General features: G+C 35.0%; 2 protein-coding genes and 2 pseudogenes across 2 annotated transcripts; all 4 read right to left on the bottom strand.

The window, feature by feature from the left end:
* Nucleotides 1-15,444: 15,444 nt before the first annotated feature.
* On the bottom strand, nucleotides 15,445-16,508 carry LOC125814897 (transcription factor bHLH95-like; annotated as a pseudogene).
* Nucleotides 16,509-20,352: 3,844 nt separating this feature from the next.
* Nucleotides 20,353-25,744, bottom strand: LOC125814908 (uncharacterized; annotated as a pseudogene).
* A 9,108-nt stretch (nucleotides 25,745-34,852) lies between these two features.
* On the bottom strand, nucleotides 34,853-51,666 carry LOC125814907 (kinesin-like protein KIN-12C). Its single transcript, XM_049494356.1, has 31 exons — nucleotides 51,208-51,666; nucleotides 50,895-51,050; nucleotides 50,677-50,760; nucleotides 50,467-50,586; nucleotides 50,264-50,377; nucleotides 50,086-50,178; nucleotides 49,713-49,873; nucleotides 49,564-49,638; nucleotides 45,915-46,002; nucleotides 45,765-45,823; nucleotides 45,626-45,689; nucleotides 45,408-45,473; nucleotides 45,140-45,307; nucleotides 44,957-45,061; nucleotides 44,605-44,840; nucleotides 44,453-44,522; nucleotides 44,196-44,254; nucleotides 42,061-42,127; nucleotides 40,015-41,958; nucleotides 38,587-39,816; nucleotides 38,395-38,502; nucleotides 37,991-38,148; nucleotides 37,821-37,893; nucleotides 37,652-37,726; nucleotides 36,971-37,201; nucleotides 36,022-36,120; nucleotides 35,862-35,936; nucleotides 35,733-35,791; nucleotides 35,336-35,447; nucleotides 35,011-35,240; nucleotides 34,853-34,865 (listed from the first exon to the last, which is right to left on the bottom strand). Exons 1-31 carry the CDS (start codon nucleotides 51,664-51,666, stop codon nucleotides 34,853-34,855), a joined length of 6,651 nt encoding a protein of 2,216 aa, XP_049350313.1.
* Nucleotides 51,667-59,965: 8,299 nt separating this feature from the next.
* Nucleotides 59,966-62,275, bottom strand: LOC125814906 (uncharacterized). Its single transcript, XM_049494355.1, has 4 exons — nucleotides 62,046-62,275; nucleotides 61,855-61,918; nucleotides 61,612-61,756; nucleotides 59,966-60,000 (listed from the first exon to the last, which is right to left on the bottom strand). The coding sequence occupies exons 1-4, from the start codon at nucleotides 62,273-62,275 to the stop codon at nucleotides 59,966-59,968; spliced, it is 474 nt and encodes a 157-aa protein (XP_049350312.1).
* Nucleotides 62,276-72,089: the final 9,814 nt, after the last annotated feature.

The raw sequence follows: 72,089 nt of genomic DNA, 5'->3' as shown, positions 1-72,089 counted from the left end.
ATCTAACTCATTCTCCGCCGAGCCATCCTCCCCATCAACACTGGCATCATCATCATCAATGGGTTCTTAGAAAGCCGGGCCCATCCGACACATGTACATTGCGCTATCCGTCAAGGGGTAACGCTCTGCTAGTGTCGCTATTTCATCCTCAGTCACTGGACGACCACCTATCTGCGGTTGTAACTCAGCCATTCCAAACATGCGACCCATCCAACTATCATCACGAGCTTGCCTATCAACAACAGTCAATACGGGCTCGTGGGATGGATTGTTCGCTTTAGTGCTTGTGACATCCACAAAGTGGCACACTAGATGAGGGGCACAGGGGGGGGACACATCATGCACCTCTTTCTCAATTAGTAACGCCTGTAGGTACCTAGTAATGTTGCTCCCATAACAGAAACACCATCTCTTATGGGTCCTAAACTTAAGGATGTTTTGTTTTAAAATAGCCCCAACATTCACCAGTAGCCCCTTCATCAGACAATAGACTAACACAACTCTCTCCCTAGGAACATCAGTCGTATGCTTGCACGGTAGTAAGGTGCACTTAATTTTTAACCAACTACGAGCATTCAAATTCAAGTGGCCATAATGGAGAGTCAAATGTCGACCAGTGTCTCACACTCTATCCCATCGCGCAATAAAATTCACCCCACACAAAGTATGCCTAATATTACGATAAGGGGGTCGTTCAATCATAGCCAGAAACTCAGAATTGTCACAATTTGGTGTACCCAAAAATTCATTCAATGCTTCTACAGTGAATCTCATCCGACTATCCCTAATCAGCCCTTGGTTCAACTCAACACGATGGGTATTCCAGTTCGCATAAAATTCATGCACTAAGCTTAAATTGCACTCACCTTGGTTCACGAAGACATATTGGAGACCCAAAGCATAGACTTGTGCATGAATGTGTGGAAATTCTTGTCGCAATCTCCCATCGTCTACATACTCATCACCTAGGTACTTGGATTCTTATTGACATTCGTATCAATCCTATCCGTAGTGCATTAAAGCTTGCTTGCCAAATTTTTGAGGCGGCAAATTGGTTGTTTCCCGTTTAGAACTTTCGACTGTTGCTCATTTTTTACTCCTCTTAGTACCCGAACCACTAGAAATTTCTTACCCTTAGGAGCCATCTTTACACCCAACAATGGAAGAAACTAAGAAAAGAAGAAGAAAAATTTAGGGAAAAAGGAGGGGGGTCGGGTAGGTAGTGGGATGGGTGGGTTTTGAAAATTTAATGGATTTTTGTAGGTGTTAGTGGGTGAAAGTTGAGGAAAAGGTAAGGGAAGAAGGTTTTGGTAAGGATTAATTGAGGAATTTGGGGTTTTCGGGAAGAATGCGGATGAAGAAGAAGACAGAATTGGAATTTGGAGAGAATTTAGAGAGAGGGACGGTTAGAGAGAGAGAGAGAATGGGTTTAGAAAAGTGGGATGTATGTGGGTAGGTGAAAATATTAAAGGTTGGAATTTAAGTGGGTCCCACAATTTCCCAAAAATTTCAGTTTTTTTTTGCTTGGCGCGATAAGGGGGCGGCGTGCTGCCAGTGCGCCAGAAACCCTCCAGTCAACTCTACCCTGGCGTGACGCACTGATAAAGTGCCATAAACTTTGGCACGACGCGCACATATGGCGCATGTCATCGGCAAATTTTTTGAGGCTTGGCGCAAGGATGGCGCGTAGCACTGCCAGTGCACCAAAAATGAGCCTCAGTACTTAGCCTCTGGCGCGGCGCGCCCAAATAACGCCCAAACTCATATTTTCAACATATTTATTCTATTTTCGGGTGGTTTCTCCTCCTATGACCTGCACATCAACCAAACAATGTGACATAATAATAGTGGGTTGCCTCCCACCAGCGCCTTAAGGTTGGTCGTGGCACGACTCATCTTTTTGTATTTTTGTTTATAACTTCTAAAGTCCTATCCAAATAACAAACTAAAAAATTAAAAATTAAAACTCTACACCTAGGAATTTGAAACTAAGCTAAAATTTCAAAATTAAGCCAAACTACTACCTATTACATATTATCCACGGGTTGCTTCCTATGTAGCGCTTGATTTAACGTCAGGGCACGACTCAGCTTGGACCATTGATCATTTACCTCAAGAGCCTCCAGATCACGATCCGAATCTACACCAAAGTAGTGTTTCACCCTTTTCCCATTTACCAAGAATGTAGGTCCAGTCTCACCTTTAAGTTCAACAACTCTATGTTGTGTCATTCTTACCACTTCGAAAGGACCACTCCATTTACACTGTAGTTTTCCAGTGAATAACCTTAATCTAAAATTAAGAGTAGTACCTTTTCTCCTGGAGTGAAAGTACGAGTAACTATGTGCTTGTCATGCCACCTTTTCATCTTTTCTTTGTAAAGCTTGGCATTCTCATATGCGTGGAGCCTAAACTCCTCAAGTTCGTACAATTGATTCACTCTCTTTCTACTAGCTAGCTCGGGGTTCAAATTCAACCTCTTAATCGTCCAATAAGCTTGGTGTTCCAATTCCTCCGAAAGATGACATGCTTTACCAAATACTATGTGATAGGGAGAAGTTCCTATGGGTGTCTTATAAGCAGTCATATACGCCCACAATGCATCATATAACTTCTCAGCCCAATCCTTCCTCTGCGCATTCACCATTTTCTGCAAAATTTGCTTCACCTCTCTATTCAAAACTTCCACTTGGCCACTCGTTTGAGGATGGTAAGTTGTAGCAACCTTACGCCGAATACCATATTTAGCAAGAAGATTTTTAACTGGATGGTTAATGAAATGCTTACCTCCATAACTTATGATTGCCGAGTGACAAAGCGAGTGAAGATGTGCCTCTTGATAAACTTAATCACTACCCTTGCATCATTCGAAGGAAGAGCAACAGTCTTAACCCATTTACTCACATAATCCACAGCCACAAGAATATATTGGTTTCCACTAGATGGCGGGAAGGGACCCATGAAGTCAATATCCCACACATCAAAAATTTCCATCTCCAAAAATGTTACTTAGCGGAATATCATGTCTTTTTGAAAAAGTACCCAACCTTTGACATTTATAGCAACCCTTCACTAAGCAATAGAGTCTCTAAATAACGAGGGCCAAAAGAAACCAGATTGTAGTACCTTGTGCGCCGTGCGCTCTCCTCCATGGTGTCCTCCATATGGGCTAGCATGACAACTTTCAAGAACTTTTCGAACCTCAGACTCTGGAATGCATCTTCTCACCACCCAATCCACACCTTGGTTGAACAAGAACGGTTCATCCCAGATATAGAACTTTGCATCATGATTGAGCTTTTTCTTTTGTTGAGTGGTTGCACCCGGGGGGTAATCTCCACTAACAATTAGATTCACAATGTCCGCATACTAAGACACTTGAGAGATATCTAGTGCCATCAACTATTCATCCAAAAACTCTTCCTGGATTTGTTCACCTTCATTCACATAGGAAAAATCTACAAACCTAGACAATTGATCAGTAATTTGATTTTCAGTACCTTTCTTATCCTTAATCTCAAGGTCAAATTCTTGGAGAAGCAATATCCACCGAATCAGCCTTGGTGTAGCATCCTTCTTGTTGAATAGGTACCTAATAGCTGCATGGTCAGTAAAAACAATCACTTTAGTACCTACCAAATACGATCTGAACTTGTCGAAGGCGAACACTAGAGCTAGCATCTCCTTCTTAGTCACCGTGTAATTAGTTTATGCAGAATCCAGGGTCTTGCTTGCATAATAGATCGAGTGAAACACTTTATTTTTTCTTTGTCCCAACACTGCACCACTGTTACGTCGCTTGCATCACACATGAGTTCAAATGGTACTTCCCAATTCAGAGCAATCAAGATAGGAGTCTCAATTAAGTTCCTCTTCAACATCTCAAAAGCTTTCAAGCATATCTCATCAAAATTAAATTTCACCTCCTTCTCTAAAAGACTGCACATAGGTCTTGCAATCTTGGAGAAATCTTTGATGAATCTCCGGTAAAAACCTGCATGACCAAGGAAACTTCGCACCCCTTTTACAGATATGGGAGGGGGCATTTTTTCAATAAATTCTACCTTGTCTTTATCAACCTCTAAACCCGACTTAGACACCTTGTGTCCCAACACTATCCCCTCTCTAACCAAAAAATGACACTTTTCCCAGTTTAGCGCTAAGTTAGTGTCCTCACACCTAGCAAGTACCTTATCAATATTCCAGAGACATACCTCAAAAGACTTCCCGAAGACGGAGAAATCATCCATGAACACCTCTACAAAGTCTTCTACCATATCATGAAAAATGGCCATCATACACCTTTGAAAAGTCGTCGGTGCATTTCGAAGTCCGAATGTCATGCGTTTGAAAACATATGTACCATAAGGACAAGTGAATGATCCTCGGGTGCAATCAAGATCTGGTTGTAACCTGAATACCCATCTATGAAACAATAGTACTCCTGCCCTACTAGTCGGTCAAGCATCTGATCAATGAAGGGAACATGGTAGTAATCTTTCCGGGTGGCATCATTTAGTTTCCGGTAATCCATACAAATTCTCCATCCAGTCACTGCTCTAGTAGGAATCAACTCATTCTTTTCGTTCCTTACCACTGTCATACCTCCCTTATTGGGAACACATTGCACCGGACCTACCCACTTACTATCAGAGATCGGGTACACAATTCCAGCATCTAGCCACTTTATTACTTCCTTTCTCACCACTTTTTTCATCAAAGGATTTAGCCGACATTGATGTTGTGAACTTGGTTTGTGATCATCTTCCATTAGATTCTTTGCATACATAACGCCAGACTAATCCCATGAATATCATCCACTTGCCATCCAATCGCCTTTTTCGTCCTCTTTAAGATCCTCAATGCCGCCTCAACCTGTATTTCAGACAAATCTGCAGAAAGTATAACAAACAAAGTTTTGTTAGTACCCAAATACGCATACCTTAGGTGAGCATACATCATTTTCAGTTTCAACTTGGGAGCTTTTTCGATTGAGGGTTTGAGTGGAGGCCCTTACTTACGATCTAATGGCTCCACTCTATACCTGTGAGTCTCCACAAGTTCCAGATTCAAGCATGTCTCTATCTCTTGGGACTCAGTATCTCCATCCACCTCATGGCCCACTAACACTCTTTCTAAGGGATCTTCGGGCACAACTAACTGCGATTCTACTATGTGATCTACCACCGTGATAGCAGACAACTCTTCATAGATATAAGGCAATTTTAAAGCGCGGTAAATATCAAATACCTCAACCTTATCATGTGCCCTCATAGTTAATTGCCCAGTTGCTACATCAATCAATGCCCTACCTGTGGCCAAGAACGGATGTCCCAAAATGAATGGAACTTCAGAATAGGGTTCAAAATCTAAGACCTCAAAATCCACCAAAAAAATTAAGGAACCTACTTGAACTAACGCATCTTCCACCACCCCCTCTGGCCTAGCAATGGATCTATCCGCGAGTTGGAGAATGACAGTGGTTCTTTTTGGACTACCCAACCCAAGCTTTTGATACAATGATAAGGGCATCAGATTTATACTTGCCCACAAATCACACAACCCCCGAGCATGAACACTTTGCCCAATTGTAATATGCACAGTAAAACTACCCGGATCTTTTAACTTTTTGGGCAGTCTATTTTTGATTCTGGAGCTGCACTCCTTAGTAAGTGCCACAGTTTCATATTTCGTGAGCCTCCTCTTGTTAGCCACTATCTCCATCACGTATTTAGCATACTTCGGGATACCCTACAAAATGTCAACCAAAGGTAGATTAATGTGAACCTGTTTAAGGAGAGAGAGAAACTTACATAAGCATTCATCCTCATTCTGCTTTCTAAACCTTTGTGGAAATGGAGGGGGTAGTTTCTTTTGAGGAACGGGTGTCTCAACATTGGAGCTCTTTACTACCTCTTCCGCTTTCTTTTCTTTAGTACCTGCCTCAGTATCTCTCTATTTTGGAGCTAGTTCCTCTAGTTGTAACCCACTCTTAGTACTCACCACGTTTAGTTGTTTGGGGTTAGGTTCAGTATCACCGGGCAGCCCACCTTGGGGACGCAGGTTCAGAGAATTAGCTACTGCGCAACTTGTTTCTCTAAACTCATTTGGGACATTTTGGATGTTTTTGATGTTGTTCTCATCCTGCTTATCTATCCTAGCATTTATTTCTGTACCTAGTTCAGTCATGAGCTTTTGGAGTAGCTCCTCATTAGTCATCCCTCGTTTTGGTGCATTAGGATTTATGCCTTGGTTAGGATTTTGGTATGGTTGCCTAGCCCCTTGAGAAGGGTATTGGTTATCCCATTGCGCCTGATTTTGATTTTGGTTCCCATCCCATGAGAAGTTAGGATGGTTCCTCCAACTAGAATTTTAGGTATTACCATAATTTTGCTGACCTGCACCTCTTTGCGCATTATCCATATAGTTTACGGAATCCAGTTTTGCCTCACATTGCTCGGTTTCATGAACTCCACTACTACATACCCTTGGATGCCTGTTGTACCATGTTAAACGATGCTTGGTTTAAGGACATCTATTTGAAATGCATGGCTATATTATGTTACATCGCATCTAGTTTGGCATTTATGGCGGTGGCTTGATCTACATCTAAGATTCCCGCGGCCCTTTGGGTTGTGGTTCTAGGCATTTCCCTCTCATACCCGGGGTTTCCTTCTGAGAGTCTATCGATTAGGTCGAACAACTCTTCACATGTTTTTGCTAGGGCTTATCCACCTGCTGCACTATTAAGAAGCACACGTGCATTATAATCTAAACCCTCAAAGAAAGTGTGAACAAGTACCTCATTAGTTTGCATGTGGTGCGGGCAGGCATTCAACATTTGTTTAAAATTAGCCCATGCTTGGTACATATTCTCCCTCGGGTTTTGCTTAAAGCTTAATATCTCACTTCTCAACCGTGCAGTTTTCCTGGATGGAAAGAATCGACTCAAGTAGTGATGGAGTTTGGTGGCTTAGAATCTAACCAACGCCTTGCGGATCCTAACAATGAGTATGGGAACAACGTCAGCCTCACATAGTCCGATTAGACTCCATTTGGGATGTATGTATCACTAATCTCTATAAAGTTCCTAAGGTGGATTTGGGGATCCTCGTGGGGGAGACTAGTGAATTGCCCACTAGCATGGAGGAGTTGTACTATGCCCTGTTTCTGTCACGACTCAAGAGAACCCCCTAGTCATAACACGGTGTACTTGACCTCGAAGGGGTCTAATACAAGCCTCTTAGCTTATTCATTACATAAACAAGAGAAATAGTGAGGAATTAAAACTTTTTATTCAAAACCATACTATTCAAAGTCATTCAATATTCATAGAAAATCTTTCAAAAGACACCGCGGAAGACTAAGTCTCACATGGCCATCTTAGACAAACTTTAACAATATAGGGTCACAACCCTTTTACAATCGAATCTTAATAATAGTCTCAAAATAAGAAAGAACTAGAAACAATAAAGTCCTTGTCCTCGACATATGAGGACATACCAAAAGAGGTCTTGAGAGAACTCTAATCCCAAGCTTCACTAGAGAATGCAATCACTTGCCGGAACCTACACTTGTAGTAAAAATAAGGAAATATGGGTTAGCACACAAAAATGTACTAAGTATGATGACCATGCAAAAACATGCTTTAAAAAGTGACATTTTGTTGAAAGCCATGCTTTTATGCCATTTTTGTAAAACTTCATGAACATTGATACAAGAGAGGCATAATATAAGTCACAACCAACATACAAAGTCACATAATTCACATTTGAGCAAAATCACATGTAACCCTTTACCTTCACCTCAGCCTCCACCTCAAGTAACCCTCAAGCTATACCTTGTGCAATGTATGGGTAGCGTCCCATACCACCACTCACACTAAGGCACCACCTTAAGGTCACCCAAAGTGAACTTACCATTCATCCTTTCCACTTTTACACAATAAAGCATTTAAGAGACATAAGCATTACATGAGTCACATCATCACATTAAGACCAACATCTAAGACAACCCTAAGTCATACTTGTGCAATGTGCAAGTAGCATCCCCATACTACTACTCACACTAAGTACTCTTTTGAAGTCACCGTAGACACGGCACATTCATATACAATAGACATGACAAGGAAGTAACTCATAATACAATCCAAGTATAGCATGGATCTTTACATTTAAGCATTTAAACCAATATTCTTCATTAGGTTCATTTAGGACACATTCATGTATTTAGAGGACTTTCATACAATAGTCATTAAGACTTAGAGATCTCATTATAGCCCTCTTGAAGCCTACTCGTGCCATGAATGGATATCATCCCATACTACTACCACACTTCATAGAACTCCTCAAGAAACTATAATGCACATCTCATATGATGGGAATAAACGTTTAACCGACATAGACCATGAGAGCTAGATCATGGAATCTGATGTACTATCCTATATCGTAAGGGTTGGTCTACTTGCCTAAGGTAAACTGGTTAATATTAGATCGGATGGAATCCTCTAGCTAATATCATATGTGGGCACATAGTTATGGGATAGGAAGATGTTCATTGGAACTCTAACCTAACATTGGGAGAGTTTCCATCTAACCATATCCACTCGGTGCTTAGCCTACATTCCCATGGATTATTTCATTCACATTATATTAGTGTATTGGGGAGGAAGGCCATATGACTATCGACCCCTGATACATCATTACCAAGGAAGAAATGCTATAAGACTATCGATCCATGGTATATTCAAGAATAGCTCTAGGGTCCATATGAAAGGAATGCTATAAGCCTATCGATTTATGGTCCCTCATTACATTCTTATACTCATGAAAGGAATGCCACTAGCCTATCGATTCTAGAGTCTTCATTACAATAGATCCTTTATGAAAAGAATGCATAAAGCCTATCAATTCATAGTCATCAAGTCAAGACACATTCATCACTCATATATGAAAGGAATGACATAGCCTATCGATTCATATTCATCAAGTCAAGACACATTCATTATATAAGAAAAGGATGCATAAGCCTACCAATTCTAGATTCAACATTCCCATTAAAGAAACTCTTCACATTCCATCATTTTTCATTCATGAGTGTCAAATTGAGAAAAAGCCTTTCAATACAAATACAAATACATTGAATACAAGATCATCATTCTATCATTGAATCACATATAAATCCTTTACATTATACAACATCATGATAATACTTCAATTCATCACACTATGCCTTCAAGGCCATGATCACAATGTGCATAGTAAGTAAACACCTCCACCTTTCAAGTGGATCAACAATTCAAGCACAATTCTACATTAACATGAAATTAGGTCAAACTTGCCCTTTCAAGGCTATGATCACAAATCCTCAATTCACCAACAATTCACCATAATTAGGCATAGATGATGATACAAGTCAACAATCTAAATCAATCTAGGCATAAATCCATCAACATTCATTCATAATCAACACACCCACTTCATAAGGCACAATTTGGAAATTGAAAGAAATCATGGGTTCATAGAGTAAAATCATCTTAAATCATCAATTAAACATCAATATAATCATAGTTTATCATTTGAAAACGTTTGATGCAAGAACCCATGAGATTGAGTAAAACCTAGGGTTTTTCATGAACTTGAAATCACTTTGAAACTTCTTTGAAATTGACTCTAGGGTGAAAGATAACCCTAGATGAAGGATAACCATACATTGCTATTGATTCCCCATGAAAATTGAAAAAGAAACACCTTGAAATCCGCAACCCTAGCTTGATCTTGACCTTGATCTCCAATGGAGTTTCTAGAGAGAACTTTTAGGAGGAAAAGGTTTGATTTGAAAGATGAGATCTAAATGAGTGTTTTAATGTTTTCATACTCTTAAAGTATGTTAATAAAACTAAAATAACAATCCATGCACTTAAAAAGACTTAGGGTGAATTTACCAATTCACCCCCACCAAGGCCGAACTAAAACCAGATTGCAGGTGCCAAACGACGGCTCCCCATCCACGGATCGTGGATGATTTGACGCCCCATACTGTCACCTTTTCGTTTGGTTCAGAGACATGGCTTTAGGGGCCATGACCCACAGAGGTCATCCACGGGGTATGGATGGACTTACGGGTCGTGGTCCTCTTCCGTGGTTCACCATATTTTGGGCAGCTTGGTGGTTTCAAGGGGTCTTGGGGGGTTAGACTTAGGTCCTCCTCAAGGACCCCTAGGGTGGTCCTTGGGGAGTTGTACCTTGACGTTTAACCCCTAAACACCTCAACCAGGCCTCGGGACAACATCAAAACACTTCAAAACTCAAGACAAACCCAAACGCACACACGTTAGGCTCTAGTTTCACTAGTTCATTTTTAGGGTCGTTACAGTTTTAGTTCAATCTACCCCCCGGTGGAGGTTTTATAATGCTAGACGCCACATTGGCCGTGAGTGGGACTGCCATATCACGAATGGGTCTTGTTGGTACAACTGGGGGTACCTCTTGTTTATTATAGTTCTCTTGGTTGTTCACGCTGTCTTGGTTATTCTCCTCATTGTCTCCACGAAGACCTGACCCCAATTCTTCTTGAAGCCCTCGATTCATTTCTCTGCGTTGGCGTAAGGCTTTTTCGGGTTCGATGTCTGGTTCGACAACTTCTCCTTTTCGAACCAGACTTGAGAGTTCACTGCTTGCAATAAACAAGATAAGATCAAGTAGTTAACACCTGAATATTCTAATTGTAGACTTAAGAGGATCAAATATAAATAAATTTCTAAGTCCCCGGCAGCGGCGCCAAAAACTTGTTGCTCCCCAATATACACGAAAGTGTACGTGGTCGCTCAAGTAATATAGATTCTTAAAGAAACGAGTTATCGTTCCCAAGGGACTTGTGATCAACTTATATTTGACACTTATCTCTACAAATAAAATAAAACTAAACAATTTCAGAAATTGTGATGATTGTTAACTACTACTAATTATGTAATAAATAAAAGTAACTAATTGTGAATGACTTTAAGATGATGTTTCAAGCAAGTAAAAGACAATTCCAGGGCTTCAGCATGTAATGAATCTCATGTATCATATTCTCGGCTTAGAACTAATTTTAGTTGTCAAGTTACTGGTTTACAGGGTTAATTGTATGAGTCGGGTATCAAACCTCTAGTCGCCTACTCCAGTTAGTAGTCTAACTACATCGTTGAGTGGGGATAAGCGTGCCTAACTGGCAAGAATTTATATTTCATTGTGTTTCGTAACCAAGCAAGTTGTTCGTCCGGGCGTCATTCCTAAACAGAAATCACCTCAATCAAATGGGTCAATCGAGCTCTCTATATTCTCTAGTCTATCTAACCCCTCCTCTCTCGATTTTAAGATTAGACAACATATTTATCTCATGGTGATCAAGCACGAAATACTAAAATAAGAATATAGAAGTAACTTATAATGACAACCAAGAATTAATTCAAAAAGCCTTAAATAATCAACAATCAATTCGTAGCTACAACCCCAGAACTAAGGCGTTTAGCCACTCATGCTATTAAAAAACCACAAAATACAATTCTTCATGTGATTTTCGGAAAATAGAAGAGTTAGAAGATCGAAACCTATTTCCAAATATGAAACTTGTTCTTGCACACCAAATAAAAAGTCGAACCCTAACAATGTAGCCTTAAAAGAGCCTATTTATAAGAGTTAGTAATAATAGAGTTGAATTCTACTTCAAATAGGAGTCCTATTTAAATCTAATTTCGCTCAAACGTCCATAAAGTTGTGGGGCATCGCGCCCAAATCGTGCCTGGCAGGCCGGTGCGCCAAAAACAAGCTGCAGTCAAAAGGCCCTAGCGCGTCGCGCCCTTGTTGTGCCAGTGGTGTTGAGGTGCCGTGCCACCCTTTTCTCCTGGCGTCACTTGTCGTCTTCAACTCATTTTCCTTCCTTGAATCAATCACTTCCCTTAGGAACCTGCAAAATCGCTAATCATGTATATTAGTATGCAATCATCGCAATCCTCAGCCAAAACATGTTAGTAATTAGATTAGTGAATGTCCTAAAACTTACGTTCAAGATGGATAATTCACAAGAGTTGGTCAAATAAATATGCCCAAGATGATACTTCAATGTATTTCCTTCTACGAAGTCTTCAATATTCCTTGTCAAGTAAACACAATTAGCTGAAAATATGTGTTATTGTATGGACCTCTACAAATTTCATAAAAAGTAATCACGCATATAATTCAAAAAAATTCTTGAAATAATAAAAACTGGAAAAGTATGAGTTAAAAAAAGACAAAAAATTTGAAATAACAAACATAATTAGGCTCTATAATTGTAATTCGATAACTACACTCCATAACTATAGCTCTGTTTGCTATGAATTTTGCTTGCAAATATACAAATAGGTAAGTATATAATTCTGTATTTTATAAATTTGAATTTTTCAGAACTCTGTTTGTATATTTCTCTTGCCAATATACAAATTAAACAGGGTAATTTATTATTATTTTTTCATAAATCATATACAAATAGCTAGGGTAAGCACGTACAAAATTCTGGATTTATACAATCACGAACCAAATTATACAAATTCTAGATTTATACAAATCAGAAAAATTATACAAATTCTAGATTTATACTATGTGTTATTATATGGAATTCAACAAATTTCATAAAAAGTAATCACAGATATAATTAAAAAAGAAAACTTGAAATAATAAAATTGGAAAAGTATGAGTTAAAAAAAGAAAAGAAAAATCAGAAATAGCAAACATAATAAGGTTCTATAACTGTAGTTTCGGTAACTGCACTCAATAGCTATAGTTCTGTTTGCTATGAATTTCTCTTGCAAATATGATAAGTATATAAAATTCTGTATTTATATGTTTAGAAATTTTTCAGAACTCCATTTGTATATTTCGCTTGTCAATATACAAATTAAACTTTTATTATGATTTTTTCATAAATCGTATACAAATAGCTAGGGTAAAACACATAAAAAATTCTTGATTTATACAATCAGAAACTAAATTATACAAATTTCGAATTTATACAAATCAGAAAAATTATACAAATTTTAGATTTATACAAATCAGATGAATTATACAAATTTTAGATGTATACAAATCAGATGAGTTATACAAATCATGTTAATAACAAAAATTAGAGAAACTATAGCCGCAAATTACAATTTTCTTAAATTGTAGCTATAGTACATAATATAGGCTAAATGTTTACTATTTTAGGTAATTTTCACTAAAATATAAGAATTCTAATTCTTAGGCAATGTGTGAAAACTTGGGAAGAATGTAAAAGAAAGAAAATGTTAATTTTAAATTTTTTCAATGTCTTTCCTCCCTTGACCACTTAGTAAAAGGGGAAAAAGAAAGAATATAAACCCAAGTTTTGTTATGAAAAAAAAAAGAAATATGAAAATGAAAGAATATAAATACAAGTTAAATTAACCAGTTGTCACCATCAATCACATTGACTAAATAATTATATTTATCCTTTTAGTAAATATTATGTAGTTTTTTTTAAATCTAAATATGCATTTTAAAAGAATATTACCATAAAATCAATGTATTTTAATATTTAAAAATAAGATTTTAAAAATATGGTCATTGCTTATAATTAAATGACTTTCACAATTTTATCGACACCGACAGGAGTGGATTGCCATGCACTTAGGTAGAGACAATTAGGAAATAATTTATTTTTCATTTATAAGAATTTATTTTCATAAATAAAATATTTTAAAATAAAATATAAAAAGATTAAAACATATTTTCATTCATACAAAACTTACATAAATATTTTTCAGAACAAAGATCTTTACTATGTATAAATATCATTGGAAGAAGATTAAATGGATCAAATTTCATAGTTTTCATACCTCCTATACAATCTGAAATGAAAATTGAAAGTAAATAAGATGACCTTTATATATGATGACAAATATTCATTCGTTATGAGATGAATTTTAAAAGTAACTATGATGACTTTTGTGATAATAGTCGTCCTCTATTGATGAACGTTAAAAGTAAATATGTTGGTTGTTATCACAACATACATCCATCCTCTATCGGATGAACATTAAAAGTACATATGATTGTCTATACATACGATAATTGATGTTCATCCTCCATTGAATGAACTGCAAAAGTAAGTATAATGACAATTACGACAACAGACGTTCATCATCTAGACGACTTTAAAAGTAAATATATAGCCTTTACAATGACAGACATGCATCCTCTATCGGATGAACTTTAAAAGTAAATATGATGGTCTTTACATATGGTGATAAACGTTCATCTACCACTGAATGAATTGCGAAAATAAAGATAACGACCTTTACGAAGACAAGACGTTCATCCTCCACTGGATGAACTGTCAAAATAAATATAAAGATCTTTAAGACGACATACGTCTATTTTCTATTATATAAAATTTAAAAGTAAATATAATTGCCTTTACAACGAACGACCCACATCCTCTAGCATAATTTATTTTTTTTCATAGTGACATACTTCAATTAAAGACCAATCGAGTCAAACGAGAATTCCTCTTTACATAAAAAAATTTAAATAACTTTCTTAAAGTGGTACCTTCGTGTTTTAATATGAAAAGAGACAGACATAACTTCTTCCTTTTTTGGGAGGGGTGGTGCCTCTACCTCTTTAGAAAAGCTAAGGAACATGTTATTTTTCATCTCTTAGGGCTTGTTTGGTAGAGAGTATAAATGAGTAATTTTAGTTTCTTGCTTATTTATGTTATTGGGTAGGTAAAAAAAGAAATTGTCTCAAGAATATTTATACATAATTTAGAAAAATATTACAGAGTGATAGTCAAGGATCAGGAGTGGCTCAAAAATATTATAAGCGCTCTAAAGTTAAATTAAATTTTATTAATATGCCTTAAATTTTAAGAATAATAATAATAATAATAATAATAACAACAAATATAATTCGTGTTTTAGTCTCGACATGTTTGAATTCTAAGAAGTAAAATAAAATTACTCCTGCGATGTAATTTTTTTTTAAAAAAAAAAGGTTCATTTTTTCATATTTATAAAAAAAAATAGGTGAGAGTTGGAAAAATAGAACTTGATTCTGGGAATTGATAAACATTCATCCATGCCAAACACACCCTTAAAGCAAACACATAAACATATGACAAACCAAGATTTTTGCTATTTATAAATAACATTGGAAGAAACTTTCCATAGTTTTCATTTCTTCGATACGGAGACAAACTTTCATCATAAAATGCAAAAGAAAATAAAATAGTATTTACGATCACAACAGTTCATCCTCTATCGAATGAACTATAAAAGTAAATAAAATAGCCATTACGGCCACAACAATTCATCCTCTACTGGATGACCTATAAAAGTAAACATGCCTATACGACGACAATTGTTCATCTTCCACTGGATGAACATCAAAAGTAAATAGATATTGATCATTTGGGGGTTGCCAATGCCATTATCTCACTTGCAGCTTGCTTGTACACGTCTTCCACTGTGAATGCTTCAGAGAATTGAGCTATCCCACTTTCACCTTTTGCCTGAATATACATCAAACATGTTTTTAGAACCAAACAATAATAACAACAATAATAATATACTTAGTAAAAATTTATAAGTAGGGTCTGAAGAAGGGAATATGTACTCATGTTTATCCATATTATTTCTATTAGACACTTGACTCAGGAAAAATAATTTAAATAATTTCTAAACATATATAATCTATGACTAAACTATATGTAGTAGCAAATAGAGAATTTCAACCTCAGGGTGAGACTAGGTAGGAGGAGTCATTTCTAAGAAACAAAAAAGATAGATATATACTTCATTTCATGTGAAGATAAATGTTTGATTAGACGCAAAACTTATAAAAGAAAAAAATAACTATATATTTTTCAATCACCCAATTCAAAAGAATTTCTCAACGCGTTTCATTCTTCAATATTTCCTGAGCAATCAAACAAAGACACGTAAAATGAATCGGAGAGTATGCTAACTAAAAAACCCTAGTTCACAATGTTCAAATTGACCAACATATAATACACTACAAAAATGAAAGGACTTACATGAGCTTGGATCATGAACATGCTTCTGAATTGATCAGATGAAACTTGAGCAGACAGAATGTCAATCTTATGTTTCTCCAAAATATAACAAATGATGGTAAATAACCGTGGCTTTTTAGGACAACACACTAATATGTGCATCCTCACCACAAACATTTAGTATCACATTTGGTGAACTCCATGTCATAAAACCTGTTGGAATAAGGGGACTAGCACCATGAGTTATTGGTGTAATAACAGTTGAATTGTTGGTTGATCCTTGATCACCCACATATTTCTCCCAACTATTACCAACTTTATGTGAACTCATCAACCTTATGCTATATTCTTCTAGCCTTTCTAGCTTTTGACTTTTAAGTTTTTTTGAAAGTATTCTGCAGTTTTAGGATGTGGTTCACTGCTTCACCAACTATTGTAGACTGATCAACCTGCATATACAAAAAATATGAAATTAATTTATTTTCTACTTCAGAGACGAAGTCAAATAATGAGGAAAGTAAACACACACGAAGTTAAGGGAATACCAAATACGAGTGAATTAGTTTCAAGTCATTTATTAGTGTCTTGAAAAAATCATTTAATAAGTACAAATTACAAAAAAAGGCTATAATTTGGAATCTATAATCTTCAAATCATGTCTATTACACATCTGACCAATCTATCCTTCTTATAAAACTAATTGTAATAAGCGATTTACATAAAAGGTGTTATTGGTTGTAATTAATATGAAAAAAAGCAAATTTTATCGGTAATAATAAGTGAAAATACGCTACTACTAGTATAATGATTATGTATATGGTTAATGTATACAAATTAAATTGATATAAAAATTAATACTTATTAATTACTTCAATGAGTTATAAAGATCTTATAATTATACGGATTAAGAAAATGTTCTTTTTGACAAATTTAGAATGAAATTAGAATAATGTTAAAAACTTCATATTCTTATGCTAGAAGAGAAAAAATAAATAAATTTGTGGAGATTTTTTTTTCTATAACTATATATGCGAAAAAATCGGAAGTTCTATATTGTTTTATCCTTCACTTTTTTGGTCATTCTTGCCGCCTTCATTCATTTTTTTTCTTTTTCAGGTGATCTGATAATGTAACCTATGTAACGCCTATTTATAGATTTTTTTTTTCTTATAGGGGGTAAAGTGTAAAAGGGAGAAATAAGGGATTGAATATGATAAATATTGAATATGAAAAGAATATAGAGAAGGGTGACAAAAAAAGAAGAAGAGAAAAGTAGAGATAAAAAAGGATGATTCATTTGTAATGAATAAAAAAACAAAATACAATCATAAGCCAAAATGTTGTTACTGGCTTCAAAACAAAAAACAGTAGCTAAAGAATTTTTGTAACAGACTTTGTTCTCACTCAATTGGGTCCCAATTCACACTTACTACTACTAAAAATAATTAATTAAATTAATTACTTTAATAACAAATACTAAATTACAAACTTAATCAAGATATTATTCTTATCTATACAAACAGTCTAAGTTTTTTTATCAGTTAAAATAATAATAATTAAAATGATTGTATATAAATATAATTAGTTAACATTTTATTTTTAAAAAAAAATACAAGTCTTAATTCTTAAGTTATATGAATTAGGTGTGTCTGGGTTGTAGTCTTATAATATAAGAGATTACATGACTATCGTTAATGAGATTTTAATAATAGCTTATTCACGTGATTGTTAATGTTAATGAAATTTCATTAATAGCTGACTCCGACTATATACATTAAATTTTATGCATCTTTTTACTCATTTATTCAAGTTAACCACACTGAATTAATAACTAAGCAAGTATTTTTCCGTGAATAAAAGTTTTTATCATGTCATATATGTTCCATATAAAAGAAAAAGATCATCATTTTATTTCATCTTTTGGCCAGGATGTTAAAATGCCTCTAAATACTAATCATGACTTTTCCTTTATTAGGAGAAAAAAAGGAATTAGTTAGGATATTAATTCCTTGCTAATCCTCCATTAGTTTGTAGCTAGCATTTTTTTTTATAATTCATTAATAAATGGTATAATCGACAATTTTTTATCATTTATTGGTAATTAAAATTGTTTATTGCTATTTCTTTTAATTATGACAATTAGGAGTATCAAATGTAGGGTGGTGTATTGATTGGTTTGGTTTAGTTTTGAGATTTATCGGTTCGACTTATTGTTGATTAAGATATTGACCTATCAGTTATTGATTTATCGGTTTAACCATTAAGATTTGATACAAAAAAATCATTGAAATAACTTAGAAAAAAGGTGACAAATCAAATGAACCATGCACATGAGTTGACAAATTGCATTTTGCTCAAAAGCAAAGACACTCACATTTTAGAATACGGATAGTTTGAAATAATCAAAAATAAAAGTATGAGACTAAACTCTAAGTCAACGACTTTAATGATATACTAAATGGTATAAATATGGTTATTTAATTTACTATGGGGTTATCATAATCCGCTATGAAAAAACTCGACCCGTTAAGAAGCAATAACCCAATAATAAAAAAACTGAAACCTTTACCGAAACTACTAAACCAATAACCCATTATCGATAAACTAATAACTTTATTCGGTTCGAAATCGATTTCAATTTTATTTTGAACAACTCTAATCAAATAGGTGGATTAAACTAAATTTGAGCATATTAAATTGAATTGAGTTAATAAATAGATGAGACAAGTTACTTGGATTGAGATGGACTAAAATCCGAGTCATAGCGAAATCCACCAATTTCTTATTAAGTGTTAAATTCTTTATTTGAGTATCTAATAAAACTTTTTATTAACCATTTATAATAGGAAAAATTACAAGGACATTGTGTTTAAGGCTTTGATTTACAATATAAATGTCACGACCCAGACCGTTGTGATTGGCACCCACACTAACCCTCCGGTGGGAAAACCATAAATACTAACTAATTAATACGAACCAAGCATTTAAAGATACGAAAGCAGGTTTAAATAACTAAAACTGAAGTTCCCATAAACTTTCAAAAGATCTAACAACAAACTGCAGAATTAAATGCCTAGAACCTGATAGTCAATGTACCAAAACTCTAACAATGAACCGAAAGTCTAAAGGAAAATTGGTACAACCCAACTAAACATAAGAATACCTAATGAACTAGTCTAAGTCTGAAATGTGGACATAAACGAAAGGAGAACTCATGGCAGCCCGGAAGAACTGGCTCACCCTTGAATTCGAACCACGATCACTGATCTTCTGAACGAGGTTTGTCAATAGCCGCTTGAAGATGCCTTGTACTCAACAAAGAAAGAACAAGTGCAGTATCAGTACACAACCACAGTATACTAGTAGGATCATACGACAATCCCACAAGTGCAACATACATAAGCCATTACAACAATATAATCACATGCATATACCGAATATATACAAAATCAACAACATTCAATAACAACGAAGCATTTCACAAGCCTCAATTATACATATATGGCAAGTCATAGGTCCTCTCATGGAACCCAAACCCAAACTGTTAGCATACCGAAACGTGGTACCCGATCCAATGATTATGTCAGAACGTGGCAACTGATCCTATAATTATGTCGGAACGTGGCAATCAATCCAAGTTAGTGTGTCGGAATGCAACACCCGATCCATTCAACAAGCCACAATCACAATCACAATCACAAGTATATTCTCATAATCATATAATCAAGTCATGATTCATGGCATTCATCATTCATCTATCTCATTTACAACTAGTGTGATCAATAATGCAACATTCACATACATACACGTATTATAATGAAGAAGAACGAGCATATATCACACAATCATAAAATCACAACCATCACCTACCTCAAAACAAACTTGAATCTCCTAAGAAGCCTGATTCTTCCCTTTCCGAATTCGTTCCTCTTGTTCTTGGTCTACAAACAATCATAATAGCACGAGGATCAATAAACAACACCTAATTACCCAGATTATAAACAATATTATCAATCCTAGGTCAAACACTTGATCCCCATACCCAGATTAGGGCTTTCTCCCCCATAATTTTCATATCAAAACCCTCGCCCATTGATAATTACCCATTAGATTACGTTCTACGGATCAAAAAAATGGATTCGAGAAGTTAAAATCTTACCTTTAGCCTCAAGAATGGTGGAAAACTGTCAAGAAAACCTCTGGGTTCGTTCCTTAGCTCTCAAGTTTGAAAATTGCAAAATAAAATGTTTTGGGGTTTGTTTCCGACTTTAAGTCGCGTCTGCCCTGCCATGGCGGCACTCACCCCGCTACAGCGGCCCTGCCCTGACAGCAGAAATCCAGCCTCAGTGGCTTGCACGAAAACAATAAGCTATTTTAATAATTACTAGACCCCTATTTCACAACACACCTTCAACCAACGATACGCAGAAACTACCCGTTCACACTAAGATCAATTTCGGGAGTTCTACTCACCCGAATTCAATTCCATAAAGTTTTATGGGTTCCTTAACGTCCTAGCTATCTACTCATGTGATCAAATTCATAATTAGACCATCCAATTGTTACCATATTTCCCTAGACTTTAATGACTCCAATTTCATCCAAATCTGGACTAGGTTGGAAAATTCCAAGTTACTACGAAAAAGTTTTCCGACCCAAAATTTTTCCCTATTGGCTTTTCTATAAAGATGAAACTCGTTCATTACAATAGATACCAATTTACTCATCACTCGCCACCAAGTGACCAACTTAGGAAAAATAGGCTAAGGAAGGAATGGAGTAGTACCTGAATCGACGAACAATTGGGGTACTTGTCTCATATGTTCTTATAGGTTTCCCAAGTAGCTTCCTCAACTGTACGATGCTTCCATTGAACTTTCATGGACTTAATCTCCTTGGTCCTCAGCTTCCGGACATCACGATCAAGATTTTAATCGGTTCCTCCTCATATTGGAGGTCTTTGTCTAACACAATTGAGTCCCACTTAATGATATAATCTCCGTCCCCATGATATCTCTTCAACATGGACACATGAAATACCAGATGAACTCCCGATAGGTTAGGAGGTAAAGCCAATCTATACGCTACTAGTCCTACACATTCAAGAACCTCAAAGGGACCAATGTACCGCGGACTTAGTTTGCCCTTCTTGCCAAACCTCATCACCCCTTTCATTGGCAATACCTTAAGAAGAACATTCTCATCAGAAATGTCATGTCTCTCACCTTATGGTTTGCATACTTCTTTTGTCTACTCTGGACTGCTAAGAGTTTAGTTTGAATACTCCTCACCTTCTCTTAAGCATCCTTCACTAAATCGACCCCCAAAGGTTTCACATCTCCAGCCTCGAACCATCCTATGAGTGATCTAAATCCCCTCCCATATAATGCCTCAAAAGGTTCCATATACATCCTAGAGTGATAGCTATTATTATAAGAGAATTCACACAAGGGTAAGAACTTATCCCAATGCCCTCCAAAGTCAATCACACATGCCCTCAACATGTATTCTAACACTTGAATAGTCCTCTCCGATTGCGAGTCCATTTGTGGATGGAAAGCGGTACTAAAAGTGAGTTGTGTTCCCAATTCATCATGTAATTTCCTCCAAAACTTGAAGGTAAACTGCGTACCACTATCTGAGATGATAGAAAGGGGCACCCCATGCAACCTCACTATTTCTTTCACATAAACCTTAGCCAATTGTTCAGCATTATAATCTATTCTTACCGGAACAAAATGGGTTGACTTAGTCAATCTATCAACCACTACCCAAATAGAATCAAACTTTCCCAAAGTCTTGGGAAGACCAACCACAAAATCCATGGCTATCATTTCCCACTTCCATTCCGGAATTGGCATTATTTGAAGCAAACCTACAGGCCTTTGATGTTCATACTTCACTGGTTGACAATTTTGACACTTAGCGACAAACTCTGCTATATCCTTCTTCATGCCCGGCCACCAATAAATTCACTTCAAATCTCGGTACATCTTGGTCACACCCGGATGAATGGAATATCACGAACCATGGGATTCTATCAACAATTTCTGAATCAAGTCATCATCTCAAGGAACACATATCCTTCCTTTAAAACTAAGAACACCTTCCACATCAAGAGTGGTCTCTTGTGCCTTACCAATCGCAGTCTTCTTCTTAAGTTTATTCAAATTTTCATCCTCAAATTGCTTGGCATTGATCTCTTCCATAAATGTGGCCCTTACTTCAATGCTAGCTAACACCTCACCTTTTTCTGAGATGCCCAATTGCATGAATTTAGACTCCAAGGTCTGAATTTCCTTAGCCAAAGGTCGTCTAGTTACACTCAAGCAAGCTAAACTACCTATACTTACCGCCCTTCGACTCAAAGTGTCTGTCACTACATTAGCCTTACCCGGATGGTATTGAATGGTGACATCATAATCTTTAAGTAATTTCATCCACCTTCGTTGTCTCAAATTCAGATCCTTTTGAGTAAACACATGCTGCAAACTACGATAATCAGTAAAAACCTCACACGTAATACCATAGAGGTAATGCGGCCAGATCTTAAGAGCAAACACTACCGCTGCCAACTCCAAATTATGTGTTGGATAATTCCTCTCATGCACGTTCAATTGACGTGAGGCTTAAGCTATAACATTCTTATCCTGCATCAACACAACACCCAAACCAGAATGTGAGGCATCACAATAAACAATAAAATATTTACCTTCCACCGGTAGTGCTAGGATAGGTGTTCTGGTCAAGAGAGTCTTGAGCTTTTGAAAGCTATCCTCACATTTTTCAATCCATTCAAATGGTATCTCCTTTTTGGTCAAATTTGTCAAGTGAGTGGCAATAGAAGCAAAGTTCTTCACAAATCGACGATAGTAGCTAGAGAGTCCCACAAAACTCATAACTTCCATCACAGAGTTAGGCCGAACCCAATTCTTAACCGCCTCAATCTTTTGGCGATCTACCATTACCCCTTTTTTTGAAACTACATGCCCCAAAAATGCAACCAAAGTCAACCAAAATTTACACTTAGAAAATTTAGCATACAACCTTTGTTTTCCAAGAACACCCAGAACAATATGAAGATGGTCAGCATGCTCTTCCTCACTTTTCAAATAGACCAAAATATCATCAATAAAGACTATGACGAATGAATCAAGAAATGGCTTAAACACCCTTATAAAAGTGGCGGGCGCATTAGTCAAACCAAAAGACATAACTAGAAACTCATAGTATCCATAGCGGGTTCTAAACGCTGTCTTGGGCACATCCTCAGGCCTAATTTTTAACTGATGGTAGCCAAACATTAGATCAATCTTGGAGAAAACTAATGCACCTTTCAATTGCTCAAAAAGATCATCTATTCGAGGCAAAAGGTACTTGTTTCGAATAGTGACCATATTCAATTGCCGGTAATCTATACACATTCTCATACTACCATCATTTTTCTTAACAAACAAAACTGGAGCACCCCAAGGGGAAGCACTAGGATAAATAAATCCCTTAACAAGAAGCTCTTGGATTTTAGCCTTAAGCTCTCTTAATTTCGCTGGAGCCATACGATATGGAGGGATAGAAGTAGGGCGGGTACCAGGTTCTAAATAAATGCAAAAATTTATAACCCTATCCGGAGGCATACCGGGCAAATCATTAGGAAACACTTCTCTAAATTATGACACCACAGAAATAAACTCAATAGATGGAGAGTCAACCTCAACATCCCGAATATGAGCCAAATAAGCCAAACAACCCTGCCCCACCAATTTTCTAGCCTGAATGGAGGATATGATCTTAGCTTGCTTAGGGTTGTACACCCCTTCCCACTCTAACTTTTCCCTTCTTGAAATTTCTAGAGTTACAGACTTAGTATTACAATTAAGCACTGTATAATAGAGGGACAACCAAGTCATGCCTAAGATTATGTCAAAGTCAGTCATATCCAATATTACCAAATCAGCCCAAGTCTGAAAACTATAAATAAAATAGGACAGGCACGATAGACATGGGTGACTATGACAAACTTTCCAACTGGGTAGAAACATGGATGGGGGCATCAAACATATCACAAACCATAGCAAATTCTGAGGCAAATCTCACAGATACATAAGAATAAGTAGAACCCGGATCAAATAATACATTAGTCATCTAGTCACATACAAGAATAGTACATGTGATCACTGCGTCAAACGCCTCTGCTTCATTCTTACCCGGAAAGGCGTAACACTAAGCCATATCATCGTGACGGGCGACTTCTCTGCATTGTTTCATTGTACCTCTGCCTGCATTACCATTTCCCCTACCTCTGCGGCCTCGCTGATTTCCTCCTCGCACACCTTGTGGACGTCCTCTACCATTATTACCATTTCCCACGGGTACCACTGCTCTAGACGGCTGTTGCGCGAAATCCAACACACATGGGTGGGGACAATATCTCCTCATATGCCCAGGTTCTCCACAATTGTAGCAAGTACGATCAAAAGATGGTATGCCGCCCGTCAAAGATGCGACTCCCTGGCTATCCGGAATTAAATTATAAGGTAGAGTTCAGGAGTAATTATCTGTAGAGGCAGGCATAACGGATTGAATTGGCCTGGATGCAAGTGTTGGCCTCCTTGCCCCTTTGGAGTAAGAACCTTGAAAGTTACCCGAGTTTTTGGCCCTTTTAGCCAATGCCTTAGCCTGACTGTCTCGCCTCACCCCCTCCACTTTCTTAACAAAGTTTGTTACCTCATTAAAGCTCCTCCCTACAGAGGTCATATGAACATATAATACATGCAACTCAGAATTTAGTCTCTTAATAAATAAACGGATCCTCTCTTCCTCAATAGTCACCAATTGTGTAGCATATCTAGACAAGGCATGGAACTTGGCCTTATAAGCAGCCATAGACATACCACCTTGTTCCAAAGCCATGAGCTCATCCTGCTTACGATCTCTCAAAGTCCTAGGCACATATTTCTCCAAGAACAAAACATGAAACTGGGTCCAAGTGAGTGGGGGTAAAATTGAAGATCTGCATTTCATATAAGCTCTCCACCACTGCTTAGCCGCACCTTGAAGCTGAAAAGTCACAAATTCAACCCCATGTTGATGGAAAATTCCCAACTTATGCAGCCTCTCGTAACAATCTAGGATGAACTCATATGCATCCTCACTCTCGGAAACATGGAACACAGGCGGTTTCAACTTCAAGAACTTAGTCAACATTTTATGCTCATTACCAGTCATAACATGACCCAACAAAGAACTAAAGAAAGCATCATTATCTCACATTCCACCCACCTTGGGGACAGTTATAGCAATAGAAGGATTGACGGGAGCTTGAGTTTCTTGAACAGAAGGAAGCACTCTAGGACCAACCAACCATTTCAGGAATGACATGATTTGTTGATCTAACACTGGTCTATGGGAGGAATACCTGTAGTCTCAGCCTGCACCTCTCCCTCTTGTCTAACCTCCTCAACATTTTCAACCACAATATTCTCCTCTATCTCTTCAGAATGCACGGGAGGGCCTCATTTATGGGAGCATTTTTTACCAATACCCTATCTCTAGTAGGCGTCACTCTTTCTCGGCCTCTACCCCTAGCTCTTCCTCTACCCCTGCCTCGACCGTGACCTCTCGCTGCAGATTCCTCAATTAGAGCATTGACAGGAGCTACAGGCCTAACGTCGTTGAATCTAGTGTTAACCATCTACGGACAAAAGAGTGAATGAGGTTAGATACCAATTCAAATCGACAAATACCAATTGGAATCAAGTTATAGCCTCTCGAAGAAAAGTACAGATGTCTCCGTACCGTTCCACAAGACTCTACTAGACTCGTTTTGGTACATCAAGATCAATACCAACTTTGTCACGACCCAGACTGTAGTGTTGGCACCCACACTAACCCTCCGGTGGGAGAACCATTAATACTAACTAATTAATACGAAACCAAGTATTTAAAGATACGGAAGCATGTTTAAATAACTAAGACTGAAGTTCCCATAACCTTCCAAAAGATCTAACAACGAATTACATAATTAAATGCCTAGAACCTAAAAGTCAATGTACCAAAACTCTAACAATGAACTGAAAGTCTAAAGGAAAATGGGTACAACCCAACTAAACATAAGAATATCTAATGAACTAGTCTAAGTCCAAAATGTGGACATAAACGAAAGGAGAACTCATGGAAGCCCGAAAGAACTGGCTCACCCTTGAATTCGAATGACGATCATTGATCATCTAAACGAGGTCTGTCAATAGTCGCTTGAAGATGCCATGTACTCAACAAAGAAAAAGCAAGTGCAGTATCAGTACACAACCGCATTGTACTGGTAAGATCACGCGGCTATTCCACAAGTGCAACATACATAAGCCATTACAACAATATAATCACATGTATATACCTTATTTATACAATATCAACAACATTCAATAACAACAGAGCATTTCACAAGCCTCAATTATACAGTTATGTCAAGTCAATAGTCCTCTCATGGAACCCAAACCCAAACTATTAGCATACCAGAACATGGTACCCGATCCAATGATTATGCCGAAACATGGCAATCGATCCAAGTTAGTGTGTCAGAACGCAACACCCGATCCATTCAACAAGCCACAATCACAATCACAAGTATATTCTCATAATCATACAATCAAGTCATGATTCATGGCAGTCATCATTCATATATCTCATTTACATACATATATGTATTATAATGAAGCAAGAATGAACATATATCACACAATCATGAAATTACAACCATCACCTACCTCGAAACAAACTTGAACCCTCTAAGAATCTTGATTTTTCCCTTTCCGGATTCGTTCCGCTTGTTATTGGTCTACAAACAATCATAATAGCACGAGGATCAATAAACAACACCTAATTACCCGAATTATAAAAAATAATATCAATCCTAGGTCAAATCCTTGATCCCCATACCTAGATTAGGGCTTTCTCCACCATAATTCCATATCAAAACCCTCCCCCATCGATAATTACCCATTAGATTACGTTCTACGGATTGAAAAATAGTTTTGGGAAGTTAAAATCTTACCTTTAGCCTCAAGAATGGTGGAAAACTGTCAAGAACACCCCTGGGTTTGTTCCTTAGCTCTCAAGTTCAAAACTTGCAGAATAAAACATTTTTGGGGTTTATTTCCGACTTTAAGTCACATCTGTCCTGCCATGACGGCACTAACCCCGCTACAGCAGCCCTGCCCTAGCGGCAAAAATCCCGCCTCAGCGGCTTGCACGGAAACAATGAGCTATTTTAATAATTCCTAGACCCCTATTTCACAACACACCTTCAACCAACGACACTTAGAAACTACCCGTTCACGCTAAGATCAATTTCAGGAGTTTTACTCACCCAATTCAATTATGTAAAGTCATATCGATTCCTTAACGTCTTAGCTATCTACTCATATGATCAAATTCATAATTAGATCACCCAATTTTTACTAGATTTCCCTAGACTTTGATGACTCCGATTTCGTCCAAATCTGGACTACGTTGGGAAATTTCAAGTTACTACGAAAAAGTTTTCTGACCCAAAAAAAATTTTGGTTGGATTTTCTATAACGACGGAACTCGATCGTTACAATAAAATATACTCTTTCTTATTTACAAAACTAAGTTTTTAATTACAAATATGACAATTTAAATTAGTACACGTTTTTATTTTTTACTTGGGTTAGTGTGCTTATTTTTTGTGACTCATAACAAGATCTTTTTTCTCCCTCTCTCCATTATTCATCTCAATCACAAAAATATTCTCTCATATGCTTCTCTCTCTTATTAGTCTCTCATCTCTTCCATTGTTAATATCTAGGTAAAACATTCATTCTTGATAATATTTTATTCTTTTATATTCTTTTTTTTTAAATCACCTCTAATTCAAGTTCAAAAATTATTTTTATTGTTGTTTTTTATCCATGAATTCTACTCATAGAAAAAGCCTTAGGTCAAGGCTTCAACACAATATTAATAGCCCCATCGTATGTTCTAAATTACTTTTTGAGTTGAATGCATTCACTCTATTCCCCATAAGTGAATATGAAAGAACAATTCATGCCATCAATAGTGAGATTTCTTTCTCAGTTACAACTAATTCGCCAAAAGAAAGGTAAGGAGAAGCATGTTAGTGCAAATTCTCTCATTATTATACCTTCAAATCAACAAAAAAGAAGGTAAGGAGAAAAAATTACAACTGTTAATTCGAAGAAGATCCGCATGATCATAGTGAAATGATTTGTATCATGTAGCCCATAAATTATTGGATAATTTTTAAACACAAAAAAAAATTAGTGTATACACTTTGGTGATCGATTTGGTACAATTGTTGATGATATGTTATTTTAAATGATGATATATATTATGGAATATACTTTGATGGCTGATCTGGTACAATAATTGATGATTTGTTGGTTTTTAACTATGGTATATTTTAGTGTATATATTTTGATGGATGATATAGTTAAAATATTGGTAATATGTTGATTTAAATTTGATGGATAATGTGACTAATTTTTGGTGATATGTTGATTAAGAATTATAAAAGAAATTGATCTATAATTGATGGTAAGATTGATTTTAGTTATATGTTCGAACTCTACCATGCATAACACCATAATCTAATCAAGTATGTACCAACTTTTTAGTATCATCAAGTTAATTTACATGGTGTACAATGTGGTGTAACCTTTGTGTCAAGTTCAAATTTTAATAACTATACAATTGAAAATAATTGGTGAATTTGTTGGTTTAAAAATAATTGTTATTTGATGATTTGAAGTTGCAATATGTCATAGTGTATGTATTTTGGTGTATGATATGAATAATTTTTTGATGATATATTGATTTATAACTATAAAAGATATTGATTTATTATTGATAGTGAAGTTGACTTTAGCTATATGTTACAATCCTATAATACGTAACACCATAATCTAAACGATCAAGTATGTATCAACTTTTGAGTATCATCAAATAAATTTTCGTGGTGCACAATATGATTTAACCTTGATGTCAAGTTCAAATTAATCTAAATCAATTTTACCATAATGAATGAATAATATCAAATCATAACCAACTGAATTTAAAAAAATAAATTCAAACTTTGATGATAAAGTTAATTTTTGTTATATGTTCCAACCTAGATTAGTGTAAAAATGATTTAAATAAAAGAATGAAGGGACATAAATAAGAAAAAAAACAAAGAAAATTTTAGGAAAATAAAATGCAGTAAAAAATGGTTTAAAAAAAGAAAAGGAGAAAGAAACGAGTGAAGAGAGAGAAATTAGAAAAGGAGGGAGTAAAATTTCAGAAAAAAAAAGTGGAGAGAGGAAAAGAGAATCTTCTTATTCAATATTTTAGGAAAAAGATTAGAAAAGGAGAGAAAAATAGGAAGTAAAAATATTGAAGGGAGATATTTTAGGAAGAACCATAAAAAAAGAAAGATTTTTTAGGGACAAAAAACGTGTCCCTTTATTATATTTTATTTTTTATTTTGTTTTGTTTTGTAAAGATTTTATTGTTATGTTGTTGAAAAGTCAAACTACGGTTATATAGAAGTAATTTGTGTGCTTAAACGGTCTAATTAAGTTTTTTTCCTGAATGAATTCAGTGTCAAAATAAATTTTATTATTGCGAAAAATCATCTATTTTCAAATCTATTCAAAATTTGGTAATCTAACAAGCTCATCAAATTTTTATAGTTGAAATTATAAAATCAAATGTATACAATATTATAATGGGAAAAAAACTTGATTATACAAATTTGAGAATAGATGATTTTTCGCAATAATAAAATTTATTTTGACACTGAATTCATTCATGCAAATTTTTTTATGTGTCAGTTGATTTGAAGAAAAATATTGCAAGAATATAATGAGAAATCCCACTAAACAGAAAAAAGGAAAAGAATAGATTTATTGAAAAATAAGATGATAATTAGATATTGTTAACGTAATAGATCTTCAAACAAATAAAATCATATAAACTATATAATAGGTTCAACTTTAAAATAGTCAATAAATTATTTATGATACATTAATCAACTAATTGCGTAATGAGTGGGTATGTATACTAATTATACTTAATAATAAGGATAAAAATAAAAGAGTGGTAAATTATCTCTTAAATTTTTAAATTCAAAGAAGTAAAAGTGATCTTCTATTATTTTTAATATAATGAACAAAGTAAAAATGAACGAAGGGAGTATTATAAGGGATCAATTGCACAAGTGCCTCTATTTTGAATGGTCTTGAATTTTCGTTTCTCAAAATAATTGATTTTTAACTTATACCCTTAAGAGCTTTTAAGTAAACAAAAATAGCCGAAAATGTCCTTAACAACGGAATATTTTTATTCAAGGCATAGTTCATGTAAAGTTATGCTTCATGCATAAGTTCAATGATACAAATTAGGCATAATACATTAATATGACTTTTAACTTGGCTTCATTTTACATTTATGTCCTCCAACTTTGAGTGTGCAAAAGTAGACACTTAAACTTATATAAAGTTGAACAAGTAGACACATGAATCATATGTGACTTAAAACATGTAGGACACCGTGTATGATACAAATTGTCATGTAGGATGCCACATAGGACGTGGGTGCCTATTTTTTCAGCTTTATATAGGTTTAAGGGATGTTTGGTGTGAGAGATAAAAACAAATAGTCTTGAAATAAAATAATAATATAGGGATAAAATCTTGGTGTCTTATTTGGCGGAATAACTAATCCCAAGATATTTAATCTTGCGATACCTTGTTCCCAGCAAAAACGACCCCCACGTGTCTACTAGTGCACACCTAAAGTTGAAGAACATAAATATGAAATAAGGCCAAGTTAAAAAGTATATTTATGTATTATACCCACAAAATATGCCTCAAAGTATAAGTTCACTGGCACAAGTGCAGGAGAATTATGTCCAAGACACAAGTTATGCCTGAAGGGAAAAAAATTAAGCTCAAGGCAGATTTTGTAGAGCTTTGAATTACTTACTTTTTAATGACAAGTTCATTGGTTTTTCTATGCATAAAAAGGGTCCTCAAATTAATCTCCTTAGTTATGCAGATGAGTTAATCTTGTTCACTTCTGGTGATAAGTACTTCATTAAGTTGATTATGAATCTTTTGTACAAGTACCAATTGACTTCTGGGCAGGAGGTTAACAAGGACAAAAGTTTTTCTTACCCACAGTGAGACAAATAATCTTCTTACAGAAGGATTAAAAGATGGATTGGGTATACTCAACCCTCTTCCCCCTTTAATTATTTAGGTTGTCATATATATAGTAGTGCAAAGAAAATTTGTTATTTCTATGATATTTCCAAAAAGATTCTTAACAAGATTGCAGGGGTTGGCAAGGCAGATTACTTTCTTCAGGAGGTAAAGTTAAAATAATTAAGCATATTCTTCAATCTCAGACTAGGCATATTTTTGCTTCTTTAATGCCTCCAACTTCCAAGCGTTGTTATCAAAGAGATAGAAATGCAGTTTGCTAATTTCTTTTGGGGACAAAGATGGAAAAATAGCTATCATTGGGCTTCATGGAAACACATGTCTTTTCCTACTAAAGAAGGTGATTTGGGTTTTAAAAGCTTAATAGATATATGTCACACATTCTCAGCTAAAAGGTAGTGGAGATTGAGGACATAACCTTCTCTTTGGGCTCTTTTTTTAAAAAGCTAATTATTGCCAAAGGAGTAATCCAAACTTTAAGGTAATTGCTACTAAAGATTCTACCGCTTGGAAAGACTTGCTTTGCATGAGACACAAGATGGAACAATATATCATATGGAAGATCAACTCAGGTAATAATTTTCCTTTTCACATGATTAATCCAAATCGCAAACCTGATAATGTTAAGGTTAGCATCTACATCACTAACCATCAATGATACTTGGATCATATTCAATATCCCATACCATAAAAACCTTGAACTTAATCGAAGGTACTCAAATCAGCAATGGAGATACAAATGATAAAGCTATCTGGAAATTAAGTCATAATGGTTATTTCTCTTGTTCAAAATTTGAGGGAAAAAAATGTTGTTTCTCCAATATACAATTATATATGGATAAAGGAAATCCCATTTAAGGTATCCTTTCTTGTGTGAAGAATTTTCAGGAACAAACTTCCTATCGATTCCTCAATGTCCAGATTTAATATAAATGTAAATTCATCTCCGAGTTGTTCTTGTTGCAAAATTGCCCAGCATGAAACTAATGATCATTTGTTTGCGGTTAGTGACATGGCCAGGTAGGCTTGGTCCCAGATATCTAGACCGCTTGGTTTCAATATCACTAGAAACACAGTCAACTCAATTGTGTGGCAATGGTGGAGGCAACATCCAAAAAACAACATCCACAAATATATATTTCTCATCACTCCTATTATTACATATTGGGAAATCTGGAAAGCCAGATGTATATAGAGATATGGAAAGAAAAAAGTTATTGCTTCTAACTAGGGGTGTACATGGTCGGGTTGGTTCAATTTTTTAAAATAGCAAACCAAACCATTTGTGTCGGATTTTTAAAAATATAAACCAAACCAAACCAATAAAATTCGGATTTTTCAACCTCGGCTTTTTTTGGTTTTTTCGGTAAAGTATTCATACAAACATAGAATTTACTTGTACTTCAGATATTTCTTTAGTCCTACCAATATACAACTATTTAAGGTGTTTCTTAAGAAAATAACACAAAATATGATATGATTAATGACACTAAAATATCCAACAAAAAAATAATAATAATGATATCGTGTAAAACAAATATTGCAAATTAACAAGTCATAATGAAAATGATCATAATTTAAAAGTACTAAATCATGCTAAAATAAGTTTAATAAGTATTAGTTACATGACTAAATATTAAAGGAAATTAAAATTAGATTATTTATTTTAATTGTCTTTACCAATGTAAAACTAAAGAACAAATATTCAATATTATTGTCATTCTTAGTGTTGAATTGATTTTATTTTTGCATTAGTATTAATTTGTTTTTTATTTAAGCTTTATTATAATTACCAACATCTGTGGACTATAATTTTTATTGAACCATTCAGAATTCTAAGTTTCAAACTTGAAATAATATATTAAAAGATAAAAACTATGAAAAAGTATAAAAAAAATATTTAAAAATTCTATCAAAGTAAATAATTTTATGTATAAAATAAAATTTTAAAATTATATATATAATGTCGGGTTGGTTTGGTCTCGCGTTGGTATTTTTTAGTTAAAACCAAATCAATCCAAATATAGTCGGGTTTTTTTTTCAATACCAAATCAAATCAAACCAAACCACTAGTCGGATTTTTTTTTTCCGATTTGACTCGATTTGCGGTTTGATTCGATTTTCAATTCAGTTTTGTACACCCCTACTTCTGACATATGCTTTCAATTTCCTTTTCAGGTTAAAGTAACTATTCGAAAGAAGTTCAAATTCATAGATTACACCTTGAATTGGAGCAAAGTATATCTTATGGCTGAAAACTTTAAAGCAATAATCATAAGCAGGATGATACAGTGGAACAAACCTAATGGTAATAATTGGAAGCTCAATACGGATGGGAGTTACATGAGAAACCAAAACAAGGTTGGAGCCGGACGAATTGTTAGAAATAGAATTGGGGACATGATTATAGCTTTCTCATACCCTATCCAATGCTACACTAACAATTATAGTGAGGCTCAAGCAGCTTTGATTGGTATCTCTTGGTGTCTTGATCAATAATTTGAAGCTTTGGAGGTAGAATTGAATTCTCAAATTGTGGTCCGAATGATTAATGGGAGTTGTAAACCACCTTGGAGAATCCACAACCTCATTGAAGATATCAAGAATAAGATTGCTCAAAGAAATATAATAGTAAAGCATTGTTATAGGGAAGGAAATGAAATTGCAGATGCTCTTGCTAAGTACGCTACTACTATACAAGAGACGATCATTTACTTTCAAGAGTCTAAACTTTCGACCAAGGTCAGGGGTCCTTGAAGACCAAAGAAAGCCACTTACTGGCACTACGACCCTCCATAATTCATTTCATCTCTTGTTTCTTCTGTGTTACATTTTAGGTGTTTTATTTGGATGCATCACATGGGAGGTTAATGACTTGAAGATCATTTTTTTGTCATAAACTCTATTAGGATATTTATTGTATTCTAGGATATAAAAGGAGGTAAGGTTTGATGTCCCCCTCCAACTTATGTATTTTTTTTATTTGTAGTGAAATGGTTATGGTAGGGGTCACACCAGTGGTGAACACTTCTGTGCGAATGATTTTTGATAAAAAGAAGAAAAAAGAAGTTATGCCTTAAGGAAAAAGTTTTGTCCTGCAAATCAAAAGTTATGCTTAAGGTAGAAGTAATGGCTTAAAAAGTTTTGCCTTGGAAATTAGTTGTGCCCAATGAATTTAGCCCACAACTTTTTTGTAAAAAAAAGCAACATTTAGCAAAAATTAAAGACCACATGATCAGTCCGTGCAAAAACTTGTATTATAGTCTACAAAATTCCAATACCTCAGATTCAGTTGGAGAATCAATTTTAGTGTCTTCTGACTGCATGGTGGTGATGGTCAAAGGGAGATAGTGCATCAAGTTGTTCATTTGCAAGGGCCAATTTGATCACAGGTGGTGAACACTCTCATTCATATACATGCAACAATTCCATAGTAGTTGGAACCGGCATAGATTGCCTTTTACATGTAATTAGAAGAATTACTAACACTGTTGTGTCCCTATTACCACTTATTCAGGTTGCTCACCTCTCCACAAACTAATATTACATTACATACATTATATGATACACCTGATAGTTACATTCCAACAAAATATTACTAACCAATTATCTGCAACTCCTATTACTGGTATTTGCGTTAGGAATTTTGGTTCTGAGCAGACTTCCTGTGAGATTGATAGGTGTTCTGCTCTCTAAGTTTATGATGTGTACTCACCTGAATTTTGTGTCCTTACCACAACCATTCAGGTCTTCAGCCTCATGAGAGCGAGAAACTTTGTCCCTTGCTCCCAAAACTAACTTCTGAGGATGACCCAGCTTTTGGCTAACATCAATTTCTTTCAATCTAGCTAAGGCACCCATTTCCGTTTGACTCTGTTTTCCCAACAGCCTTTTAACCATATCATCCAGTTCCACAATTTTCCTCTGTAAGTTAGTCCTATCCATCTGGTGGCAAATCCAACAGCAATATCATTAATTAATAACTAACGTACCAATATTACATTTATCTCCTAATATGAGAGACAGTAAAAACTTCATACTTTTAGCATTTCATTTTGAGCAATTAGCATCTGATCACGCTCTCGGAGTTGTTCCATGCACATCTGGGATGATAGCACATCTGCCTCTCTCTTTTTTGCTTCCAAAGTGTGTCTAAAAATTGTTAAAATAGTCAGAACCCCTCATACATCCTACAATCAGAATCTAAGTAGAATATTATACTGGCTTTTCTCAAATACTGGAATATCTATCAAGCCTATGCATTTTCTGGAAGAACGTGAATGATATTGTGTTGCTCCAGCGAAACACTATTTCATTGATCTTTCTCTTTCAAAAAGAGATTTACTCCACTGCCAACCACACTACTAATATAACACATCATTCCTTGTCTACTCAACACTGGTTAAATTCAAAGATGAGGAAGACAAAGTAACTCACCTCTCTCTTTCTTCAACTAGATCATCAATTTGTCTCCTTAGATTGGAAAGTTGTCTCTCCTGTAATAACATAAACCACTTGTAAGGCTCAAAACTAAAACTTTAGCATATGATTTCCTATTAAGCATACCATTACAATGCGCTCTTCTGATTGCTGCTGAGCCTCCTCTACAAACTTTTGTAGTTGAAACTGGTTCATCAAATTCTAGAACATACAGAAAAAAAAAAGTCACTACAACTCAGTAACGGAAATACACAAGAAAATAAAGAGGGATTCATGGGGAACTTACTGCATAACTAGTCATGTCCAGCTTGACACCAAGCAAATCCCGAATTACATCATGTGTCATGCTTTCTGTTGCAGCCAGTCTACTGTTCAGCATACAAATCTGACAACATATACGGTCATAAATATATGTAAGAAGAGTAACTATCTGTATGAAAGCAGGAGGAAATGTCTTTGAAACATGGAAGTACAGAAGATGAAGGGATTATGATAGCACTGCTGAGACAATAGCAAAGAGTAACTTTGTTGGTTGTCAGAAATGAGAAGTAGATATATCAATACAAAAGTGATGGAGATATATATTGATATTTTCAACTTCATTCATGTAGATCCGTGATTTGGTCTTAAATCGTGTTACCTGTTTTGAGGTCATGATAGATTGCCTCTATTAGGCCTTTGCTAATATACTTTACAAATTCTTGTTTATGTCAATAGCTTTTACTCCTATTAAGGAGGATTTACATATAAAATATGTACACTGACTGAATTTTCCCTTTTTTGTAGAGCGTAGCAATAAAATGGTCATTTTTTTCATTAATGACGGTGTCTGGTCTGGTCTAGTCAGGATGCACCTTGATGAATCCACCTGGTACTTGCAACCTTCCATCAGCACAACTACTATCACCATTCACCAAGGCTTAGGGAAATGAGAAAAATTTGCATAGTGTCACCTCCGATGGGATTCGAACATAGCAAAGAAACACATTGCGATTCATGCTTATAAATGATTTTGTGATAAAATCTCAGAATGAGAGTGATAATTTTGATTACGAAATTTACGTCACCCCAAAAGTTGCTTAGCGTCATCATTAGGAACCACCCCTCAAGCAAATGAATTAGCTTTCCACAGCTACCATGTCTAAAATAAGACTCCTGTATGAAATTTTTTATTTATCTAAAAGTGCATACCTCCAGCTCTTTCTTTTTTTTGACAAGGTTTTCATTGTACATACCTCCTTCTGCTTTTGAGCCAGTAACACCTCTAGCTCTTCTATTTGAAATTTAGCTGCTGACAATTCCTGGTCTTTCTCACTATTCATCTGCTGAACCAAACTGGAAATGCATCTGAAAGGTGAGCTTGAACCTCTTGGCCTGGTTGAGAACTTCTCTGAAGTTGGTCCTCCATTTATTGTGTTTAATGAGTGGGTTTCAAGTCCATGCACCACTGCCTCCAACTCCTTGTACTGTATCATATACGGTGAATGAGGTCTGGTAACTTTATATAAGCATCATTGATCATAGCACCAGACAAAAACTACTGCATAGAGATTTGGCTAAAGCTCCAAGCGGACTAAGCAGTCTCTAGTGTGGCACTTACATTAGAAGCTTGCAAATAGTTTCCTTTCCAAGTGTAGTTATAAAATTTCTTTTGCATAAAAGTTTATGAGTTCAGACACTTTTAATTCTTAGAATATGAGCATTATCAAAGAACTTCCATAAGTCTAAGTGTACTAAGTTGAAACTCACTGCATAAGTTTCAGTTATGCATGCACTGCCTAGCAGTAGGCTTAAAATGGGGACTCTGAAACCTCGTCCTGGAAAATGAATTAGAGGTATAAAGGTTTTACTACTTGATTTTCTCATTTACTTGCACTCAACGATAGGTTTAATGGACTTTCTGTGCTTTACAATACCTTTTGTTGATACTGTGATGCCTGGGCTTGAGCGTGCAATAAGATTTCTGAAATGTATTCCTTGCATTGTTTTATCTACAGCATAGAAACCAAAGCTCAAACATGTAGAAATCCGGCTGGACAGAGAATCTTATAATGAAAGAAATCAACTTGTGACACAAGAACCTACCTCTTTAGTTAGCTCTGCTTTCTCTTCTTCAAGAACTCCTATTTGGTAATAAGCCTTTGTAGGTTCCACCAACCTTCCATACAGTTTTTTGGATCAATGTCACATCATATACCATGCCATGGTTATGTATAAATGATTCTGTATAAAATAAACCACATGAACTTTCTGACCTTAAAAATTGATCCTTTGTGGATAGTTCACCTGAGCTCATGTCCATACTTTGAGAGTTCTCAACCATTAATAATCTTTTTCTTAGTGCCTGAAGTTCAAGTTCTAATGAATCTCTAATCAGGCGATCTCTTTCGACCTCTTCTTCCATTTCATGTACCTTGAAAATGGAACAAAGGAAAGGACTTGAATTCTTAACATTAAACCAAGAGAATAAAGCTTGCATGTTAAATATTGTTTTGTTTTAGAAGGCCATTCCACAAGTGAAGGATAGCTAAAGCTGAATTTAAAAGTTATACTATGACTGATTTTGCCAGGGATCAATGAATAATTTTTGATGAATAGGGACAAATTGATAATGAGCACTTTTAACTCCAAGACAGAAAATTAATGTGGAAAGGCTTACCTTACTCTCCAGTACATTTATGGTTCCCTCAAGTTCCTCAACAGAGCGTTCTAAAATCCTAACCTCCTCATCCTTTTCTTCAGCATACATTTTACTGGCTTCTGATGCCTGGTAACTCAAGTGATATGTCATCAGCACAGAGCATGTCCATCAAAGTTTGGCCAGTAAAATATTCTTCAGAAAAATACATACCTGACGAGCTTGTACAGCAATAGCTTCATTCTCATCGGCTAGTGAATATGCCATATCAAGCTTGTCTTGCAAGAACCGAAGTTGTTCAAGAAGCTGGTTCTTTTCTCCAGTCACCCTCTTAAGATCATCTTCAGTATCTTTATCTTTATTCAACAATATCAGTTGTTTCTCTGCTGAGGAGGTCAGCCGAAGAATTTCATTTTCTAGGCTTTTCACAATCTCCCTTTGTTCTTTCAACTCATCCTCTGTTTGGGACTTCTTCACACAAAGATCCTCTAAGAGAGCTCTCAACTCAGAGTTTTGCTTTGAGAAATTATCTGATGCTCTTCTAGTCTCTTCAAGATCAGCTTTTGAGGAAAATAGAGCACTCTCCATCTCTTGTATCTGGTTTTCAAGAGTTTTGTGCTGAATGAGCATTTCATCTAGTTGACGTTGTTTAGTAGATAACTCATTTTGAACTCGATTCAAAGCTGCAATTAACTTTTCAACTTCATCCGTGAAATCCTTTCTGCTAGAAGCTGATTCTTGCAACAAGCTAATGTCAAATAGCAAACCTTTCAACAAAACTTCTTTTCGTTCCAATTCTTTTCTGAGCTCCAAAATTTCATTTTTGCTATCAATCTGGTCTAGACACAACTCTTTATCCTCCTCTCTTCTGAAGCTTGTCATTCCATCCAGCTTTTCTTTATCCACGATCATGCCACTTTTACAACTTCTCCCCAAGTCATGCATAGAATCAATAGCTTGACAATGGTATAGCACAGAAGAGGATACCCCGTTCTTCATAGTGCCAGAAAATATACCTTCTAGTATTGATTTTGAGCTGCTGATGTGGCGCAGTGTTTCTTCTGCCATTCTAGAAGCATCAGTAAACAATGTTTTCAACAATCCCTCCACATCTCTTTGCATATCAACAAATGACCCTTCAAGCAAGGACATTCTATTTGAAATTTCTATCAAGCTGTGACAGGCCTCGTCCTGTAGTATTCCTTTTTCTTCATCACTCTGTCGAATGGAGGACTTAAGGTGTTTGACATCTTCAACTAAGCTTGCTTTCTGTACCAGTAATTCCTCTTCTGCTTGTCTCAACATAGAAGTCAAGTGTTTTTCATTTTTATTCACTTTCACCAGAGCATTTAACGTGTAATCTACTTCTTTGATGGTTGAGAAGGCTTGCTCAAACTTCTTGAAGAAGATTTTCTCTTCAGTGATGTTGTCACCAACTTCTTCCTGCATGCCCAGAATGAACCCAAGGAAATGATGTGAATTTGCAGAACTCAAATTAAATGAATGGATAAGAGCAGGGCATTTCTTTTATCTAGTAATACAAGCATCTAAAAACCAGCAATTTGACCTCTTTTCTTACCTCAAATGATTAAGGATATGATGTTTCAGATTCAATTCAAGACTATATGACATTAGTATTACCTCTCTCTTGTAGTTGCAGCTAACTTCAGCTCCATGCATCACCATTTTATGACCCCAAATTGTTTCATTTTGTTGATTCCTGATTGGGTGCTGGTCGTTCCGTTTTGCAAGTTCAGCTGAATTAGAGAGATACAGCACTGGGGTTGAGCAATCGCCCTCCCCTTTCTCATTGAAAACCGAATTGAACTGAGCATTTATTTTGGCAAAAGCACCATATGCCATATTAAAATCCCTCCTCAAATGCACTAGTGATGTGTCTTCTAGATTCAACTTCTTTCTTATGCTTTGTGAGGTACCACTGAGAGAAGATGTATTTGAACTTCTTCCTGAAGCAACACTTTCAGCTAAAAGATTAGAACATGAAGCTAAACAGTCAGTTGTCCATCCATCTGATTCACTTGGATCCTCAGTTGTATCAGGGCATAGATATGAATTCAAAATTCTGTTTATGTTTGTGGTGATTTGATTCAATTTCTCATTAGTTTCAACAAGTTCATAGTTAATCTGATGCAGCAGTTTCTGCTGTTTGTCATGGTCATGAAGCTTACTGAAATCACATGATGGAAATTCAACTGCATGGTACTGAGAATTGCCATTTTCTATCAGATTATAGAACTTATTCCGCAACTGATGGACAAGATCCAGAAATTCTTGATTGAAATCCTTGCACAAACAAATCATTTTATAGGCGTCTGATTGGAGGCTTGACAGATAGTTTTGTGCATCAAAGCAGAGAGCATTAACAGCATTCTCCACCTCCAGTAGCTCTAGCCTTGCCAACTCAATATTATTTTCATGAGCTACCAATGCAAATAAATTTTCACTTGAACTGTCTCCTTTTTTGAGGTTATCAATACTATCAGATCCATCATTTGCAGAAGATGAGCCAACATGAACTTCAGCAATGTGGTTCCCCTTGTACAGTAGATTTTTTTCTAAATATTCCAACCTACTGATTTGATCATCTAAAGAAGAAACTAGCTGGATTGCTTCCTTGCTGCTTGCCTCATTATCTAACTGCTGAGCTTGTGTAAAAGCCATTGTTGCACCTCTCAGAGAATTCAATTTCTCATCCATTTGCCATATGCCCCGTTGTGCTTCTTCCAAACTCCTTTTTAACAAAAGAATGGTTTCTTCCTTCTCAACACAAACTTTAGCAGCTTTCTCTACATGTTCGCCAATGCAAGCATTGACGTCTGGAAATGAGCAAGCTATATTTTCTATCTGGGAGGAAGCATCTCGCATGGACTTAGAACCATCTATGAGAAAGGTCATTAGCTCCAAAGTTGCTCTTTCCCATTCCATGCACAGCACCTTTATTGCTTCCTCTTTTGCTGCCAGACTGTTCTTCAAACTCATGTTTTCATCAGCCATTAAGCATATTTTCTCCTGTAATTCTGACTTCATTGCAACAATCTCTTCCTGCATATGAAGAATCGTTTTAGTTGTTTCCATTTCAACCTCCTCACGCACTAACTCAGTTTGGTGTTCCTGCAACAACTTTAATGCATGATCCTCCAGATATTGGCTATTAAGCAAGTGAGCCTCCTCAAGGTCCTTGGACATTTTCTCCAACTTATCTTGCAAAGTAACCATGCAGAGGTCTCCATTACCATCTTGAGTTTCAAAAAGAGAGCCTCTTGATTCATGGCTATCAGGTATAGGCATGTGTTGCATCCCAGACCTTTCAGAGGCACGCATCTGCTTAGACAACCTTTGATTTTCTTCCCTCGTGAATTCAAGCTCTTCTATTAGCTGAACTTGTTCCTGTTCCATTGCTTCTATCAAGGATCTCGCTTCAATCAACTGTTCCATGATATCTTTATGCTGCAAAATGGAGGGCCCATCAACATCCTCAACTTCTTTATTTTTGGATTCTCCACCTGCTGGAGGATCGTGTGGTGTCCTGTTTGCATTATCAGCTTCAGTTGACATGGTGTCCACCTGTTAAAGTACCAGCTAGTCAACAACAGATGGGAACAGTAGATATGTCAAGGAGGAAATCTAATCCCTCATACAGAAGAAAATATCCAGGATCATTCTTACAGAATCGAAGGCAGCTTGGTTATAGTTCACATGTTTGCTCAATTCTCCTTGCAATTCATCAACCTCCCTACAAAGCAAAAGACAGATCAGAAGCGAAAACGGAAGCTTTTGAATAAGAACAGTTATGCTTTTGAACTCTCACTTCATTGAGGTAATACTAAGAGAAGTTTAGCATGCTATTTGGGTGTCAAGGAAGAAAGCATCAATCTTTTCACACCAATTGTAGACCAGATATTAGATAGGTAAAATTGATACAGGTATATGTGTGTGTGTGTAAGGATATATATATATATACATACTAGTTTCTAGATACATGCGTTGCACATGTGACCCATGTAATTATTTATAAATCCGTTAGAACAATTAAAATTCTATGAAAACATGTGTGCAATGACTAATAAAATGCAACACTTACATATAAATCTTTTATAGAAACAACAAATGAGGGATGAATTTTAATGTTCAAAATTAATTCCTTTTAAGCAACCAACTATAAATTTTAAACTTAGTTTAGTAGTTAGCAAACTTCCAATGTAGTCACAACTGACTATTTTGAGCCCAAATAAAAATAAAGACTTACGACAAACAAAAATTCATAGAAAGTTGAATTAATGAAGTCTAACAGAGAGAAAACACAAAAAAAAACAAACAGAGAAGAAAAATATAGCATATACATCCTTCGTTCTTAAGACTTTAATCATAACAATATAGATAGATGAAAAAAGAAATACACAATCAATACATAATTTTTCGAGTTCTTGTCGATACCTTCTCCCATAACCAATCAAAATTCAAGAGTCTTCTTCATTGAGTCAAACATATTTGAAGCAAATAAAGGAGAAAAATAAATAAATAAATAAATAAATAAAGGAGAGGAAATCCAAATGATATTCAAGTGTTGTAGCTATGTGAGGTTAAGCAAACGGATTTGACTTTTTTTTTCCTTTACTACTTCATTGTGTTTGTGTTAAGTAAATTGAAGGAGAGAAACGAAAATAAATACAAAAAAAAAGAAGATAAAAGAGAAATGTAACTAATTTAGTTTTTAAAAGGGTAAAATATCTAACAACTTTCTATAGATATTTTTGTCTTTCAACTTTTGACTTAACACCTTCTCACTTTTAGCATTTAGTATAATATGATATGATTACTATTTAATATTTAATTATTTGATATTTTATAATATTTTGATTTAGTGTTGGTGTAAAATATTAATCCAACTTTGCACTTAGGAGTTTCTCATTTTTAGTTACTACTCCCTCCGTTCACTTTTACTTGGCACACTTAGACTTGGCACGCCAATTAAGAAAATAATAATTGACATGCTTGATGTACCACACTACCCTTACTGATTGATGTTTAGTATTAGGTTTTGGAAAATGATTTGGGAAATAAGTGATTAATGTTAAGGGTAAAACAAGGGGAGAAAAACTGTCTTTTCTTGATATGAAGTAACAAGTAAAAGTGAAAATCTAATTTTTGGAATAGTGGACAAGTAAAAGTGAACAGAGGGAGTAAATGATACATACATACGTATATATGAAGCTTACCAATTAGTACAGTTCGACCAAACTAATTTACCAATATGACTGAAATATACAAAATTTATACATTGATTATGTAGATTATACTTAATATACAAAGCCTATACATTTGTTGACTATTTTGTAAACTAGATCACCCAAAGACATTGGACTGTAATTATCCCTATATATATTCACACATAAGTTCCACTGATTTGGGAAGCGATATAAGCAGTCTTCATGCTCTGAAAGAAATTAAATTTGTTGAATAGAATTAACCACCTCATCTAAAAGTTAAGATGTTAGAGACGAACACTTATTTATTTATCTACAATGCACCCCTCACATGCCAGGCCAGATTCTTTTTCATGGGTCGAGCACGTGAAAATAATTTAGTTTTTGGGTGGTGGTGAGACTTGAAGATAAAACCTTTGTTTGCTCTAATTCCATGCTAAATACTGGTGAACACCTCAGGTTAAAAACTTAAACTGTAGAGAGTTAATTGTGTATTGCAAGTTTGCATACATGTAAGGGGTGATTGCAGGCTGAGCTGAAGATTTAGTTGTGTACACCCTTATATGATAATTGGATTTTCACTTGCAGAGACTTTACCTGATTATTTTTGAATTCATTTCTCCACATTCTTTTAACTCTCTTGCAGCTACTCTTTCCTGCATTTGGGATGCCGTTTGCACATGTCAGATGATACACAACAGTCACCTTATCAGTACCTCATGTTCTTCTCTTAAGCAGGCACAGGCTTCCTAGGAAAGCATGACTAATTCCAAAAACTTGACCTAGAGTAAATTTCATGAAAAACAACGGATGTATTGAACCCAAAAAATAGAGCCATGAGAGTAACTTTGAACCTGTTCACGTAATTCTGACATTTCAGCAAGCAATTTTTCTGTCTCCTCGTTCTCATAGAAGTTCTCAAACCTGAAGAGACAGATGCAAGATTAAATTACTATAGAACAGGGAGCATCAATCTTTGTAAAAGACCGATCAACGTAGTTAATACCATCTGAGTTGCTTAAGGAGGCTAATATTCTCATATGCAAGTCGAGTCAATTCTGGATTTCGTTCAGTTCTGTCCTGAAGTATCTGAATCTCGTCTTGTAAACCATTATTTTCTTCCAGGACAAAGCTGTCGGCAGAAATCATTCCATTTGCAAGTGATCCCAATTGGTCAAGTTTTTCGTCTCTGAGCTTCATTATCTCTTTACTAAATTGAACCTCTTCTTCTTGCTGATGAACCTGTAAGGCAACCCTTAACTTTTATCAAACATGGTACTATATTTAAATATCAACTTCATCTAAGGTGCACTTTCTAATATCACAAGGTACATAAGAGATGTCATAATTATTCATACCAAATGTTTCATCTCTTCAATTTCAGCCTCTAATCTCCTAATTTTCATCTCAGCCAATTTCGCTCTCCTCACGGCATTGAACAAAGTTGCTTTCAGATAATGCAACTGTCATTGATTCATGGGACAATATTATACTTGATCTTGATGCTAAATAGAGAAACAATTGAAGGAGTAGAAGACTACCGAGTTTTTTCCTCCATGTTGTGGATCACAATCAGTGTGCATATCCAATTCCTCAGACAGGTCGAAGCTCTCAGGACAGTCGCCCAAGCTGAATTGATCTAAATGTGGGACACTTTCTGCAAAGTAATTCTCAGATCCCTGATGCTTCAGTAGAAAGGACAACTGACCCTGTTCAACACGTTTTCAAGTATACTTGAGAGCATTGAATATTTTACATGTTTCATATACAACATAATATAATACACCTTTAATAGAGCATATTACATGCCTTCAGTTGTTGGATTTGCTGCTGCAATGCTGAAACTTCACCTGAAGCATCTTCGTTTATTTTAGCCTAGAAAATTAAAGGCCAATACTTTAAAAACTAAAGATTTTTGGTTTCCAAATAAAGTTAGCATGGCCTAGAAAATATAGCTCAGAAGTTAAATAATTTAAAGAATTTTGGTCTTTCCAAACAAAAGTAAGCATATATCTGGAAGTTCATACATTGTTCTGAATAAGCTTTGCACGCTGAGCAAACTTTAGAGTGCTCAGTGTCTCACTGGCAGAACTGCACAGGATAAAAACTAGTCATTACAATACTGCAATTGTCTTTTCAAAATGACAGCAGAGATTATCCTGTTACCAAATGGATGGGCTGATGGTGGCGATTACTGTAGTTTTTGAGTTCCCACCTAGAGAATCCTACATCGAAGAAGAAAAAGATAGCCTTCTATTTTGATTAATTCAATAATAATTTATTACTTCAGTATAATAGTCATAAGATAATTCTCACCTGAAGGAGAAAAGTTAGCCTAGAGTCTCTGTACGGAACGTGTCTATGTTTTCCATGTGCCAAATCCACCAAAGACATGATGACAAGTCTGCATGCATTGACAAGGCACAATTTAGAACAAAACATAGCCAAGTAGGACAGCATAAGGCTAGCTTGAATATCACTTCAGAATTTTGTAGAAAAGAGATCAGTAACACAAAGCATAAGAATATTCTACACACTGGATAATGAGACCCTGCAGTCTACAAATTTCCTTTTGAAATTTAAACCAGCTCCTCCTACTTGTTAACTTCTTGCTGTTTAACTAAACTCATAGTACTTGCTAAACAACTCTTCCACATAGAATTATGCTAAATAAAGACGAGAAACTAAAGCATATGCTTAATCTTCTAAATAACAAATATATCTTCATATTGTTTTTTGCATAATTCTCTGTGAAAGAGTATTTAGAGCATAAGATAGCTCAAACATTGTAAATAAAAAATTAATCAATGCCAAACGACGATTCCAGTTTGGCCCTCAAAGTTTTTAAAAAAAAGTGTGTGTGTGTGTGAGAGAGAGAGAGAGGGAGACTAAATTTGACTATGCGTGGACAAACATCCCAGAAAATCACAAGTTGTAACAACACAACCCCTCTTTTTTGAGTTTAGCTCCCCACTTCATGTTTCCAGACTTCTTATAGGTTCATATTATGTGTTTGGACTTGTTAGTATGTTTGCATTGGGAAGTGTTTTGGCATATTTTAAAAAGTTATAGTTGGTGCATTGCTGAACCTGGTGTGTCACAAATGCGGACACCAGGTTCACATTTGCGGACCAAAGGTGATGGGTAGGGGTTTTCATTTGTGGCTGGTTGTTTGTTTTTGTAGTGGTCACAATTGTGATGACCTAGCCACATTTTATGATGGAGCCCTAGAATTGGTAAAATGGTGATTTGATCAAGTAAATAAACTCAAATGGAGATCTGATTATAGATTTAAATTCATAGGGTTATGGGTAACCCAAAAATGTCTTTTGTTTCGAGGTTTGACTGTGTGCTCGGGGTTGACTTTGACCTAGACCGCATATTTAATTATGAGATAGACCACAATGGATTTATTTGATGCCATTAATTATTCTTATGAATGGAGTTGAACCGTTTGGAAGGTTTGAGGCGTGAAAACAATTTTGGAAGGTTAAAGTTAGGCACACGGAGAGGTAGACCGAAAAAGCATTGGGGAGAGATGATTAGACAAGCCATGGTGCAGCTTCAGACTACCGAGAACATGACCTTAAATAGGAGGGTGTGTTGGTCTATATCAAGGTAGAAGATTATTAAGTAGTGGAGTGTTGCCTTGCTTGTTAGTGTTTGTCGTTGTACTAGTTCTAGTTCTCGATATATATCATCTTTGTTTTCTAGGTTTCAGCTAATGCACTATTTTATGTTGTTAGTATTCTTTCTTTTAGGCTTTATATTGCTTCTCTTATGTTCCATCACTACTTTCTTCTCCTTTATATCTGCAATTGTTGCACTTGAGTTGAGGTTTAAAACAGTCTCTCTACCTCCACAAGATAGGGGTAAGGTCTGCATACACTTTACCCTCCCCAAACCCCACTTGTGGAATTTCACTAGGTATGTTGTACTAATTGGTGCTTGTAGTAATGATATGAGTATGTGACGATTTTGTAGCTCGTACTCTTTGAAAATGTCGACAGGTGCATGTTGGACTCTTCAAAAGTAGTGCATTTTTGGAGAACCCAACATAGGTATGGCAATATTTTTAGAGAGTTCGAGCAACAGCATCAAGATACTCAAAAAATTGTGCTTAATAAGTACTTCACTTCCTCATTTGGACAAATATCATTATGGCCACCTTGCAAACCTCTTTTCAACCTTTTTTAACGCTACATTCCATGTTGTCTTCGTTTGAACCTCTTACGGGAAAAACAAGGTGGCTGGTAGGAACTAGGAAGAGACTTAACCTTACAATTCAATTCTTGTGTCTCAATATCATCTACCTCTCCGACTGGGATAATCTCGCACTTACTGAGGTTGATCTTAAGGCCCGACACCCGTTTGAATCCAAATAAGTACATATCTAAAATATTTTAATTGAGTCATATCAGCATCATAAAAAAATATATATATCATTAGCAAACAGTAGTTGTGAAATCCTCATAATACCATGTCCTTCCACTATTGTAGGGGAGCCCCTCAGATATTCCCTGGTCAGTGCTCTATCCATCATCATACTCAAAGCCTCCACAACCATATAACAACATGGGAGATACCGGGTCCCCTTTAGACAATTCTCCCAAACTACTGAAAAAGCCACAAGGGTTGCCATTTACAAGAACTGAGTACCTAACCTTGAAGATATAATACTCATTCCACTTCCTCCATCTTCCTCTGAAACTCATCTTCAACATAATGAAATCTAGGAATTCCCAGCTTCCTTAAGTATGGGCCTTCTCGAGATCCAATTTGCATAAAATACCAGGATCTTTTTACCTTCTTCTAGAGTCAACTATTTCATTTACCACCAAAGCTCTATCTAGATTTGTCCACCCTCCACAAAGTAGTTTGTGAAGTAGGCACTATCTCGTTTAAGACCTTAAGTTTATTAAAAGCATCTTAGAAATAATCTTATAGATGCTTCCCGCTAGACTAATAGGTCTATATTTGTAATCTATTTTCCTTTCTCAAAAAAAAAAAAGACTAATAGGTCTATACGCCTTAATGTTTGTTGCTCCCTCCCCTTCCGGATGACAATGAATGAAGCATTAGACTTAAGATATGTTAACCTTATTTTAACAAAAACTCAAAAAAAAACAAAAAAAAAACAAAAAACAAAAAACTCAAATGATTCATGTCATTCATTGTTATCATGTCTCAGATTTTGCATTTTTGTGATAACCAATTTAATAAAGGAGCAAATTTCATTATAGAAATAGGTTATGTTGCTAGTCAGAAATTAATGTCTTACATCAATTCAAATATAAAGACAATTATATAGCCAACCCCAATTATTTAGGGATTATAGTGCAATTGATTGATTAATATATATGTATATCTGATGTAAGGTTTATCGTAGATCATAGCAAGATGAAAATTAGTATATCAATGACGATGACTAATTGGACAATGTTTATCTTCTTTCATAATATTTCTTGGATCTTATAACTCCTCAGAATTTATGAGTACAATGTGCCACTATTAAGAAACTCAATTGTGCACGCCATGTTAAATTCACGGCATAATTCTTTCCCTTCAAATTGTTGCCAATTTTGGACAGGATGTTCATCACCAATTTCAGTCACTCAATGGTAATCCACAACCTTTTGTCGTGCAAATGCTTGATATTGTTCGTACATATATTTTGCTTAATCAGTTGCTAATGTCCCAATAAAAATACATATTACACTTCCTACATTATTAAAATAAAGGTAAAGAACTTATCGTATATCCTTATTTTCTATACTTGCTTCTTGGTACAACGAGAAGGGCGAAAAATTCTAGTTCTAGATATTCTTCTGCCTAATCTTTGGTATTAAGAATAGTATAATGATTAGAATTAATAATGCATGATAGGGATTTAAAAATAATCAAGAAAATAGCATAGTAATTTCAGTCCCCAATTTACTCAAGATTATCTTATGATTATCATTACCCAAGAGTTGATAAAGACTTGTTTATATTGGCAGCTTCTTTCAAACGATCTCCTTCTGCACCAGAGCTTTTCTGCCTAGATAATGGGAAACTGTGTAAGCCTGAAAACACAACTGACTAAGATTATATGCTATTGAAGTTGAAGCTTACCTTTCAGAACCAGCTAGATCTACTAGGTTTAACCTTCCAAATCTAAAGTGCTTCATCAAGTCTTTCTCCCAGCAACTCTCAATGTTGCAAGTGAAAACACTATGAGATCGACTGCTCTCAGTATTCATATGAGTAGCTGCCATTTTTCTATTTGCAGCTCCCTGTGGAAGACAAAATCATCAAAACAATTCTATTATGAGAAGTGCTTAGAGACTGTGTTGCTAAGTTGCTAATAGCCTCCAAAAGTGAGATCGGGTGTGTTTCAGATCCTCCAAAAGTAACACATTTTTGGAGGATCAACACGGGTGCACTGGCATTTTTGGAGGATCTGAGCAACATAGCTTAGAGATGAAGGTTCAGCATTAGGTTTCACCTGTAACAAAATTCTGAGAACGTCATCAACAGAACTGACACTAACTTCAGTGAGGTTTTCAACATATACACCTTTCTTCAAGTCTTCTCTTAGCTATCATATGTCAGCATAGGTAGTGACTGATTCTGTATGAATGTAAAACACAACAGCAATTGTCATAAAATAAAATTACACTTACCAGCAAATTAGTTGATGAAGGCTCAAGGAGGTCGGTTATCTGTTCATTATATATCTCTAAGAAAGAACATTTGCAACTATACTTCAGCTTCTCATTCTTTCGCTTGTCCTCTTCCTAAAAGGCATTAGAATACCAAAAGGCATTAAAACTAGTCAGGCAAAGTAGTGTGGACAGCTAAATGATCCTTTTTTTTCATATCTAACCTCTCTAATTCTAGTAAATAAGTACTCAAATATTCGAGGAGTGATCCCACATTGTTCGCTTAGCTTTCCACTCATTTCACCTATGTCACCCATCATTGTGTAAGTCTTTCCACTTCCAGTCTGCAAGAATGGAATAACCCCAAAACCTATAAATCAATAATTGGCTATTGTAAATTACATCAAACACCAAGAATTAGCATAGTTGCCCACCTGACCATATGCAAACATGCAGCTGTTATAACCGGACATGCAGTTATCCACCATGGGAAACCCTGCAACTCTGAAAAGCTTTTCCTGCTCAAAGCTCAAGAGAACAGTTCATATCAAAATTTTATTAACCTTGAGTTATCTCATCCTGCGCCACACATGGTGCATTCATGCTTCTGTGAATGCAAAAGCACGCAGATACAGATTACAGTATTACGAACCTGTGATATAGTTTCACAAGCAACATGATCAAAGGTGAATCTGGTTTCAGGATGACCAAGCCAAACCAGTGTCTGTGCACTCTCTTGCCTTAAACATCTAGAATATCCTTGTGACACTTTCTCTGTGTTATTTAATGGTCTAACACGGATCAATACCTACATGAATAAAAATAGTGACTTTTGTCATTGTTGTTGAGAATAAAGATTGACCTTGAGCCAAACTCAATTCAAAAGCTATCCAAGACCATAATGGTAGTCAATGAGACAGTCAAATAATTCAAATTGAAAAGACATAAAAATTCCTGAACAGAACCTGCACATTGTGATCTTTCCAGAAAGAAGGATCTTCAGCCAGCTCAAAGTGCGGAACTTGTATAGAAGGCTCGGAGTTGATAACTTTTGAAGTTCTAGAAGATAAAGTAGCCCCTTTGGGTCCTGTATGTCTAACCCCAGAGCAAGTCCCCGGTGTAAACACATTAGAAACTCTCCTCACTGGAGTAGTTTGAGCTGAATTAGGTTCAGAATGTGCTTTCCCTCTAACTCCATTTCCAATATGAGCATAGGGGGTGTCGTATTTTCGATGGGAAGTTCTAAAAGTTTCAGATTGGAGGTCTTGAGATGGATCGGGAATGGAACTAAGAGGTGTACGAGGAGGAGGAAAAGGAAACTGGGTGAAGAGGTTGTGGAAGTCATTCTCATTGGACTCGATTGGTTTGAGATTGGTTCGAGAAGCGGATCTAAGAGATGAAGAAGAAGAAGCGTCTTTCGACATTTTCCTCAACTCTTCTCAATATCAAATTGGACTGACTAGACTACTAGGGTGTTTTACGGGAGAATTTGAATGATGGGGTTATCGGAGATGGGAAGAGAAAGCATTCACCATTCGCCAATTCAGTGGTGGCCTCGTGGGGTCTGAATTGAAGCTGCAAGCCCGCCCCGCCCCTTTTCAAATTCAATTCTTCTCTCCCCTTTACATTTTTTATCTTTTCATTTTATTTAGCATATCACATATTAGAACTTGTGGGTATAGGGTAGGTATTGATATCTTTTTACTGTATTAAAGATAGGTGGGATCGTGTATTATTTTGTAGAGGTATTATTTAATCGATAAAGTAATATTTATTAATTTAAAGATTGTTTTGAGATTCAATGAAGGTTAACTTTGATTACATCAAAATCATTATATCTTATTAATTTATGTATCATATTTATTGAATTCACATAAAAAAAATTATCCTATTATCTTTATAGAAATGGATGATTTTTTTTATTGGCTCAAATCAAAACCGAAAAAATACTATATTTAAAAAAATTATTAATTTACCGAATATTAATTAAGTGGGGTTTTACTGTATTTAACATATTATATAAAAACTTGTAGGTGTTGGGTATAGATCTAGATCCCCAACAAATCTACACTTTTGGCTCAACAATTCTATTGGTTTGTAAGTTAAATTCGTAAGGTGAGATTTATATTTATTGTATTATTTCTTCTTCTTTTTCTGATCAAATATTTTCAACCGAATAATTTAATGTATTTCACCATTTTTATATGGAGAGTCAATGAAGCAAATAATGGTGTAAAATAAAAAATTAATTTATCAAATTTCACATGTAATCAACATCTAATGTGATCTCTATTTAATGAACACCTGATGGATATACTTTATTGCAGATAGTGAGCAGTTTTAAAGGAAAAAAATCCATTTATAAATTTAAGTTATTCACAAGTCTTGAGTTCATTTTAGGAAAAAGAATTAAAAATATCTTTGAACTATGTGAAATTGAATAAAAATATATAAATAAATAGCTTGGTCTAATAATTCTCATGTCATCAATAGTTTGATAAAAGAAAATGTCTTCATTGTTACTTAGGTCTCATTTGTTTGCACTTAATGGGGGTTTGAATCTTAATCATTTAGATTCGTCTCATTAAGTGTGTTTGTTTTTGAAGACTGAATCTTAATTATTCAGATTCAGTTCGTTTGTTTTATTTCCTTATAAGCCTCTTAATGGGTCTGAATATATCTGAATGAATCAGATCTGTAACACACTCTTAACACCATTCAGACTCAAAAATAAGACTCCTATCTTAATTTAACTACGTCACAACAACTCATACAAGCTATTTTCTTATTTAATTAATGTTAATTACATGCTTTCCATTATAATTTCCTTTATTCTTATTAACTTAATATATGTCTTTTATTTTCATAAATTAATCAATATATTTGGATTGATAAGCATTCTCATGATATAATATTTAGCACGGTTCCAAAAAATAAAAAAGTATTAATTATTTGATCGATAACAATAACAAATGTCTATTATAAAATAAAATGTTTTCATAAACATTATATTACTACTGTTCTATATAAACTTTTTTACATTGCATTATATTATATTCTCAAAGTTTTTGTGTGCAAAGAATAGTCATATTAATGATGTAACTTAATGTTAAATTCTTGAAAGATAAATAATATTACCTTGTTACGATAAAAATGTTCAAAATATTATTTTCTATAAAAAAAAAATTACTAAAATGAGGTTTTTATAATATTTTATTGATATAGCGTTTAATTTCATATGCATATTCAGATATTGAAAACAAACAGTCTCAATAATTCAGTGTTCAAATTCAAAGACAACATCTTAATATTCATATGTTTATTCAGATTTACACATCTAGATCTTAATGCACATCTTAATATTCAGATGTGTATTCAGATTCAGATGTTTTAATCTTAATGGAAAAAAATGAGGCCTTAATGGATAAAAAATGTCCCTTTCCTAAGAAATATATTATTTCTTTTCTTTTTAAACATATTTTATCTATAATAATAATAATAATAATATTTTAAAATCATGAACTCCCTAACTTGAATGTTAATTACTATTATACCACAACTTCAAACATTAAATTTAGCATATCGTCTATATTTTATATTTTATTATTTATTTATTTATTTGTTCTATATTATATTAAAAGATGACACCTTTTCACATTGACAGGTAATGACTTCTCTGAAGGATTATTACTTTTTTAAAGAGTTGTGATTTATCTAAAGGGTTGTGACTTATCTGATAAGACACAATAAACAACTTTTCATATCATCCTTTCTTGACTATAAATAGAGGAATTTTCTTACATTTTTAAACTACGAATTTTATATATTTTTTATTATCCTTCTTAAAACAAGGAAGATTGTGAGAATTTTTCAATTATGCAATGACAATATTATTATTATTTTTGTAAATTAGATAGATCAACAAAAATTGATGCAACATGGAGAATGGAATAACTCAACTTCAAATGAGAAGACTATCTAGATAATTAATGTGTACTCATTTTCATTGGCATAAATGTACTTTTGCAACAACTTCTATTTGAAAAGAAGTTCAATGATTTTCTATTGCACAAACTACAACTTGGTGTTCAAGCTGTGAAAAGTAATAATTTGTTAGAGAAAAAATATTTTATCATAAACTTGATTGAAGAGTCCAAACTAGATTTAATAAGTACTCCTCATTTTCCAATTTATTTGTTTTACTTTTATTTTTATTCTGTTTAAAATATAATGTTCTTTTTTGTGTGTGTGGCTGTGGGGTGGGGGGTGGGGGTGGGGGGGATTCTTTAGTTCTAACACTTCATGTTACATGTTTAAGATCACAAAGTTAGAAGACTTTAATGTATAGTCTAAATATCCTTAAATTAAAAGTCTTCTTTATTTTTTTAAAATTTTGTATCAAATTAAATTAGACAAATCTATGTCTATCTTACTATCTATATATCTATACTACCTTAAAAGTATAAACAACCTATCTCACATGTTAACTTATTATAATACCCCGCGATTTAAAACACCAAATTTAGTTTATATTCTATATTTATATTCATTTATTTATTTATACAATATAATATTATATTGAAAGTAGACACCTTTTCATATTGAAGGGTCATGAGTTTTTCAAAGAGTTATGCTTTTTTCGATTAGTTATGACAGTTTTTGAAAGGTTGTGACTTTTCTAAAGGTATGTGACTTTTCTGAAGGGGCGTGACTTTTTGAAAGAGTTATGATTTTTTTGATGAGTTATGACCTTTTCGAAGGGTTGTGAATTTTCTAAAGGCTTGTGACTTTTCCAAATGGTTGTGACTTTTTTGATAAGACACAATAAATATTTTTTCATACTACCCATTATTAGCTATAAAAAGAGGTGTTTCCTCATATTTTTTAACTTAAATTTTTTGACGTATTGTATCGTTCCTCTTCTTAAAACCCCCAATTTAGTATATTTTCTATACTTTATATTATTATTTAAAGGACACGCCTTGTGGCATTGAATGGTTACGACTTCTCCAAAGAGTTGTGACTTTTCCGATGAGTTGTGACCTTTTCGAAGGGTTGTGACTTTTCTAAAGCGTTGTAACTTTTATGATAAAACACAATAAGCACATGTTAATAGTACCCTTCAATAACTATAAATGGAGGGTTTTTCCTCACATTTCCAAAACTACGACTTTTTAAAAATTTCTATTCTTCTCTTCTTAAAAACTCAAGTGTGATTTATTGATGTTGAGAATCTCAAAGTTCATTGGACTTTGAACACTTCATAACTTAATTGTTAAATTAATATAATACTCAAACTAAAAACATCCAATATAGTAAATCTTCTATATTTTATATCAATATGCATTTATTTATATTATATTTTAAGCAGGAACTCCAATAATACATTAATAACTAAGTAATTCACTATAGAGGAGGGGGGAGAAACTATATTTAAGAGGTGTAACTAAGAGATTTTAAGAGTGAAAATTACATATCACAATTAATTTTAAAATGACAAAAAAATCAAAAAAAAAAAGGAAGGAAAGAGATAAATCTAATTGGAGGCCATAGAGAGGTGTTACATCACCTTATCTATATCTAACTTTATATTATAAATAGTTATAGGTGTTTTCGAATATTGATTTGACAATTTCAGTAGTAATCATAAGAAAGCTTACATTCACTATTCATAGGAACTTTTCTATCTATACTACCTTAAAAACATGAACTCTCTAACTTGAATGTTAAATTACTATAATACCCCAACTTAAAACGCCCAATTTAGTATATATTCTATAGTTTATATTATATTATATTTATTTATTTGTTCTATATTATATTAAAAGATGACACTTATTCACATTGATGGATAGTGACTTCTCCAAAGGGTTGTGAATTTTTTATATAGTTGTGACTTTTTCAATGAGGTATGACATTACTGAATGGTTGTGATTTTTCTGAAGGATTGTGACACACTATCATTTATTGTTTATAAATAGAGGGGTTTTTTAACATTTTTAATCTACGAGTTTTGTAAGTTTTCTATTTTTCTTCTTCTTAAAACAAGGAAGATTGTGAGAATTGTTCAATAATGCAAGTACAATACTTTTTGTGGGTAAATTAGACAGATCATCAAAAATTGAATCAACAAGGAGAATGGAATAACTTGATTTCAAATGAGAAGATTATCTAGATAATTAATATGTACTTATTTTCATTGCTATAAATATACTTTTGCAGCAACTTTTAGTTGACAAGAAGCTCAATGATTTTATGTTGCGCACTACAACTTGGTGTTCAAATTGTGAAAAGCCTCAAATTGTTGGGAAAAAAGGATTTGATCAAAAACTAGTTTCAAGAGTCCAAATTAGATTTAATAAGTACTTCTTTGTTTCTAATTTATTTGTTGTACTTTTATTTTAATTCAGTTTAATATAGAATGTTTTTTTGGGGAGGGGCATGTTTAAGACCGCAAAGTTAAAATATTATATTAAAAACACACACCTTTTCATATTGAAGGATTTGACATTTCCAAATAGTTATAATTTTTTCAATTAGTTGTGACATTTTTGAAGGGTTGTGACTTTTCCTAAGGGTTGTGACTTTTCCAAAGGGTTGCGATTCTTCCAAAGAGTTATGAATTTTCTAATGAGTTGTAACTTTTTTGAAGGTTTTGACTTTTCTAAAGGGTTATGACTTTTTTGGATAAGACACAATAATTATTTTTCATACACTACCCGCTCTTGGCTTTGAAAAGGGGTTTCCTCACATTTTAAACTACATTTTTTAAAAAGTATTCTACTGTTCTTCTTCTTCTTAAAACACAAAATTTATTATATTTTCTATATTGTTATAAATCCATTGAATAGTGGATTGTCCATTTGGTTTATTTATGAACTACCAAATTCATGTATGTATATTCTCTAGGTGATATGAACCCCTTTTTGGATAACAATATGGATATCAATGTATCTACTAGTTTGGGCATTGAACTTGGTGACCTTTGGAGTGATATCTCAACCTATAAATTGAAATATCATTCACCATTGTAAAACAGACTTGAATAAGAAGAAAAGTCTTCTCCTTCATCTACTTATCTTCCTTAAAACAACTTTTCTCATCTTCCTTAAGAAAACTTTCTATCCATAATCTCAATAAAGAGGAACGATATAAGACATCAGATCAACAATATTTATGGATACTACTTCTCTGTAAGTTCATGGAGAAAAAAATTCCCAAATTTGCAGTGCTCAAATAGCGTTTTCGATTCAAAATAAAAAAGCACAATATTGAGTTCAAATATTCAATCTATATTTGTTCTCCTATGCTTTCAAACAAGTGAGTGACACATACTCTATCATTTATTTTAAGAATCTTTTGCACATAATTTGGCAATTGTTAACAACTATCTTTTACTGACAAACTACAAAAACAATATTCAAATGAAAAGCAAACATCCATGACTCTGATACCCATTTTAGAAATCAGAGCAATATCGATGGATTATGTACCTTATATTTGTAGCGGAAGTCCTTAATTTTGGTACCAAATATTATTCACTCTTCGAAACACTGAAAAATAAATATTACAATTCACGAACTTATCGAGACTAAATAAACCATTTTTTAAACCATAATAAATATATCCAAATATACTATTAAAAGAAAATTAAATGTTAAAGTCAACCACAATCAGATTTGACCACTTGTATAACCCATGTAACAATAATTAAAATAAGTACTTTATTAAAATAATATAGTAATACTCATTCACTGTCAATTTTCCATAAAAAACAGTAGCACTTCATGATCCCCAAGGAAATGTGCAAATACTTTATTAACATAAAATAGTAGTACTTCATTAAAAGAATAGTGAGAACATTCATGTTTTTATTTTTTTAAATAGCAAATAGAAAGAAGCATAAAGATGTTCACATAGTCTACCACACGATTCTGTCTTTTTCTTTTAATTTTTTCATTAAAAAAACTAACAGTACTAGACCATTTCAAGTTCCCATAAAACTTAAAAAGTTTTTTCCTTTTCATTATACAATATAACTCTTAGAATTTACTCATCTTCTCCCTTATATTACTTCCATGATCACAAAAAAAAGGACCAAAACATGATTAGAAAAAAAAACTTCTATGAAAGAACTGAAAGGAAGAAAAAAATACATAGATATGAAAATATCTCCTCTTTTTCACTACTCCAAATGGAAGTTTATGGAGTAACAATTTTATTTTTACAAATCTATATCGGTCAAAAAAATTTCAAATCTATAAGCAGATTCAAACTTCTTAATCTATATTAGGTCATCTTATTTTTCTTCCAGGTGTGCAACAATGCTGTCATCTATTTTAGATGTATCCTTAAAGAAATTTAGAACACTAAATACCAAGAATTTTCACACAGTTTTCTTAGAACGAAAATAAATCAATCCACTAGAGCAAAATTTCAAGAAAGCATTATGCAAACGGGGAATAACTAATCATGGCTCTGATACCTTTGTTAGAAATCGAAGTAATATCGATAGATTATGTACCTTATATTTGCAGTGAAAGTCCTTGATTTTGCTACCAAAATGAATTGCTCTACAATCACTCTTCGAATCACTAGGAAACAAAAATTATTATTCACGAATTTATCGAGACTAAATAAATCATTTTTCTCAACCATAATGAATATATCCAAATATCAGCATATCCCTATTGAAAGAAAATTAATGTAACACCCCGAAAATTTTTAAGTTAAGACTCGAATCATTCTTCATTTACTTGTAGGATCATATCAGGTGATTCATAAATTACCCATATGTGTAAGGGTAAATTATTTAGTATGAGAATGATTTGGATATGAATTAAGGTCACTAGAATCTCCTAACAAAAAGTTGAGTTGAAATTTTTCTTACCGATAAATTTATAATGTAAGATTCTACTTGGGTCAACTTCAAACCACCATATCTCTTAAAATATAAAGAGTTACGTGACCTGTAACCTATCAAATTAAAGGTATTTGAATTATCTTTTCAACGCCACAAATTTCGCATCAATCCATTTTTTGAGTAAAAAGTTATGACCATTTTAATAACCTGGTACAGTGTAGTGACGAATTAACCGACGGGAAAATATTAAAAAAGGTTGTTTTCGTCTTTTTACCTCTAAGAAAACCCTAAATAAATTTCTTGACTAATATAAGGCTCAAACCAATAAGATTTTCATCTCTTAATACATCATTCTCTTCTCTCTCAAACCCTATGACAAAACCCTAATAAAAAATCAAAGTAGAAGACTTCATTCAAGATTCTTTCTATCTTTTTCAAGATTCTTCTTCAAGGTAAGTCTTTCTCCAAGAATTTCATTATTTCCAACTCAAATTCCTCCATACAATTATGAATCACTAATGAAAATCATAATTCTTGGCCTTAGAGTTTCAAGAAACTAATTCAAGAAATCTCAAGAAAGGCATTTTTATTTTTCTCCTTCAAGCTAGTGTTTCAAGACTTCTAATCAAATTCTTCTTCAAGATTCTTCAAGAACCTTGTTCTTCCAGGTATGTAAGGCTATTATAGTGTTGGACCAGTTCATCCTCACGCCCTACATCTACTTTCAAATCAGTAAAAGAGAAATCTAGGATTCTACCCCTAGATTTGAGTATTCTTGAGATGAGTTGATTTTGAATTCTTGAGTTCTTAAATCTTTTTGAAATTATATCCCTAATTATTGAATTTCTATATGTTATGCATTAAGATCCTTCTAACACCTCTCCATTTGAAGGAGCTAGAAAGAGTCAGAATTGGAAATAGTCATTTTAGGGAAGAATAAAAAATCTCAAAATTTGTTAAGTTATGTTATTGAGTTTTGGGTCAAATTCAAATGACCATAAATCCTAGGTCGGGATGATTTAGGTGTGCTTTCATATATTGTAGGAAATATCTTGGTATTATATTTCCAACGCCGGCGAGTTTACCCGATTTCGAGTTCGTATGAGTGAGATATGCCCATTTGAACTTGGGTTGTTCAAATAAGGAAAGTCTAATCCGGATTTTTGAATGGCATTATGGTCTTTTCCATACCCTATTATTTTCATTTCATTTTTGGTAATTAGTTGGGGTCTAAACTGAACTTGGTCAGTTTACGCTTTTGGAAAAGAGCTAGGGTTTTGAGAGAAGAGAAAAGAAGAGGAGAAAATAGGAGAAAAAGCAAGGATTCGTCGATTTCTTTGAGAATTGCGTGTGGATTTCGCCAAGGGTTGATCCCTACGAGGTATGTGAGATCACATAGCGTTGTTTTAGTTTACCCACACGCCAATCATGATTCAATTCAAGCGAAGTTGTAATGTTTTGAAAGCAAATCCTATGAGTTCTTGATGTTAATTCGTTTGAAATCTTGTGGGTTCTTGTTGTTGAAGTTTCCTGAGGTTGATTCATGTATTTAGGTGTGATTTCAAGTTGAATATTGTATATATTGAGGGTATAGTCGATTCTAAGTTTTTGGGGAAAGAACTAAGTTGGAATAGGGGGTTTAGAGTTAAAAAACGAAGGAGAAAAATCAGAGTTCACCTAGGCAAGGGCCTGGGGCGTCGCCCCAGCCATTGCGCCCTAAGTGGGGCTCTGAAGTATGGGCTCTAAGGCTCTGCGCCAGCCAATGTGCCCCACCCCAACCTATGAAGTTTTAAGGCTGGCGCCCCACGCTCGCGGGTCCCCAGGGACGCCAGTTCTTCCCATTCTTCTCGCTTCTTTTCGTACTAGTTCCTTAGCAACGTACCTATGTTTCCTAGTTGATTCCAACAATCTAAGGTACGTCTAAACATTATGAAATCATCCATAAACATGAGATCATGAACCTTGAACCCATAAATCAATTCAAGGAAAGTTAAGAGTCAAGCTAAGAAGTTAAGAATCAAGTTAAGAGAAGTTCATAAGAGTTTTTCAAAAGTCTTTTACAAACGTTTTAACTTCGTTTCAAGACTTAAGCTTTGAGTTAACTAAAGAATAAGAGTAAGAGTTCATTTCTTCAAAGATTATATGGGAATTGCTACTCCACTCTATAACTGGCTCATTAGGAATTTGAAACCTAACAACTCGAGTTCTACAATCTATGGAGGCATAACAGGCATAAAGCTAGTCCATACGAAGAATGACATCAAAATCTACCATGTTTAACTCAACTAAATCAGCCATGGTGTTCTTGTTACTGATGGAAATAACACAATCACGATATACTCGCTCAGCTAGAATAGACTCCCAACAAGTGTAGAAACGCAAAAGTGTTCACAAAGTTTCTCAGGAAGAACATCAAAATTATTTGCAACATAAGGAGTCACAAAAGATAAACTTGCTCCTGGGTCTAGCAAAGCATAAACATCAAGAGTAAAGACTTTGATCATACCAGTGACAACATCTGGGGAATTCTTTTTCCCTTGACGACTAGTGATCGCATAAAGGCGATTTGATCCTCCGCCAGTGCTGGAAGTAGCTCCTCTAGGTGCATCACTGTCTGGTGGAGCAATTGATGCAGATTGGGCTATATTGCTCTGATTTCCATTACCTTGCTAGTTCTTAGGGCACTCTTTCATGAAGTGACCCTCTTGTTTACCCTTTAAACAACATGTGGATCCATCGCGACACTTACCCGGGTAGGTTTTACCACACTTAGCACATGACTGAGCCCAGTTACCCCCTTGTGCCACACTACCCTGAGATTAGGCAGGTCAAGCCCTAAAGTGCTGTAAATTATGATTATTGTACTCTCCTTTGTTTCTGGGTGCAGGTACACTAGCAGATGATGGAGTATGCCCCTTTTGCTTTTGTTGGAAAGAAGACCGATTCACATTATTTCTTCGCTGCCCAAACTCATTTCCTGACGTCTTAGCCTTCTTATTTCTGAACTCCTCCCTATCCCTCATCTTCTCTTCCTCAACCTGTTGCACATAAACCATCAACGTTGCTATATCCATGTCACCTGTTAGCATTGCAGCCTTACCTTCCATACTCGACAGACGAGATAGCCCTACAACAAACAAACTCATTCTACTCCTCATATCCGCAACCATTTCCAGATCATAACGTGATAGTTGGGTGAACTTCAACCCCATACTCATGAACACTTACTGAATCTTGCTTAAGGGTAATAAACTCTCGTACCTTGGCCTCTCTCAGTTCTCGGGGAAAGAAACACCCCAAGAAGGTCTCCTAGAAACAAGCCCAACTCGCATGTGGTGCTCCCTCAGCTCTACCCTTCTTTCACTGGTCAAACCAAGTCCTAGCAACATTTTTCAGTTGATATGCAGCAAGTTCTACTCGCTTAGCATCGACAATGTGCATAACCTCAAATACCTTCTCTAGTTTCTCAACAAAACTCTCTGGATCCTCAGTAGTGCTTGAACCAATGAAACTTGGAGGATTCATCCTCAAGAACTCCCTTGGACACTTGAATTTTGTGCTCTGATACCAAGTTTTTCACGCCCCAAGCCTACACCCTGGGCAGGACTGGCACTCGAGAACCATTACTGGCCCCAAGAAACCCTTGGCTTGGTTTATTTACTCAACGGAAGACTTATACACAAGAAATAGTCTCAAAAGGATAACTCATGTAATGTCTTAAAGAAATATTAAACTTACCCAAAATGTAAACTCAAGTCTTAAATGTATAAAGCTGAAAACAGAAGGACTAAAGAACTATAGCTACTTATCTATGAAGCCTTTAAAACAAAGAGGGGTGTTAGGACAAGACCCCCGATCACCCTAACAACTAAAATACTTAAAACAAAGTAAAATGAGTCCTCCAATTTGCAAGGAGGCTCACCAACTGACTCTGAGTGCTCAACTGGATTAACGGGCCCCTGGATGCTGATCCTTATTACCTGTGTTTGCATCATAAAATGATGTAGGCTAAATGGCATCAGTACATTGAATGTACGAGTATGCGAGGGGAATACCAAAACATACGTAAGCTTGAAAAGAATCTAAAAGGAACACTTACTTTGGCTTTACTCAACTCATGAAAAACTCAACACAAATGCAAAGTAAAACAACAATAATGGTGTAGTTATACAAAACATTTAAAACAGTAGTAACAACTCAATTTGTTAAAGAAATGCAACAACAAATCAGTTTACACATATAGTAATATAATACTGTGGGATATTCTCTAATCGACAACTACCATTATGAGCCTAAGTGGTGATACAACGTCTTGTCTACATTGCCAGAACTGTCCTATACTTTACTGTCATATAGAACGCCTTAGCTAAGTGGATCCACTAGTCTATGCTAAAAAACACTTAAAGAATCATCTAAAAAGTATGATCCTTTTCTACCCATGATGGCTACATGGTTTATGGAGACTTGAGTTATTATTAACTCGCATCCCCATATCGGTGCTCAATACTACTCCCAAAATATACTTAGCTCATATGTTTTAAAAACAAAACTCTTTCTTTGGTTTGAGATAATTACTCAAAACTTAGCTTAAAAGCTCTTTTGGAAATTGGTGGTTCCCTTTTTGCTCAAATGTGAAAACATTTTTAACTCTTGGGAGTACTTATTTCCCATATCATCTTTGAAGAAATGAACTTTACTTTTACTCTTTACTCAACTCAAAACTTAAGTCTTAAAACAAAGTTAAAACGTTTTTGAAAGACTTTTGGAAAACTTTATGAACTTCTCTTGACTTAACTCTTAGCCTCTTGACTTGACTCTTAACTTTCCTTGAAATGAATTATGGATTCAAGCTTCATGATCTCGTGTTTATGATGATTTTATGATGTTTAGATGTAGTTTAGAGTGTTGGAATCAGCTAGAAAGCATAGGTACGGTACTAAGGAACTAGTATGAAAAGATGGGAGAAGAATGGGAAGAACTGGCGTCCCTGGCGCTTTGAGAGGTGCGGGGTGCCAACCCTTGAATTTCAAGGGCTGGGTTGGGGTGCTCTGTCTGGCGCGGCCCCCCAGAGCCCAAATTTTAGAGACCCTTTTTGGGCGCTCTGGCTGGGGCGGCGCCCCAACCCCTACCCAGGTGCACTCCGACTTTTCTCCTTCGTTTTTCACTAAACCCCCTATTCAACTTGGTTCTTTCCCCAAACACTTAGGAGCAAATAAATCATCAATATATGCAAGATCCAACTCGAAATCACACCTAATTACACGAATAAATCTCAAGAAACTTCAACAACAAGAACCCACAAGATTTCAAAAAAATTAACATCAAGAACTCATAGGATTTGCTTACAAAACTATACAACTTCGCTGAATTGAATCATGAATGGCGTGTTGGAGAACTAACCCAACGCTATGTGATCTCACATGCCTCGTAGGGATCACCCCTTGACGAAATCCACAAGCGATTCTTGAAGAACTTGACGATTCTTGCTCCTTCTCCTCTTTTCTCCTCTTCTTTTTTCTTCTCTCAAAACCCTAACTTAGTTTTCAAAAGTGTAAACTGAACAAGTTCAGTTTAGACTCCAATTAAACTCCTAAAAACGAAATAAAACAATTGGGTAAGGAAAAGACTAAAATACCCTTCCAAAATCCGGTTTAGACTTTCCTTATTTGAACAACCCAACTTCAAATGGGCATATCTCACTCATACGAACTCATAATTGCGCAAAATCGGCGGCGTTGGAAATATAATTCCAAGATATTTCCTATGGTATCTAAAAGCACAAACCTAACTCATCTTGATCTAGGAGTTATGGTCGTTTGAATTTGACCAAAAATCCAAACTTAACATAACATAACCAATTTCCAAATTTTTCATTCTTTCCTAAAATGACTATTTCCAATTCTAACTCGTTCTAGTTCTTTCAATTAGTGAGATGTTACAAATTGATGATCTTTTTGATCAGCTTCAGGGTGCTACTTGTTTCTCTAAGATAGATCTCAGATCGGGCTACCATCAGTTAAGAGTAAGGAAATGTGATATTCCAAAGACTGCATTCATGACCCGGTATGGTCATTATGAGTTCCTAGTTATGTCTTTTGGTTTGACCAATGCGCCTGCAACATTCATGGATCTTATGAATAAAGTATCCAAGCCTTATTTAGATATGTTTGTTATCGTCTTCATTGATGACATACTAATCTATTCGAGGAATGCGGAAGATCATGCTAGCCATCTCTAAATAGTTTTCCAAACTCTAAAGGATAGAGAATTGTATGCATTTTGGCTTGAGTCTATGTCATTCTTAGGCCACATTATGTCTAGAGAGGGAATTAAAGTTGATACTCAAAAAATAGAGGCACTGCAGAATTGGCCTAGACCCACATCTCCAACTGATATTAGGAGTTTCTTGGGGTTGGCTGGCTATTATAGAAGGTTCTTAGAGGGGTTCTCGTCCATTTTATCTCCTTTGACCAAGTTGACTCAGAAAATAGTGAAATTTCAATGGTCTGAAGCTTGTGAGAAAAGCTTTCAGGAATTGAAAAATAGATTGACTACTGCCTCAATATTGACCTTACCAAAAGGCACGCAAGGCTTTGTTGTTTATTGTGATGCATCTAGAGTTGGTTTGGGTTGTTTGTTGATGCAGAATGACAAGGTTATAACTTATGCCACCAGACAGTTGAAAGTTCATGAGAAGAACTAACTAACCCATGTTCTAGAGTTGGCTGCCGTAGTATTTTCTTTGAAAATATGGCACCATTATATTTATGGTGTTCATGTGGATGTATTCACCGATCACAAAAGTCTTCAGTATGTGTTTACTCAGAAAGAACTTAATCTCAGACGAATGAGGTGGTTAGAATTACTCAAGGATTATGACATGTGTATTCTTTATCACCCAGGTAAGGCTAATGTTGTAGCTGATGCCTTGAGTAGGTTGTCTATGGGTAGTACCTTCCATTTTAAGGATGATAAGAAAGAACTAGCAAAGGATGTGCATAGACTTGCACACTTGTGAGTTCGCCTAATGGATTCCACAGAAGAAAGAGTAGTGGTGATGAATGAGACTGAATCATCATTAGTGTCAGAAGTAAAATAGAAGCAAGACCAAGATCCTATTTTGCTTGAATTGAAGGCAAATGTTTATAAGTAAAAAGTAATGGCTTTTGAACAAGGGGGGATGGTGTGTTGAAGTATCAAGGCAGATTGTGTGTACCGAGGGTGGATGAACTCCAAGAGAGGATCATGGAGGAAGTCTTAGCTCCAGATATTCTATCCATCCGGGTTCCACAAAGATGTATCGCGAGTTGAGAGAAGTTTATTGGTAGAGTAGTATTAAGAAGGACATTGCAGAGTTTGTTGCTAAGTGTCCGAATTGCCAACAAGTTAAAGTAGAGCATCAAAGGCCCAATGGTTTGGCTCAAAATATTGAACTTCCAGAATGGAACTGGGAGATGATTAATATGGATTTCATCATAGGTTTACCAAGGTCTCGCAGGCATGATTCGATATGGGTGATTGCTGATAGAATGGCAAAATCAGCCCAGTTTTTGCTAGTGAAGACTGCCCATTCAACAAAAGATTATGTTAAGTTGTATGTTCAAGAAGTAGTTAGACTTTATGGGGTTCCGATATCGATTATTTCAGAGAGGAGCACAATTTACTAGGCAGTTCTGGAAATCTTTTCAGAAAGGCTTGGGTTTAAAAGTAAACGTAAGTACTGCCTTTCATTCTCAGACAGATGGGCAAGTAGAGCATACTATTCAGACCTTAGAGGATATGTTAAGGGCTTGTGTGATTGATTTCAAAGGTAATTGGGATGATCACCTACCTCTTATTGAATTTTTTTACAACATTAGTTACCACTCTAGCATCCAAATGACTCCTTATGAAGCTCTCTATGGGAGAAGATGCAGATCTCCTATTGGATGGTTTAAAGTTGGTGAAGCTGGGTTAATAGGACCACACTTAGTTCATCAAGCTATGGAGAAGGTGAAAGTGATTCAAGAGAGGTTGAAAACGACGCAGAGTCGTCAGAAATCCTACACTGATATTAGGAGAAGAGAGTTAGAGTTTGAAGTAGATGATTGGGTATACTTGAAAGTTTCACCTATGAAGGGTGTTATGAGATTTGGTAAGAAGGGGAAGCTTAGTCCCTGATATATTGGCCCTTACAGAATATCCAAAAGGGTTGGTAATGTAGCTTATGAGTTGGAGCTACCACAAGAGTTAACTGCGGTTCATCCGGTATTTCATATATCCATGTTAAAGAAGTGCATGGGAAATCCTTCATTGATCATACCAACTGAAGATATTGGGATCAAGGATAGATAATCTTATGAGGAGATTCCTGTTCAGATTCTAGATCGCCAAGTTCGCAAGTTGAGGACTAAGGAAGTAGCATCAGTCAAAGTCCTTTGGAGGAATCAGTTTGTTTAGGAAGCTACTTGAGAAGCTGAGGAAGATATGAAGAAGAGATATCCACATCTCTTTGAGCTTCTTAGTACTCTATAATTTATATACTTGATGTGTTAGATTTGATTGTTGGGTGTTTGAACTGAATGATTGATGTTGCCCCCTTAGCCTAGTAAGAGTAGTCTCATTTGAGGACGAATGTTCCCAAGGGGGAGATATTATAACACCTCGCAATTTGAAAGAGCTAGAAAGATTTAGAATTGGAAATAGTCATTTTACGAAAGAATGAAAAATCTGGAAATTTGTTAAGTTATGTTAAGTTTGAGTTTTGGGTTAATTTCAAACGACCATAACTCCTAGATCAGGATGATTTATGTGTTATTCCAGATACTGTAGGAAATATCTTGAAATTATCTTTCAAACGCCGCCGAGTTTGTGCGATTCCAAGTTTGTATAGTGAGATATGCCCATTTGAAGTTGGGATGTTCAAATAAAGAAAAGTCTAATTCGGATTTTTGAAGGGCATTATGGTCTTTTCCAGACCCTATTATTTTAATTTCATTTTTGGTAATTAGTTGGGGTCTAAATTGAACTTGGTCAGTTTATGCTTTTGGAAAGAGTTATGGTTTTGAGAGAAGAGAAAAGAAGAGGAGAATAAGCTAGGATTTGTCGATTTTTTGAAGAATTGCGTGTGGATTTAGCCAAGGGTTGATCCCTACGAGGTATGTGAGATAACATAGTGTTGGGTTAGTTCACCCACGCGCCAATCATGATTCAATTCAAGCAAAGTTGTAATGTTTTGAAAGTAAATCCTATGAGTTCTTGATGTTAATTCGTTTGAAATATTGTGGATTCTTGTTGTTGAAATTTCTTAAGGTTGATTCATGTATTTAGGTGTGATTTAGAGTTGAATCTTGTATATATTGAGGGTATAGTCAATTCTAAGTGTATGGGGAAATAACTAAGTTGGAATAAGGGGTTTTAATGTTGAAAAACTAAGGAGAAAAGTCGGAGTTCACCTGGGCAGGGGCTTGGGCGCCGCCCCAGCCATAGCACCTTAAGTGGGCCTCTGAAGTATGGGCTCTGGGGCGCCACGCCAGCCAGTTTTCCCCACCCCAACTGCTGAAGTTTTAAGGCTGGCGCCCCGTGCCTCTCATAGCGCCAGGGATACTTGTTCTTTCCATTCTTCTCCCTTCTTTCCATACTAGTTCCTTAGCAATGTACCTATGTTTCCTAGTTGATTCCAACACTCTAAGGTACATCTACACATCATGAAATCATCCATAAACATGAGATCATGAACCTTGAATCCATAATTCAATTCAAGGAAAGCTAAGAGTCAAGCTAAGAAGTTAAGAATCAAGTCAAGAGAAGTTCATAAGAGTTTTTCAAAAGTCTTTTACAAACGTTTTAACTTCGTTTCAAGACTTAAGCTTTGAGTTAACTAAAGACTAAGAGTAAGAGTTCATTTCTTCAAAGATTATACGGGTACTAAGTTTTCCCAAGAGTTAAAATGTTTTCACATTTGAGCAAGAAAGGAAACACCGATTTTCAAGAGAGCTTTTAAGCTAAGTTTTGAGTAATTATCTCAAACCAAAGAAAGAGTTTGTTTTAAAAACATATGATCTATGTATATTTTTGGGAGTGTATTGAGCACTGATATGGGGATGCGAGTTAATAATAACTCAAGTCTCCATAAACCATGTAGCCATCATGGGTAGAAAAATATTATACTTTTTAGATGATTCCTTAGTGCTTTTTAGCATAGACTAGTGGATCCACTTAGTTAAGGTGTCCTATATGATGGCAAAGTATTGGATAGTTCTGGCAGCGTGGGCAAGATGCTATATCATCACTTCGGCTCATAGTGATTGTTGTCGTTTAGAGAAACTCCCACTGAAATTATATTACTTTATTATATGAGTAAGTTGAGTTGTTATTGCATTTCTTTAACAAACTGAGTTGCTTTCTACTGTTTTAAAAGCTTTCCATATATTGCATGTGTATTGTTGCTTTATATTGAGTTAAGTTATTCATGAGTTGAGTAAAGCCAAGGTAAGTGTTTCTTTCAGATTTCTTTCAAACTTATGTTATGTTTAGTATTCCCCTCGCATACTTGTACATTCAATGTACTGATGCCATTTGGTCTACATCATGTTATGATGCAAACACATGTAACCAGGATCAACATCCAGCGCCTCGTTTAGTAGAGCACTCATAGATGAGTATTTATAGTTCTTTAGTCTTTCCGTTTTCAGTTGTATACGTTAAGACCTGAGTTGCCATTTTTGGCAAGTTATTATCTCTTGAAGTTATTTGCATAAGTTATATTTTGAGACTGTTTCTTGATTATTAAGTCTTCCGCTATAAGTTAAGTTAGACCAAGGGTTCACTTGAGGCCAACAATGGTTTTCGAGTGCCAGTCCCACCCAGGGTGTAGGCTCGGGCGTGACAATCCTTAAGTTGAGTATTTCATGTCTATATTTCAGGATGAACCCTATTTTGAGTTATAAATTTTGAAAATCTTTTAAAGCCAATATTTTTGTTTTAAATTGAGTTTTTGAGGAAGTTAAGATGAGTTTTTTAGAAAAAGAGTTTTTAAAATATGATTAGTATGACAATCGAGTATGTCATCAATGTTTAAGTAGTATGGTATATAGGTATGTCATCAATATTTAAGCAGTATGGTATCTAGTTATGCCATCAATGTTTAAGCAGTATAGTATCTAGATATACAATCAATGTTTCTGGTGGTGTGGCCGAGACGATGTATTATCATGTAGCTCATAGTTATGGTTGTCGGTTAAAGAATCTCCCAATAGAGTTTAAGTGTATTTTTATATATCACTTATTATGTTGAGTTCAGAGATGAGAAAGTATTTTTGTAAAGTTTTAAATGATTTAACTCATTTATTTCTTTACATTCAGCTTGAGTACATTGTCATCTATTCCAGTCCTTTCTTTCAGTTATTTATTTACTCATCCATATTACATACTCGTACATTTCATGTATTGATGTCATTCGACCTGCATCCTTTTATGATGCAGATACATGTGTTAAGGATTATCAACATGCGCTTCGTTGAGATCACTCTACAGTCCTATTAGATTTGGTGAACCTCTTAGTATTCCAGAGAGCTCCACATTTACTTTCTAGTCAGTTGTCTTGACATGTGGTGGGTCTTGTCCCTACATACATCTTGAGTAATAGAGGCTTCATAGATAGACAAAGTTGAGGAGTTTTCTGTGAATACTTTCTTTTGAGTATTGTACATGCTTTTTTTAAAAAAGGTTGAGTATTTGAGTTCCATGAATTTAATTCAGTTTTAAGCTTATGTATGTTTGAGTTAGTCTTTCACTTGTAGTCAGCCAGGATGAAGGTTCGCTTGGGGACCAACAATGGTTCTCGAGTGCCGGTCACGTCCAGGGTGTAGGCTCGGATCGTGACAATTAAATCTTAAAGTCAACCACAATTAGATTTGATCACTTGTATAACCCATGTAAAAATAAATAAATTAAGTACTTTATTAACATAAGATAGTAGTACTCATCCATTGTTTATTTCCCATAAAAAATAGTACTTCATGATCCCCAAGGAAAGATGCAAGTACTTTATTAACTAAAATAATAGTACTTCTAGTTATTTAATTTGTTATTACTTTCTTTTGCACTCAAGTTCTCTAGTTATTAAATTTGTTATAGCTATTATTTACTGTCAATTATGAGTAGCTAAACCATAACTAAAGTTATAGAATTTAGAGTAGGGATGTTGATAATAGATTCTTTACAATAAACATCTTTTCATGAAAGGGTGATCAATCTGTATTAAGTTCTTTTTGCAATGAGTGTTTTTCTTTAAATGGTTTACAACATTAGAAAGAACTTTCCTCTATTCTGACTTGCTTGACAAAAGAAGATAAGATTCGGAAAAATAAAATCAATAAAAGGGATTCGGTGCTACCAACTACCATCTAATAACTTGAGTTCGAGAGAGGATAACTTACCTCAGACTTTTGATGAATGAATAATTAAAATTGACACCCAAGTGCCGACAAAGAACTTAGGGTGATATTCTCTTAATTGGACTGAGAGGATTTAAGAGATTTATAGATTCGTTAGTTTTGCACAATGAACACATAAATCATTTGTTGAATCTTTAGCGGTTAAGTATACAACTACAAATTACTGTTGACCTATGAAACTTTAGATGGAGTTTGGTTATCATTACATTTATTCTTATGTTTTTATTTTCTTTATTTTAATGCTTGATCACCATTGAAATACACATCTTGTCTTTTGTTTAACTTTGGAGAGGGATTGAGAGATAGAACGTGGAACATAAGGAGCAAGATTATTCTTCATTAAAACGAAGGGCAATTTACATCTAGGATAGGGATATACCTAGTTTGTCTCACTTGACTAAGAAATATGAAGATAATACCATGCTCCATTGTTGGTTAAATCTATCTGCGCTGAATGATATAGTTAGGTTTCCTATTTTGGTAAATGGTATAGGTTTGATAGACCATATTATATTATTAACCTCGTAAGTCAGTAACTTTATAACCA

Source organism: Solanum verrucosum, unplaced genomic scaffold, assembly GCF_900185275.1.
Source record: "Solanum verrucosum unplaced genomic scaffold, falcon-dt-bn FXZP01000265.1, whole genome shotgun sequence".
Lineage (NCBI taxonomy): Eukaryota > Viridiplantae > Streptophyta > Magnoliopsida > Solanales > Solanaceae > Solanum > Solanum verrucosum.
Note: the sequence above shows the minus strand (reverse complement) of the source record. Positions and strands in the feature narration are given on the sequence as shown.

Excerpts from the sequence above, each read along its gene's own strand:
- LOC125814907 (XM_049494356.1), bottom strand. The coding sequence starts at position 51,666 with ATGTCGAAAGACGCTTCTTCTTCTTCATCTCTTAGATCCGCTTCTCGA. Across the intron at positions 37,894-37,990 it reads ACAAAGGATCAATTTTTAAG|GTTGGTGGAACCTACAAAGG; the intron begins GTCAGAAAGTTC and ends ACTGTATGGAAG. Across the intron at positions 35,241-35,335 it reads CTCAAAATGAAATGCTAAAA|ATGGATAGGACTAACTTACA; the intron begins GTATGAAGTTTT and ends ATTTGCCACCAG.
- LOC125814906 (XM_049494355.1), bottom strand. The coding sequence starts at position 62,275 with ATGGTTGCGGATATGAGGAGTAGAATGAGTTTGTTTGTTGTAGGGCTA. Across the intron at positions 61,919-62,045 it reads CGAAGAAATAATGTGAATCG|GGTAGTGTGGCACAAGGGGG; the intron begins GTCTTCTTTCCA and ends GCCTAATCTCAG. Across the intron at positions 61,757-61,854 it reads GTGTGGTAAAACCTACCCGG|AGCAATATAGCCCAATCTGC; the intron begins GTAAGTGTCGCG and ends AATGGAAATCAG.